A 72089-nucleotide genomic window follows, 5' to 3' on the forward strand; every position below is an offset into this window, starting at 1 on the left:
ATTCTTATAGTACACATAATTTCATTAGTGTCTTATAGTTCATCTATCATATCAATAAATGGGTCTGCAAGCTACTTTCACTTTTAATTGCTCTGTACCCTATAACTTATTACACTCATGTTGTGAATCAGTTAATTTGCGTTGTCCTAGCTATTGGTTGGTTCATTGTCATCCCACAATGATGTACATTATGTTTGACAGAAGTTGTTTAAAGGGCTTGGTTAAATTTAAAGGTAATTCCTTCCGGGTCACGGTAGAACCTCCCTGTTGGATTCTTCATCTGTTGTATTCAGGCCCTAAAGAATCTAAGGATAAAAAAAATATCATCAAAATTCAGCTTAAAGTTCTGTTGTATTGTAATAACTGGTTGAGAAGTATTATGCCCTCAATTCCAAGACTAGAATTGCATAGCCCTCAAGTCCTGTGCTCATATTACTAGGGTAGTTACATTTGAGGAAACCTTCATAACATTGGGTTTGCAGTTCAGCAATTTTTTCTTGTTTCAGATTGTGTCGCTTATCTGCCAGTTTCAAGTAGCTGGCATTCAAAAGAATTTAGCATACTGTTTATGGCATTTAGTGCTTAGGCTGACATTTCTGGTTATCGTTTTTCATCTTTGTAAAGAATCGAGGATTATAGTTTCATTTTTGCTAATTGCAGAAGTAACTTATCTCCGTCTCACTGCAAGAATCTGATGGATGACAAGCTTTCCCACACAGAGAAGCCATTTCTCCTAATTATCCTCGTGCAGGACTACAGTACCCCACGGCACGAACATACCCAGCCACCCAGGACCTTCGATTAGTTTATTCTTCACCTGTGTTTATTCAGGCACCAGGTGAGAAAGGGATTGCAGGTAATTTATTGCAAAGAGGCAAAGAGTTATTCATTGCTTGAAGGCAGCTATCAGGAGGTGAACTTCTGAGGTATAAAGCTGAAAATAGTGATTTACATCTATGCTTTGGTTTTATCTGCATGAGGTGTATTTATAAAGTTATATCATGTTCATACTTGCAGGGTTTATTTATGAAGGTGTATTTGAGTTTGTGTTTGTAGGACATGTTCCCCGCTATAAGATTGTTGCTACTAAGTTGAACGAGGAGACAGAGAAGCGTGCCTACCCTCCTGCATATGATATCTCTGGATGAATTTGGCAGGAAAATAGAATAACTTGGTAGATAAATGATATTTGGAAGTGAATAAGCTAAATGTAGATTACTATTAGTTTTATTTATTACTTAATTTGGTGTAGCTATTTGAACTTTTGTATTAGCGTTCTTATCTTGAATTCATTTTCTATTCGACTTAAATTATGATGTTTTTTGATGATGTTGTGACAGCCTGAGAGCTTCTTTTGAATTGGTCATGGTACCTTTGAATGACATTGCTTGGTTTTGTGGCATACTAGATGTCTGGATTGCTTATTTATAATAAGATCATACCGTTTTTTTAAAATAATTTGTTGCAATTGTATCCAAATATGTTGCCATTAACAACTACATCAGTAATAAAATATTGCAATTGGTTCAAAAATGTTGCAATATTTGTCAAATTTTACCTAAATTTCATTGCAATTGGAACAAATAATGTTGCCTTAAGGTGGTTAATTTGCTGACAAAAACAGATATTGCAATAATTTAACTGTGTTGCTGTAAAATAAATTTTGTTGCTAAATATTGTCTATTGCAATGAGGTTGTGTTGTTGCTATACATTGCTTAAAACGTTACTATAGGACCTTTATTGCATCACCACCAGATGCAACGCCAAAAAATTTCATATTTGTTGCCATATTTTCTACTGCAACATAAAAAGCGATTTAGGCAATAAATTTCTGCTGTTGCTATATGCATTCTATGGTGTAGTGATGGATGATCTCCCCTCCTATTGAGGCACTATTTTAGGACATTAAGGCACTAGGTTTGCTTTGGTAAGAGTTGGATGCTTGGTTATTAAGTGGGAGTTAAGGTGGAAAGGGATTAGTTAGTGTTTGCATTTTTCCAGATTTGATGCACTAGTTTATGGGGAAGTTTTCAATGAGCATTTATTGTGCACTTTGAGGCCCAAGACACCAGAAGCTAGCCCTAGGAATATATAAAAGTTTTTAGGTGTTGGTTGGAGATTTGTAAGTCGTTTGGTTGGGTGCATGAGTGGAATCACAAAATCTATCCAGCAGGGGACAGTTTTGTTGCAACTTAGAAATATGAAGTTGTGACCATGTCATAGGCAGGCCCTCATTAGGCCCTCTTGGGCCTTAGTTAGAGGGAGTGTCAGAGGAGTTTTTCCAGCTATAGTTCATAAGATTTGAGTTAGAATAATGTGTCACAAGTTATTTCAAGTCAGGGCATTTTCTGCCTAGAAAAACAGGGAACCATGGACTTTATGCTTAGACCCAAGGAGGCCCAAGATAGTCCCTTGAGCCACATCGAGTTTGGGAGATGCCTTATGGTCAGAAGAGTCTAGTGTAGAAGTTTTGGAGGTAAACTTGTAGTATTAGAGTGTCTAATGCACTCAAGAAACCATAGATATCATTCTGAAATTTTCCTTAGTGAGCACTTTCACTTATCACATAGTTTTAGAACACTTATGAGTGAGACCTAGGTTGACCACTATGGTTGCAAGATAGTATAAATCCAGTAGAGTAAAAGTCCCAAGTGAGGGTCAATAGGTTTTGGATAGTTTAGTAAAGGCACATCGAGTTAGGAGGCCAAATTTGGAGACTTTGTCTAGTTTTTTAGCGATCAAGTAACTTAGTTGGGGATCGAGATCATCCAAGCCTAGTGTTGAATTATGGTGTGTGTGATATTATTTGATATTAAAATATGATATGTGAGTATATCTGGCTATGTGTACTATTGTAGTTATAAGGTGATTATGAATTTCGTGCATATAGGCCTAAGTGCCATTTGTGTTTAATTTGGGGTTGTAAATAGGTTGAGTTGGTGAGAATATATTATAATGAGGTTATTATTATTTATGTAGGATCTCGAGACGAGGGTAAACTTGCCATAAAGGTCGAGTAAAGCTTCCAGTTGCTCCTACGTGCCAGACCAGTCCAGCCTTTCTCAAGGCAAGTGATTCAACATATTTTTCGTTTACACTGCAAATGTGTGATAATTAGTTCCTATATATATGATGCGAGTATCCTGAGTTATCTTGCTATATTTGAACCAAGTGATTCTTAAATCTATCTTCGTATTATATAGAAATGCCATGAACCCTCAAGTACATATTGCAAGTAGATCGAAAGTCGTATTATGCTTGTACATCAAAGTAATTGGAATGCCATGATAAAAATAAAGATTTGTTATAATACTTGATTGATCCTCTTGATTAACATGCTATTGATTATTAAATCTTGACATCTCACCCTGATGCTTGAACCCCAATAGAAACTTTACCTTAATACCTAAAAGCGAGATATTCTTTAAAGTTGTTCATGATTGTTTGATAACCCTATCCTTACCCTAAAGTTTGACATCCTGATATACCTTAAGCTAATAATCACTTTCTTTATACCTTAACACCTCTAGTATACTTGTAACCCTTGATGCTTATCTTCTTGATGTTATAATACCTATACCTTGTCTACAACCATTGCTTCATGCCTAGTTTGGCATTACTCTTTTATATTATCCAATAGCCTTGCTAATCCTCCTTGTCAAAGTTCTTATATATGGAAACCTTTCAATTACCCTAATATAATAAAGTCTGTGGATCATGGCCCTGAGATTTGGTGACATATTCCTAGTGTTTCAAAGTTGATCTATAATCCCTTGATAAAAATGTTTACTATTTAAGAGATTTTATCATAAATCGGCATCAGATTTTGAAATGATTAAAATATGGATTTTCAGTCCCAAAGGGGGATAAATGCTTTCTTTGAATAGTGGATCTGGACTGAGACGCGAGTCCTTTCCACACTTATATTGTAGGCTTAAAAGTTGCCTAGGGATCCCATTAATATTTCTGAACCCAGCGAGGTTCGGGATTACTTCGCGGCTGATCATCGGCTGTAATCCGTAGCGTCATAAAATGATTTTGATTAAGATATAATTTTGAAAATATTTTGATTCAAGCAAATGATGCCATCATCCAAAATTTCATCTCTGGTTATTATTAGTTATATCTTCGCATTATCATTCTTTAATATCTCGATCTATGCTTTGTACCGTATTGTTTAGCACTTGCTGAGCATTTGGCTCACTCCTTGCTTTAACCCTGATATTACAGCTAGCAGCTATGGTTAGATTCAAAACCAAAAGAACTATCTTTGTGTCTAAATCTCCACCAAGGAAAAGAAGAAAGTTGATTCTGAGAGATGAATCTGATGAGGATGAAAAAGTCCAGGTTCTTGCATCAGAACCTGTTACATTAGAAGCTGAAGAGTCAACTCTTCAGAAGGAGAAAGCAGCTGAAGCTTCTGGCATTCAGAAAAGAAAGAGGTCTTCACATTCTGATACAAATCATGTCACCCCTCCATCTAGAAAATCAAAATCAAGGAAGACTAGAGCAGGTGTGCATATTGCACAAACTCAATCTGAGGATACTGAAGATGCTGAGGAAGGGGATCAGGAATCTCTGATCTCATCAGAACCTACTGTGATTAAAGCCCTACCAGCAGCTGAAGAAGTTCTGATTTAGGAATCTGAAATTCCTAAAGTCCACAGATCAAAACCTGTACAAGAATCTGTGATTTCTCCACCTCCCTCTCCATTCAAAGAAACTGCATCAGTTGAAGATTCAGAGTTAAGTCCTGAAATTGACATTCACAGATTGAACATTCCAACTGTTTTGTATCTGGAAGCACTACCAGCAAAAGAGTCAACTCCACCTGTTTCTCCAATACTAAATGCTAAAATTCCTACTACACCAATTCTGGATTTGGAACCCGAAGATCAGAATTTAGAAACAGATGAAGTTGCTCCTGAATGTCCTTCAATTACACACACTTTGGTGTTATCAGAAGATGCTGAGATTTTATCAAATTCTGGAGACAGTGCTCTAGCAAGTGCTCCAGTCAATGCTCAAATTCTTGGCAAGGAGGCACTGTTTAAATTTGATGAAGAAGATGCTCTTATTCCTTGGGAGGACACTCACAGAGGAGTTAAATGGACAAAGAAGTGGAATGAACCTGACTTCATTCCCATCCCAACTGTTCTGACAGATCATGTTGCAAAAGCTGATGAGTTGCTGATAAATTCTGACTTCAAAACACAACTTAAAGTCACTACTCTCACTACTAAAACTCTTTAAGGTCTACACTCCAAGACTCATGCAAAGGTTGATAAACTTCAGGAAACAGCTGATAAGCTAGACATGGTGCTCAAACTAGACAAGAAGAGTTTTATCAGACCAATTCAAGAAAAAGTGGATGCTATTGAGCTTGTTCAAGACAAGCAGCAGGCCCAACTGAATGAGGTCTTACAAAATCAAGCTGCTCAACAGAATCAGTTAAATGAGATCCAATCTGCAGTGGAACTCTTTCTTTCTCTACTCCTGACAGATGATGCCAATAAGGGGGAGAAGGTAGTTAAGTCTAAATGCTCAATTAGCAAGGCACTGAAGAAAAAGGATGATTCTGAAGATGACCAGGGAAACCCTAGCAAGGGCAAAGGTCAAAGTCAAGGAAAGCAAGTTAGCAAAATTCCTATTCAGAAAGTACATGATAGTAAGATTTCTGATAAATCTACTATTCAGAGGAGTGATAAGGAAGGAAAGAAGACTTCATCTATAGATCAAACTTTGCTGCTCACAAGTTCTGAAATTGAAGATCAAGTTCTGACAGCAAGTTCTGATAATCAAATTCTGATGATAAAGTCTGATGTTCTCCTTCAAGGTGGAAGTCAAGACTCGAAAAAAATTATGCAAACCTTAAAGTTCAGGGGAAAGAAGGCAACCTTCTTTTACAAGGATCCTAAGATTCAAGCCTTAGATGAGGAACTTGCAAATAGACTGTTCCTTAAGTATAATCTAGGAGTGGATTTAGAGGAACTTAGAGAAGAAGAAGCAAGATTTAATGCTGAAAAGTCAAAACTATAGCCTAAAGCTTCTAATGCAAATAAGCCTCCCAAACCTAAGGAGAAAGGTATAGTAATCAGAGAAAGATCCGCCTTAGAGATTCCTAGATCAAGGACTAGATCTCAAACTACTACTGATCCCAAAGACAAGGGAAAGGAAAAGTTGGGGAGACAGTCAAGAAATAGAAGATGAAGATTCCTCAAATACTGATGGATTATGTGTGCAAGATGGTTCAAGTCTTTGATGATACTGATGCTGAAGATGAAACAGTTGAAACTCTGAAGAGAAAGATGACGATTGAAGAATATAAGACAACCTCTGACATAACTCAAGTTTCATAGTGAAGATATTTCAGAACAGCAAGCCACAGATGAAACTGCAAATCCTTACCAATTCATCAAGACATCAATCTCTGACACTTCTCAAGTTGACATAGACACCTTAACACTTGATCAGAAAAAGAAGCTGCTATGGAACAAAGCTACTCCAGTGGAACCTAAGACCAATCTAATACTGAATCAGCTTGTATCTTTTGGGTTTAGACCTAAACAAGCTAAAGATAAGTCTGGGTTAGGTTCTGACAAAGAAAAGAGACAAACAGGAGTAGAATTTACTCTCAGATCCTTTCATTTTAATAAACAAACCATATGAAGAAATCAAACAAAATCACCTTGACAAAGTGCTGTCTGCTCAAATTATCATGGATACTCATGATAAATCAGAAGTTAAAGAAAATTTGATCCTGTTTCTCAATGATGGCAGAAATTACAGACTAGCAGATTCTGATGTGCTAAAAAAGTCTGTCAAAGAGCTTCAACATATTCACTACCTTCTGGAAGTAAAATCTGATGTTACAAGAAGATGGTCAGATTACATTTTGAAGGCTATAAGAGATCTTCTCAGAATTTCTGGTGCAAAAGCTTCTGAATACATTTCAAAAATCACTGAAGATGATGGAAGGGAACTTTCTATGAAGAAGAAGTTTTCCAAGATTGAAGTAATTCTGAAGGGAAAGTGTTTATGCTACAATGAAGACTCTTCACATCCCAGAGTTATCAGACTTGGAGATGGGCTTGAAAGAACATCAATTCCTGCACTCAGAGCAGCCATTTATCAGGTTGGTAATAATAAAGATGAAGAACTGATGCAAGTCAAAGCACAGTTAGTTGAAGTTCTGAGAAATGCTAAGGACAAGCTGGTAACAGACTTTACAAAGAATCACTATGGATTTAGATTGATCCAGTGATATTGGTAAAGCTACATGTACTGTAAGTTGTATTTAGCTATTTAAAATAATATTTTATTGTATTTGTACTTAAATGTTTTTGACATCATCAAATCTATTAACTTGTATATTTTTCATAATTTACAAGTTGGGAGAGATTGTTAGATATATTTGTGGTGTCATGTCTAATCTGATTTGTTTAGTTTCAGAACTTAGTATCAGAACTTAACTGGAAATCAGAACTTACTGAAGATAAGAAGTTGTCAGAACTTAAGGCGTCAGAACTTATATCAGGACTTAAGTGCGGGTACACTTCAGATAAGGAAAGCAGCTGATTTATAGGAGAGGGTCTAGATTAAACAAGTAAAGATATGCATGAAGAATTGGACAGCTGTGATGCCCTCAATCTCGGGGTTAGAAAATGAGGACTCACACACCTCTACTCTAATAATTAATTATGCATAAACCCCGATTAACTACTAACAGGATCAACAGGATAAAGTATGAGACAAGATTACAACTACCAATCATAAAATATAACTTACAAACCCAAAATATTATTAAATAAACAATATCGATTCCGGCTGGGAACCGACAGACAACCCATTGTATCTTTGTACACCTCTTTCTAGGCGCGAGCTCACTCATAAACACCACTACCTGCTCTGGCAACCAGAAGCCCTCAACACGGTAGGGACCACCAGCTACGCTCTTACGAGCAGTGCGCCTAAGCCTGGCCATCTTCTTGCTTAACTGCCATGGTTAGATTAAAACAAATGAGTATAAAACTCAGCAAGTAATTATATAGCAGTTCTACAATATCAAATCACAATACGCTTTATCAAACTAGGGCATTAGTCTAGGTGGCAGATTTCCATTTTTTTTGTTTGGATAAGGAAAGGAATCTGAAGAATAGTAGGGGCTTTCAAGAAATAAGGCTCGAAACAAGATGAAAGCCGACATTCATCACAAATCATTATAGGATCAAAATAGATCTTTCGATAGAGGAAAGCAACAGTATTTCAAGATAGAATCAATCATATGATCAACAATTTCAAGAATCAGGGTTCTCGAGCTTTAAGCTCCACAATAACAATATCAACTCTTTTCAAGGCAATATAAACCATTTTCATTTCCAAAATCAATTTACTGAATAAAAATTTCAGTTCCCTTTAAATTAATCAATTAGAACCCTTGATTGGATCACTTATCTTTCCATTTGATTATATACGGGTGATCAGCCCATATCGACCTCCATTCCGGTCTTTAAGGTACCAATCGGCATAATTTTAGCCTTAAATTGGACTAGTCCCACTAGCCTCTTACCATGACTGGACTAGTCCCACTAGCCTCTTACGTCTCAATCCAATCCATCAGGAATTCATTTTGAAAACCTTGAGTTGGAAAAAAAAACAAATAGGTTTTCTAAAATCCATTTTATCATTACCAAGCATTTGAAATCATTCGGACTCTTTTAAGTCGAAACTCATTCTTAAATCAGATTTTAAAGAAACAAAGTTCAGGGAGTGAACCAAAGATACGAAAGGAACAATTCTCAAGAATTCTGTATCAAGGACAACAAGGCACTAAATTAGAAGGATCAACATTAACTTAGGGATCAATAGGCTGATCAAGAGAAACAGGGTATCATTAAACAGAGTTAACCAAGATAATCAATAGGTTCAATATGATTCATGGCATTATAGGTAACTTGAACAGAAAGGTCTGGTTATCAATGAGTGAAATCAATAGGCTTATCAATAACAGGTTATCAAGAACAGGGATTCTCCAAATCAATAACAGGGTTTTATAAAACAAGGGTCTTATAAAACAAGGGTTTCATGCTTAAACAGTTCAATACTCTACATGGCATGAACAACATTTCCTTTATAATCATTTACATAAGTAATCAGAGTTACTTGCCTGAAATTGCTTTCCTGAGGGTTCAACTACTGCCACCTAGTAAATCCTTTCCTTTCCTAGCCTGAATGCCCTCACGCTCCGAATCTACAATAAAACCAAAATCTTAATCAGATTCTCAACTCTCGTTCCCGGAACGATCACTCTATACGATAACTCGATTATATCTTTGGCTCGAGCATACGAATATAGCTTATACATATAAGCACATAGCACATAGCACATAGCATATCCCTTTTTCTCGTAGCTTTTATATCCTTATATACTTAACCATCAAAGCGCACTCGCTTGACCTTGGCTAATTCTCAAATCACACTATCACGACTCTTTTACGAGTACAAGACCTATTTACATCCAATCATTTACGTATATACTATCACTTATATCAATCAACTTAATTTCACCTTTTTTATTCCTAAGAATCCATTCGAGTTTTTCCATAAATCAACATACAAGAATGGATTTTAACATACAAGGCAATACATCACATTCTTTACCTATTTTAGTTTTTAACAAGATCATTCCATTCACTTAAACACCAAATCATGTAACACCTAACTCATTCAACCAACATGCATTTGCTCAATCAATAATTAACCCCCTTTTATCTTGTTTTCATTCGGCAAAAACATAGTTTTCAACTAAAAGACTAATCATTAATATGCATTAATTAATCTTCTTTAAAACTATCATGCAATCACTTTTAGGCCACATAGATTTAGTGTTCAACCAGATTAATTCACAAAAAAAACCGAATTCCTATTCTTTATGTAACAAAACCCGAAGCAAAAATCCACATGCAACCTCAATTTTTTTGATTTTCTAAGCAACAATCATATGCACACAATCAATGGAATCATTTAATCAAACACCCACTTGAGTTTCATCAATAAAGCAAAGCCCTTTTCTAAATTTTTCAAGAAATCTTAACATGCATGCATCATTTCAAGTTTATTAATCATAAACTTTTTATTAACTATCCACCATTGATTTCATTACCGAAACCAACTTGATCACTTTAAAAAAAACAAAACCCATTCAGTTATATAGATAATGACCTCATGCAACCACTAAAATTAAGGTGTACTTAGTTTAGAGTTCAGTTTTCACATCACAACTCCCCACCGGTTCACCGGTGGCGGTGGCTTCACGGTGGTGCCCTCATTCGAGGGTGTCCAACCACGAAACCCCCGATTTCGTCAATTACGCAAGATAAACTAATATGCACATCTTTCTATCATTCATCTGCAAGGAATCGAGCTTAACAAGATGACATCAATCAACAACAAGAAGAACCATAGGGTTCTCGGGTGTACACGCACACCGAACACACACAACACACACACACCGGCATGCAAGCCTAATCACACACATGCACACACTTCTACCCATACATAAGTGTTCAGAAAGAAGAATTAGGGAGGGTTGATAAGTTTGATCAATGAAAAAGGAAGTATACCGAGAGAGATTGAAGAGAGAGCCGAGAGAGAGTTGTTCGAGTGAGAGAGAGAGAGAGTGAAAGAAAAAGAGGAGAGAAAAGAGTGAGTGCACGGCAAGAAGAAGAAAATGGGGGAAGGAAGGAGTATTTTATACTCCACTAAGATTAAGGGCAAAATAGTAATCTAATAACTCCCTTTTTATTTGCACTTTCTTTCCCTTTTTACTCAAATGCAATGAAATTCAAAATAAAAATATTTCTCTCTCGGAAAGTCGAGGATTATTGAAAATGACAATTTTAACACGTAGGTCTCAAAATTAGCTTTTTATCCATTAATCATAATAAGAAATTGAGCGAACGGTTGATTTTATATGAATTTCGCAAACTTGCTTTAATAAATACATTTCCCACATAAAATCAATTTAAAATGCAAAGATCAACAATCAAATTCACTTGTTATTTTTAAAAAGTCTCTAGGGTCTTTACGAAGATAACAAAACAAATCCCATGTTTTTATCCTTCTCAGATGATTTTATAAAAATGCGCGAGGGTTAATTAAACCTTTACTTAAGTCACATAATTCCCTTAAAATTCACAAAATTGACATAGAACACATAGTCATGCACACAGTCAAGCAATCACACACATATAGTCACATAACGACTCAGGTCTGATCATAGAATCTATCCCTCTTTAACTTTATCTCATTTTACGCGTACCGGGTCACGTTCAGCCTGACGGCCCGACGCTCAGCGTTTCGATTACGCTTCTCATTATCTTTACCAATCAACACGTCTCTTAAGAAGAAATACTTTATTCATTTACTTCACATATAATTCACATTTTATATTATTTAATTCCATATTATGACGGGTTCCGTTCTACCTGACGGCCGGAAACCACAGCTCGACTTCTAAGCTGACTTTTTAAATTGGAACGTTTTTATCCATGATCCTTAACTCTAGTATACAGATAAGACAAATAATCACCACTTAATCACATAATTATAATCTCATCACATAACACATACTTTATTTTCTTAATTACGATGCAAAATTCTCAGTCGTTACAATCTGCCCTCCTTAAAAGGATTATGTCCCCAGAATCTAAGCAAACAAATGGGGATACTTTTCTTTCATTTCGCTTTCTAATTCCTAAGTCGATTCTTCGACTAACGGATTTCTCCACAACACTCTAACTAGAGGTACAACTTTATTTCTAAGCGTCCTTTCCTTTCGATCCAAAATTTGCACTGGTTGTTCTACAAAGGACAAATCTGGTTGGATTTCCCCTGGTTCCAACTCGATAACATGGTTCACATCAGCTTTATACTTTTTCAGGAGAGATACATGAAACACATTGTGCAGATGTTGCATTTGTGGCGGCAGCGCCAATTCATACGCCACTTTCCCAACTTGCCGCAATCCTTCAAATGGTCCAATGTACCTTGGACTCAGCTTTCCTTTCTTTCCGAAACGAGTTAAACCTTTCCAAGGAGATATCTTCAACAAGACTTTGTGTCCAGTTTCGAATTGCACATCTTTCCGCTCTTGATTCGCATACTTTGCCTGTCGGTCTTGAGCTACAATTAATCTCTTTCGTATCATTTTAATCTTTTCCTTCGTTTGCTGAACTAGCTCTGGGCCAACTTGTGATACCCTCAATCTCGGGGTTAGAAAATAAGGACTCACACACCTCTAATCTAATAATTAATTATGCATAAACCCCGATTAACTACTAATAGGATCAACAAGATAAAGTATGAGATAATATTACAACTACCAATCATAAAATATAACTTACAAACCCAAAATATTATTAAATAAATAATATCGATTCCGGCTGGGAACCGACAGACAACCCATTGTATCTTTATACACCTCTTTCTAGGCGCGAGCTCACTCATAAACACCACTACCTGCTCTGGCAACCGGAAGCCCTCAACACGGTAGGGACCACCAGGTACGCTCTTACAAGCAGTGCGCCTAAGCCTGGCCATCTTCTTGCTTAACTGCCATGGTTAGATTAAAACAAATGAGTATAAAACTCAGCAAGTAACTATATAGCAGTTCTACAATATCAAATCACAATATGCTTTATCAAACTAGGGCATTAGTCTAGGTGGCAGATTTCCATTTTTATTTTTTTTGTTTGGATAAGGAAAGGTATCTAAAGAATAGTAGGGGCTTTCAAGAAACAAGGCTCGAAACGGGACGAAAGCCGACATTCATCACAAATCATTATAGGATCAAAATAGATCTTTTGATAGAGGAAAGCAACAGTATTTCAAGATAGAATCAATAATATGATCAACAATTTCAAGAATCAGGGGTCTCGAGCTTTAAGCTCCACAATAACAATATCAACTCTTTTCAAGGCAATATAAACCATTTTCATTTCCAAAATCAATTTACTGAATAAAAATTTCAGTTCCCTTTTAAATAATCAATTAGAACCCTTGATTGGATCACTTATCTTTCCATTTCATTATATACGGGCGATCAGCCCGTATCGACCTCCATTCCGGTCTTTAAGGTACCAATCGGCATAATTTCAGCCTTAAATTGGACTAGTCCCACTAGCCTCTTACCATGACTGGACTAGTCCCAATAGCCTCTTACGTCTCAATCCAATCCATCAGGAATTCATTTGGAAAACCTTGAGTTGGAAAAAAAAACAAATAGGTTTTCTAAAATCCATTTTATCATTACCAAGCATTTGAAATCATTCGGACTCTTTCAAGTCGAAACTCATTCTTAAATCAGATTTTAAAGAAACAAAGTTCAGGGAGTGAACCAAAGATACGCAAGGAACAATTCTCAAGAATTCTGTATCAAGGACAACAAGGCACTAAATTAGAAGGATCGGCATTAACTTAGGGATCAATAGGCTGATCCAGAGAAACAGGGTATCATTAAACAGAGTTAACCAAGATAATCAATCGGTTCAATATGATTCATGGCATTATAGGTAACTTGAACAGAAAGGTTTGGTTATCAATGAGTGAAATCAATAGGCTTATGAATAACAGGTTATCAAGAACAGGGATTCTCCAAATCAATAACAGGGTTTTATAAAATAAGGGTCTCATACAATAAGGGTTTCATGCTTAAATAGTTCAATACTCTACATGGTATGAACAACATTTCCTTTATAATCATTTACACAAGTAATCAGAGTTACTTGCCTAAAATTGCTTTCCTGAGGGTTGAACTACTGCCACCTAGTAAATCCTTTCCTTTCCTAGCCTGAATGCCCTCATGCTCCGAATCTACAATAAAACCAAAATCTTAATCAGATTTTCAACTCTCGTTCCCGGAACGATCACTCTATACGATAACTCGATTATATCTTTGACTCGAGCATACGAATATAGCTTATACATATAAGCACATAGCACATAGCACATAGCACATACCATATCCCTTTTTCTCGTAGCTTTTATATCCTTATATACTTAACCATCACAGCGCACTCGCTTGACCTTGGCTATTTCTCAAATCACACTATCACGACTCTTTTACGAGTACAAGACCTATTTACATCCAATCATTTACGTATATACTATCACTTATATCAATCAACTTAATTTCACCTTTTTTATTCCTAAGAATCCATTCGAATTTTTCCATAAATTAACATACAAGAATGGATTTTAACATACAAGGCAATACATCATATTCTTTACCTATTTTAGTTTTTAACAAGATCATTCCATTCACTTAAACACCAAATCATGTAACACCTAACTCATTCAACCAACATGCATTTGCTCAATCAATAATTAACCCCCTTTTATCTTGTTTTCATTCGGCAAAAACATAGTTTTCAACTCAAAGACTAATCATTAACATGCATTAATTAATCTTCTTTAAAACTATCATGCAATCACTTTTAGGCCACATAGATTTAGTGTTCAACCAGATTAATTCACAAAAAAAAACGAATTCCTATTCTTTATGTAACAAAACCCGAAGCAAAAATCCACATGCAACCTCAATTTTTTTGATTTTCTAAGCAACAATCATATGCACACAATCAATGGAATCATTTAATCAAACACCCATTTGAGTTTCATCAATAAAGCAAAGCCCTTTTCTAAATTTTCCAAGAAATCTTAACATGCATGCATCATTTCAAGTTTATTAATCACAAACTTTTTATTAACTATCCACCATTGATTTCATTGCCGAAACCAACTTGATCACTTTAAAAAAAACAAAACCCATTCGGTTATATAGATAATGACCTCATGCAACCACTAAAATTAAGGTGTACTTAGTTTAGAGTTCAGTTTTCACATCACAACTCACCACCGGTTCACCGGAGTTCATCACCGGTGGCGGTGGCTTCACGGTGGTACCCTCATTCGAGGGTGTCCAACCACGAAACCCCCGATTTCGTCAATTACGCAAGATAAACTAATATGCACATCTTTCTATCATTCATTTGCAAGGAATCAAGCTTAACAAGATGACATCAATCAACAACAAGAAGAACCATAGGGTTCTCGGGTGTACACGCACACCGAACACACACAACACACACACACCGACATGCAAGCCTAATCACACACATGCACACACTTCTACCCATACATAAGTGTTTAGAAAGAAGAATTAGGGAGGGTTGATAAGTTTGATCAATAAAAAAGGAAGTATACCGAGAGAGATTGAAGAGAGAGCCGAGAGAGAGTTGTTCGAGTGAGAGAGAGAGAGAGTGAAAAAAAAAGAGGAGAGAAAAGAGTGAGTGCACGGCAAGAAGAAGAAAATGGGGGAAGGAAGGAGTATTTTATACTCCACTAAGATTAAGGGCAAAATAGTAATCTAATAACTCCCTTTTTATTTGCACTTTCTTTCCCTTTTTACTCAAATGCAATGAAATTCAAAATAAAAATATTTCTCTCTCGGAAAGTCGAGGATTATTGAAAATGACAATTTTAACACGTAGGTCTCGAAATTAGCTTTTTATCCATTAATCATAATAAGAAATTGAGCGAACGGTTGATTTTATATAAATTTCGCAAACTTGCTTTAATAAATACATTTCCCACATAAAATCAATTTAAAAATGCAAAGATCAACAATCAAATTCACTTTTTATTTTTAAAAAGTCTCTAGGGTCTTTAAGAAGATAACATAACAAATCCCATGTTTTTATCCTTCTCAGATGATTTTATAAAAATGCGCGAGGGTTAATTAAACCTTTACTTAAGTCACATAATTCCCTTAAAATTCACAAAATTGACATAAAACACATAGTCATGCACACAGTCAAGCAATCACACACATATAGTCACATAACGACTCAGGTCTGATCATAGAATCTATCCCTGTTTAACTTTATCTCATTTTACGCGTACCGGGTCACGTTCAGCCTGACGGCCCGACGTTCAGCGTTTCGATTACGCTTCTCATTATCTTTGCCAATGAACACGTCTCTTAAGACGAAATACTTTATTCATTTACTTCACATATAATTCACATTTTATATTATTTAATTCCATATTAGGACGGGTTCCGTTCTACCTGACGGCCCGAAACCACAGCTCGACTTCTAAGCTGACTCTTTAAATTGGAACGTTTTTATCCACGATCCTTAACTCTAGTATACAGATAAGACAAATAATCACCACTTAATCACATAATTATAATCTCATCACATAACACATACTTTATTTTCTTAATTACGATGCAAAATTCTCGGTCGTTACAACAGCTATAGGACTGCAGTAGATAATCTCTGATTGATGTATTCTAGGAAACATATTCATTATCATATCAATTAGGAGATATCTTGTAACTGTGTAGTATATAAACACAGATTAGGGTTTACACTATATGTGTTATCATTCACGAGAAAATATTATTTATTGTAACCCTAGCAGCTCTTAGTGATATCATACATCACTGAGAGATTAGATTAAACCTACTGTAACAGATTTTGATATATTAACCCCCTTTTATAGTATCATTGAGGCTTAACAAACAACAAAACCTACAAATCCAAATCAATCAGTCTGAACCTACCAAACCTTTTAGCTCAAACAATCAACCATCTCTCACCTCAAATCTAAAATTTCTATACAGGCCAACTGCAAATTCACTTCTCAAAATCCCAATCACTACCAACCAAACTAGCCTAAAGAAAATCACAACCCTACCTTCATATAAACCTCCAACCAAGACATACTTTAAAACTATTGGGAGAAAAACAAAGCAACTTCAAGTTACTGAAAGATCTCTCTGGAACTGCTATGATCAATCTGACTTTTTGCCACTAAACTGGTGCCTCACAAATCAAGAATATTCTCAACAACAAGCTGAAGAAATAGTCAGAGTCTGGGTTATATCATATACACAAGTTTGAATTTATTATGATGATGGTTCTTTTGCTCTACCTGGCAGTAACCTAATGGACACACTTTCAACCACAGAAGTCAAATGAGTGATCAGTTTGATGAAGGATAAGGATAAAATTACAAGGTTCTGGAAAGTTGTTTATTGTGTATGGGTGAAATAAAGGGATGAGAAAATTGTAAGGGCAAATGATGAAAATGAAGAAAGAGATAGGAAGTATGCAGAAGAACTTGCAAGAATTGAGAAAAGATCAAATGATCTTAAAGCAAAAGGGATGAGCAGACTCTCCAAAGATGGACATTTTCTTAACATGTAAGTTGGCAGATTCTCTAGATTTAGAGCAGGTTATATAATGGTTATTCATTATATGATTGGCTCAAACTTGTTGAAGCTTTAAGAGCAACTAAAATTTTAGAAGAAATGGAAGTGTTAGTAACTTTTAAATATCTCATTAGAAAAGAGCCAGGCTATGAAGATTTAATGTAATGAATGCCTTGTTAAAACTTCTATAACCACTCAATGTTAAAAATTTTAATTCTATCAATTTTTGTGTTGTAAAGATTTATTGTTCATTGTAGCTTTGGGTTAGTCTTGTTAACAGGCATGAATTTATGATAAGAAATCTTCTCACAAATTGGGGGAGATTGTTGTGCAAGGCATGCCTGTACAATAGCAAGACTAAGTCAAATTGACAACCCTAAGTAAGTTGTATGATAATCTAAGTTTACATATTGTATTGTATCACTTAAGTCTGTAAAAGTGTAAATAGATTAGACTGGAGTATTTTTCTGTAAATAGTATCAAGCCTAAGAATAAACTCTAGAAGAAGATCATGAAGATCATGCCTCAGAGACATTGTGAAGAAACTTGGAGTTGAATAAATATGTTTTGGGAAAAACATTCTAATTCACGGAATCTACAAGTCATAGATTAAGTGTTATAGAGAAGTCATTCGAAAACTCCAGAATGACTTATCGAGAAGTCAAGAAAAGCTACTAAAGATCTCAGAGATATCGACAAGCCAAATGAAGATATGAAGATTAGAGATATCAACAAGTCAAATTATCACTAGAGATCTCAGAGATATCGATAAGTCAAAATATCACTAGAGATCTCTGAGATCTCGACAAGTCATTTATTCACTAGAGATCTTAGAGATATCGTTAAGTCAAAATATCACTAGAGATCTCTGAGATATCAACAACTCATTTTTCACTAGAGAACTCAGAGATATCGATAAGCCAAAATGAAGACATAAAGATGAAAGACCTCGACAAGACAAATTCTCTTATAGAGAACTCAGAGACTTCGATAAGTCAAACAACTATAGGGTAATTAGAGGTCTCGATAAGTCATTATACTTATCAAGATGTCGAGTTCTCTATATATCAAACTGGAGATCTCGAAGTAAAACTCAAAGTACAAAGTGCAGACCAGTTAAATATCCAAGATTATCAATCAACAAACAAATCAATCGCTGATTTGAGAAGTCTACAAAAAGCAGCTTGAAGAATACAGGATCAAAGGCCAAGATTAACTGACAAAGTAAAGCCATAGACATGCACAATTTGCAAAGATACACTAATCTGGAAATAGAAAGTTTTAGTTAACTTAAAGTAGGGTTTAGTACATGCTATTGTATGCTGTGTAAAACCAGTGTTTACTGTTCTATAAAGTAAACACCGGATGCCTTATTTCAGATGTTACAAAATAGATCTAAAAATTCCCGTAACTCTCAAGAGAGAAGCTGAGTTCTTAACATACCAAGAACCCAGAATTTTGTAGCAAAACACTAGCTTGATTTTTATATAAAATTAAGTGAGTTTTGAAAGATAGTTTATTTATGTGCATGTTTTATTATCCCTGTTAAAGCATATTATCTAAACAAAACATATTACTTTGTTCACCATTCATAACAGTTCAAAAAGCCATTAAAAATATCTAAAACACATTCACCCCCACCATCTGTGTTGTTATCATTACCTAACAGATTAGAAGTAAGAAATAGAAAGATAGAACATTGAGAGGTGGAGTACGACTTTATAGTAGGTATTAGTTGATTCATGTTGTAATTTGAGATTCTTATCTTGCGATGTGATTTTCAGATAGCAGCAATGACAGATTCTATCATTTCAGTACCTTCTGATCATTATGAGCCTTCAGTTGGAGGACCGTCATTTGATCCACGCCCTGCTCTTCCACCGCCATTGTGACGGCTGTACCATTGTGAGTTATTCCACCCCTGGTATGAGGCCACCTATCCGAGGACCCCCACCTTCTGATTCTGACTCTACTAGGCATTCAGTTGCATGATTATCTTTTCAGTTTTCTCCATACCTTGTTCCATACCATCAGTTTGAGGCTTTCCTTATGGAGCAGGAGTATCTACGAGCACAGATCCAGGAGTTACTACATATTATGCGCACTAGAGATATCGGGAGTGGTGAGAGGCTGCTTAGAGAGAGGATCCAGGTATTTTGGAGAGCGGTTGCTGTGAGGATAGCTAGAGCTACTCATGAGGATATTACCCCAGACTTTCTGGTGGAGTAGGCTTAGTGGGTTTTAGATGAGCTTGAGGAGATTGAAGGTCCAGATTTGCCATGAGCTAGACGACAGAGATGTTGTGACCACTATTATATGTACATTAGTGTGTAGTGTGTATCAGCAGACTTTTAGCTTGTATATATATACTAGACTTGCTGATTAATGTGTAGGCTTTGTTGTATCCTTTTTGCTTTTGCTGAAGCATTTTTCACGCTTGTACTATCAAACTTTGATATATATATATATATATTCGCACCTTTTCTTTTCCAGTATTGTCATTTACATTATTGCACCTATTTTATTTTACTATAATTACTGCACCAGTTATAAACCTTTGTGATAACATGTACCCTATCCTTTTAACTATTTAAATTCTGTAAAGAAGCATGCAATTTACTTAGTTTAACAACTGAAAATGTTTTCAAAAAGAGATATTTTTATTTTACAAAAAAATTTCATAAAAGAAAGATTTGATTTAAAGGCTAAATGTTAGGCCTTCAATCAACTGTAGAAGGGGGTGAATATAGTTAATACATTCAATTCGACAAAGCTTCAACATAATTAATAGTTTTTATATTAACTGATAAAAACTTATTACAAGCGTACTATCTCGAAAGGATGAAGAAATATCCTTGAAAGATGCTAGATTATGCGAAAGATATAACAATGTCGCAATGCTTATAGCATGAACCTAATATGTGCTTTATATAGAGCACAACTACCAATGTATAAGGAATCATATTTTATTAACAAGGAAACCTATACAATTACTTTTGAGATAAAGTACTTTACCTCCTTGAGTTCATGTTTCCTTTTCCTTCTCAAAGATCAACTGATGTGACAAATACTGATTTCATCATCCATTGACATCATCATCCGTTGATATCATTATCCGTCGATTATCAACATCCATCGATGTAGTCATCATCCGTCGATGTAAACATTATCCATCGATGATTCTGATAGTTTCTGTTTGATATCATCAATTGCTCCTAACAATCTCCCCCAACTTGTTTATTATGGAAATATTGACAAGTTCCAATTGATGATGTCAAAACTATCTAAATGCAGGAATCAAGTATGCATATTCAATTTTGCTTCAGTGAATATCAAACTTTACTCTTCATCTTGAACTACTTCTTTAACTTAAGCAATGTCAGAGATTAATTCCACTTCCTCAGCTCAGAATGAATGCGAAAGTTGACCAACTTCTTGATCAATTGTTTTAGGGTAGCTGTAGCTAGAGAAGAAGATTCCGCATAATCTTTCTTCTTCTTTTCAACAGCTTTGGCTTTAGACTTTGAAAAATTTTGACTTCTCTCATATCTTCTCTTTTCCTTTAAGCTTCATGTCAGCAGTTACTGTAACTTATGATCTGAGATCTTCTACCTGACTGATTTCCCTTATAACTACACCTCTAGTTGGTCTGTTAGAAGGATCATCTTCATAAAGTACTTGAGAAATAACATCAATATCAACATTTGTTGTTTTCATGGAATTCTTAAAGTCTTCCTCCATTTGCCTTAGTGTTCAAGATCAACTCCAGGATTTTCTTTTACAAATATTATTCTACTCACCTCAGAGTCAAATAATTGAAACTTTGGATCCTTGTAGAATAGAGTTGTCTTTCTTTCTTTAACTTTCAGAGATTAAAGAAATTGACTTGCTTCAGTACCAGCTTCTATCTCCAGAATACATTGGTCTTCATCAGCAATAGTTGTGACTTGTGAAGATTTTTGCATTTTTGTAGTCACAGTCAAATCTTCAACTCTTCTTTAATTTTCTCCTTTTTCTATCCTTCTGTCCACCCTTATTACCTCTATCAGGATTTTCATCATCAGTACTTGTCAATGACAACTATTTGTATTAGATTTAATAATTTTCTCCCCCTTTTGGCAGCATCACTCAACAGTAGAGAAAGAATCAGCTCCATTAAATTCTGTACTCCTGTAAGTTGAGCAGACATTTGATCTTGTTTAACTTCCAATCTAGCTTGACTGGATTCAATTTCTATTTATCTGGCAACTATTGGTGAAATTTCTTTCTAAATTTCCTGATGAGTAGTCAGCTTTGAAGTAATCAAAGATTCTTTAATCTGATTGATTTGATTAAAAATTGCTTCATGAGCTGTGTGTAAGGATCTGATAACAAAAGTTGATGCTTTCAGATGATTCAACATATCAGGATTTGTAATCTTCTGTTTTGCTGTTTCCAGATATAACGACTCGTATATTTTCGTATTATTTAAATGTGTAATTGTTGAATAATAAATAAATAAAATATGTGTAGTGGTTGTGTCAGCAATGTGTTGTGTATTATTATTTGTGTGTGATTATGGGTGCATAGCGATTATTTGTGTAATTAAATATTGAGTTGTATTGTTCTGTTCCACTTTTAAAAGTGGATTTAATTGCAGATTTATTTTCATAAATATTTGGATAATCCCTAAAATAATTTTTTTATAATTTTGTAATTTCAATAAGTATTTTTGGGATTCTATAAAATTTGGAAATCAATATTTCATTAATTTTTAGCCCTAAATAATTTTCTGATTGTATTAAAGTGTAAATTCAAAATTAAATTACAGGATTCTTCAAAACTTACGACACTCATATTTTATGAAGTTTATAATATTCTGGGAATTTTAAAATTTTTCCTGAATTTTTTGGGATTAATTTCACCCGCGCGTTGTTTCGTTTAATCGTTAAAAGCGGGTATAAGGGGCATTTCAAAATGATTTAAAAAATTATGAAATTTATGTGTTAATTAACTTTGGGATATTTATAATATTTTAAGATTGTTTCGGAACCGTTACGGTTAGTAATTATTCGCACCTTTTGCCTTTAAACATTTTAAAATGGTACGAAAACGGGGTTATTCAGATAAGTAATATACGTGTCCTGCAACTAAATGGACACATATTTATTTTCTTTCTTCCGGTGCTACGTGTGCAAAACAGGAGAGTTAAATTAATTTTTTATATACAAAACCCTTTTTATCTCTCCTCTCCTCCATCTCTCTTGATCTCTCTTGAACTCCCCTCCTGGTCTCTTCCTCTTTAATCTGTTGTGCTTGATTCTCCGTAGCTCTTCCCTGTTCCTGCTAATTGTCGCCGTTCTTCTTCCTTTTCCGGCCGCCTGTAGCCACCGGTTTTCCGGAGAGGCGACGGTGGTGGGGGGGGGGGTTATCCGAACATGTGCTTAGTGCTCTGTGTGCAGTTATGTGTGTGTCGTGTGTGATTTTCTGTGTTGTGCATCCTTCTAGTGGCTGCTCTGTTGTTCCGCTTATATTTTCCGATTGTTCCCGTGCTTCTGTTTGTGCGGTGGTGTTGGCGCGTGTGATTACACGCACTTGATTTGTGGTTCTTTTAATTATTTACTTATTTTATTTTCTGCAGGAGTAATTTTGATTAATATTCGTGATATAAAATTCATGCGGAAAATTATTTAATTCGTGAAATACACGTTAGAAACCCGAATTAATCTGGTACCCGTGAGTTTTACCGCCGTCAACGATGAGTTTCGATGAGCTGACGGTGGACTGTAATGACTTGTTCTGAGTCCGAATATTTTAAAATAGATAATTTAATTTGTAAAATTATTTTTGAAATGAAAATTAGTTATTTTATATCAAAGTTGAGCACGTAATTTGGATGGTGAATTGTGATTATTGGATTAATTGTTGGATTGTTGTTGATTGAGACGTCGTTATTGTTTCGACGGGTAGTCCAATAAACAAAGGAGACGCTACCCGATTTTTGGGAACGTATCTTGTAAAATATCGGAAATATCAGTCGAATGTATATAGCTATATAATTATAAATAAAATAATTTGTAAAATATAACTGACAAACTGCTTCTAAAGTGACGAGTATATGTGTTTTCCGAAAATGAATATCGAACCGAGTTTTGAGTACGTGAACCCTGATTGCTATGTGTATCGTAATAATGTGTGCAATTACGATTCAGATCTTGGTATAGTTTGGGGTAGAGTTGATAGCGAGGATATGTCAAGCATACCTAGTCGTTTAACATAGAGTATTTCGACTCTGTAGGTTCTAGTCGGAAGGCCCGAGAGTTGGCGTTGGACTAAAATTTAGCTAGCGATCAGTCGACAAGCGCAGCGAGGTTCCAAGCGAAGGACCTGAGCGTTGAAATCGGAACCAGGATAGTCTTCTAATTAGGTGATAAAGCCCGAACATCCGAGTCGGCTCAAAGTTGATCAGTAAAAGTTTTAAAGCTCTACAAGGCAAGTACCCCTAACCACACTCTTATGGTTCAGTATATATGAATAGATGTTGTTTTATGCTCGTAATGGAACAGAATGTTTTAAGTTACGTATTCCCTGTATTTAGAAATGTTATTTTGAATGAAAAGAAAAAAAATGTGAAAAGAGATTAAAATGAAAAGATGTTTTGAATAGTGTACTATGATAGAATGGTTTTAAAAAGAAAATAAGAAAGAGATAGGTGATAGTGATTTTGGACAACTGGATAAAGATAAATTTTTATCCACCTATGTCGTGGAATATTTTGATCCACATATGTCATGGAAAGTTTTGATTTACCTATGTCGTGGAATGTTTTGATCCACCTATGTCGTGGAATTTGGAAAGAGGTAAAATGGGAATTCAGTTAATCTATTGAAGATGAGTAGGCGTAAGAGGCTAATTCGGTTGGGAGCTCTGTTTAACCGATTAGTCCAGCATGGGGGAAAGACCTAGCTAGTCTTTCCATTTCTGAAACACATTCTTTATTCTGGACGGCCGTTAGTCGTTGTCCGGTGAGGATAGATTGATCAGCTATCTTCACCCATTGAACGTCCAATAGATTTGATTGATACAATTTTTGAAACTGTTTAACAAATCAACTTATTTGAAATAGATGATTTGGAAGTGAGATAGCATGCTAAAATGTAACTCTGGTACTCATACACAACACACGACTAATTTTATCGTTTTACGGAGCATGCTAGTTTTGAATATCCAGTTATTGAATGTTTACCTTGCTTTTGTAAACGAGCTATGATTTCTGTTCCTATCACTGTTTTATCATAAATTGCATTACTTGTTATTCATATAGTGGTACTGCTGAGCAACTGATTGCTCACCCTTGCAGAATGTTTTATATATGTATTACAGATTCCTGGGAGATTCTTCCGTGGTAGTCAGGGCAGGGTTCCAGTTCCTTTTGTGTCAAGCTCCTCTGAGTTAGTTGTGTCAGACCAAAGATGATCTGTGGAGTTGCTATAATAGGATAATATTTTCAGGAATGTTTGTGAGAAGCTGGTTTAAAATAATTGTAACCTAAGTCATACTTAAACCTGAAAAAGATCTTGGTAAAGAGGTCGTGTTTATGTTATGTTGTATTATGTTATGTTGTTATTATTGTTGTTGATGACGTCAACTCCTGACCCCGGGTTTGAGGCCGTCACAGCTGGTATCAGAGCTACAGGTTTGAGTCCCTGATTTAGGTTAGGAGTAGAGTTAAAAGAGGGTAGGAAGGTTTATATAACAGTGTGAGTCAGCAACTCAATTAGAGGAGCGAGTTTATGAGTTCAGTCGAGGGTTTCGAAGGCGTAACCCTGACGTCTATTGAGGGTTGGCTGGAACTGCCCTAACTTTTAGTACTTCTCCTTCGTATATGTGTTATTGGTAATATCTGATAGAGATTTCTAGTGTTCCTCTCGAGAAAATGAGTCTGATCGCGAGAATTCAGTTTTTGAGCAGATCTTGATGTGTCAACTTAATAGACACCAATGTTATTCCTAAATACCGTATTTTTCTATGCCAAATGATGTTGTTGGACCGAGTGTGCGACCTCGGTGAGTGCAGATGAAATCCTAGTAGTCAGCGGCTATTTTGACAGCCAGGTCTCATGGTATATGTGGATCAGTACCGTTTTTTATATCTTCAACCCTTTACTACATTTCTTGAGATATATTTTGTTCCAGAGTAACTGTTTACTGTCTAATAAGCTCCTTGTTTTTCCCGTAAGAAAGTCAAAGCTCGAATTAAGCAACTTAAGGTTCTGTTGGTCTCATCATAAATCACATTTTCCCATTCCTATTTGTGAATTTCTATCTAAATATTGTTTCCTTCCTCGGTAATTCTATCAGTTAATTCAGGCATACAATACATATGATTTGACTATTTGTCTGTGTGATAAAGGGTCTGGTGGGACGCCACCGAATTATGTGTTATGAACTATAAGGTACTAAGACTGGCCATCTTATGTACTTGTATGGTTTTTCTCAGTCATATCTATATCTTTTTCACTTGTCCTTCCTGTAACATTAACTCTTTGATTTTGAAATTTTGTTTGATATTCTGTGCAATGAACTCGTCAGTAATCACTATAGTTAGACAATCCTGGTTATTGTAAGTAAGCAGAGGTTGACTTTCAGGAGCAATAGAAGTTTTATATTCAGTTGTTACTTCAAGAATGAAGATAGCAGAGAGAACTCAGGATTCAATATTGAAGGTTGCGGCTTGAGAAAAGCTAACTCAGTAAAGGAATGGTTGGTTGAGACTTGGACTAAGGTTCCTAGGAGAGTCCAGCTTTCTTTAAGTTTGACTTGATTTAGCAGTTTGCTCTATGTAATTGATGGCTGATATAGCTAGCCAAATCTTATTGTATATCAGATCAGTTTAGCTGTTGAACTCGAGTAATGATGGGAGGTTAGTTAGTTGTTGTTGTATTGAGGAGTCCTGTTACAGTGTTTAGTGCCCTTATATTTCAGTTTTCCTTTACAGTTGTTGATTCTGCTACTGTTAGTGTTGCTAGTGTTGTTAATCTGGATCTCTTTTATAAATGGACCCTGATATTAAAGATATGGGTATTTTGATCGGGCAGCATTTTCTTGATACAGGTATACCATTTAAACGGTGATATCTTCTATCAAATATTCTTGTTATGTTTTAAATAAACTCATCTCTATATATCAGGAAGATGCCACCCAAGAAAGCTACCCAGTCTAAAGAAAATAGTAGTAGTGTTGCTACAGTTTCAGTTATAAATTAAAATATGGAGCAATAGAAGTTTTATATTCAGTTGTTACTTCAAGAATGAAGATAGCAGAGAGAACTCAGGATTCAATATTGAAGGTTGCGGCTTGAGAAAAGCTAACTCAGTAAAGGAATGGTTGGTTGAGACTTGGACTAAGGTTCCTAGGAGAGTCCAGCTTTCTTTAAGTTTGACTTGATTTAGCAGTTTGCTCTATGTAATTGATGGCTGATATAGCTAGCCAAATCTTATTGTATATCAGATCAGTTTAGCTGTTGAACTCGAGTAATGATGGGAGGTTAGTTAGTTGTTGTTGTATTGAGGAGTCATGTAACGGTGTTTAGTGCCCTTATATTTCAGTTTTCCTGTACAGTTGTTGATTCTGCTACTGTTAGTGTTGCTAGTGTTGTTAATCTGGATCTCTTTTATAAATGGACCCTGATATTAAAGATATGGGTATTTTGATCGGGCAGCATTTTCTTGATACAGGTATGCCATTTAAACGGTGATATCTTCTATCAAATATTTTTGTTATGTTTTAAATAAACTCATCTCTATATATCAGGAAGATGCCACCCAAGAAAGCTACCCAGTCTAAAGAAAATAGTAGTAGTGTTGCTACAGTTTCAGTTATAAATTAAATTATGGATTTGTTGCTCCAGCAGCAACAACAACAACAACAGTTAATCCAACAGGTTCAGCAGCAGCAACTATTGTTACAGCAGCAATAGCAAAGAGTGAACCAAGGTGTTAATTTCAAATCTTTCCAGAGTGTTAAACCTCCTGAGTTTAGAGGTGAGCCTGATCCCGTAGCTGCTGGAGCATGGTTAAAAGTGATGGAGAAAGCTTTCAACCTTGTCCAAGTAAGAGATAATTTTAAGACTAATAATGCAAGCTATTTCTTAAAAATTGAAGCAAATTACTGGGGGGAGTCAACCAGAGCATTAGAAGGAGAAGACCCTGTTCCATGGGCTTGGATTACCGAGTTGTTTGTGGAAAAGTATTTCCCTGACTGTGTGCATAATCAAATGGAGATTGAGTTCCTAGAGTTGAAGCAAGGCGATAAAAGTGTAGCTGAGAATGAGGCTAAGTTCACAGAGTTGGCTAGGTTTGTACCGGAATATGTACGTTCTGAATCTCAAAAGGCAAGGATGTTTCAACAAGGATTGAAGCCTGAAATTCGCAGAGGAGTTTTGGCATTGCAACTCAAGCCGTATCCTTTCATAGTTCAGGCCGCCTTAGTAATTGAGATTGATCAGAAGTTAGCCGCTAGGGAAAAAGCAGATAAGAAGCGAAAGATAGATGATGTGGAAGAAACATCAGGTCAAGGCGGATCTAACAAGAAGTCTCATAAAACGGTTGGTAGGAATAAGAATAAAGAACTTAGAGGATAAAGTTTTTCTCTAATCAGGCCTAATAACATCTCAATCAGCTCTACCCAAGTCAAGTCGGTCAGGTCGCCTATATCGGAGTGTAAGCAATGTGGTAAGGTGGGCCATATTTCCAAGAAATGTAGAAGTGTTTCCCGAGATAGCATGGGAGGCAGTGCATCAAAAAGGCTGACATCCAGTATACCCAAGGCTAAGACTTATAATATGATTAAAAGGTCAACTGCTCAAGACCCTGATACGGAACCAGGTACATCCTTTCTTAATTCCATACATGTTAAAGTATTGAGTGGCAAAAAGTGTTTAAGTTAATTACATGTGGATAGAATGGAGTTAATGTTGGAATATTTAAATGAACCCTTAATTATAGAAGCGGCTGATCGAATTAAAGTTCCAGTAAATCAGTCCTGTCCTAAATACCCTATAGAAATCTTAGAAATTTTTTGTGAATGACCTAATATCTTTCGAGTTAAAAGAGATTGATATAATCTTAGGAGTGGATTGGGTGTATGTCATAGGACAGTGATTGATTTCCAGAATAAACAAATTGTAATATTTACAGAAGCTGATATTAGGATGAGTATCCGAGGGCATAAGCAAGAATGTAAGGCATAACTAGAGCATGTCGTGAATATCAAGAAGGAAGCACCTAAGTTGGAAGAGATGCAGATAGCAAGTGAAGTCATAAAGTTTTTACCGGATGACTTACTAGGATTACCTCGGAGCATGAGATAGGATCTCTCATTGGCTACTGTACAGAGTCGGGCTGGTGTCAAAAGCCCCGAATCGTATGGCCCAGTAGGAATCAAGTAATTAGTTAAGAAAACTTAAAGATTGTGGGATGAAAGAATAATGAGACAAGGTGCATTCCGTGTTGTACAATATGTGGTTTATAAAAAAAAGAAGAATGGAGGTATGCAGTTACGTACTGATTATCAGAAGTTTGAAAAGTTGACAAATAGGAATAAGTAACCCTGCATAGAACTAATTATTTATATGATTAAATTAAAAGAACATTTTGGTTCTTGAAGGATGACCTAAGATCAGGATACCTTCAGCTAAAGGTAAGCCTGAGGTCATACTAAAGACTGTGTTTAGAGTAAGGTATGGACATTACGAGTTCTGGTGATGTTATTTGGATTAGCAAATGCACCGGTCGCGTTTAAAAGCTTATTGAACAAAGTGTATAGAGAGTACTTGTAAAAGCATAATTATATTTATTGATAACATTCTCAGCTATATAAAATTAAGAGCATCCATATAGTACGCCCAAGGATTTCCCTACGAAGGTTGAAAATGGAGCAACTATATGTTAATATTTAAAGATATGAATTTTGGTTGAGATTACCAAAAGATTATGGTTATCCTATTAACGACCACTCAAGCAAGGCCAGTGTAGTAAAGAATATTTAATTAAGATCCTCGAGGAGTTAGCCAAAGAATTGGAAAGAGTGAGAGTTGAAGTTTGAACAACCGAAGGTGAAAAGAAGCACCTGTACGAAGTTCATTTTCAGTCTAAGTTGATTGAAAAGATAAGGGAATTGTTAGGCCCTGAATTTCTAGATTATGAATATGGAGTACCGATTCGGAAAAGGTTAAAATCAACTCATGGTATACAAAGAGTGAATGCAGATTCGTATCTGAAGGCTATAAGGATAAAGTTGAAGCATTAGTATTGTTGAAGGTTTTGTCTTGGAAAGAAATAGTGAGATCTGGGCATATAAGGGTAAGTTAAGCCCTAGAATATCATATCATTTAAAATATTGAGAAAACAGGTAAAGTCGCCTATGAGCTAGCACTGTTACCACAGCTGCAGCATACTCCTAGTGTGTTTTCATTCTTTATGTCAAAGAACTATATTTTCGACTGGAGTCAAGACATTATGTACGAACCAATCTAGATCTTAAATCGCAAAAAAGAGACCTCAGGAATAAGTCTATTCCTATAATGAATATATTTTGGAGGAATCCTTGAGTAGAAGAGTCTACTTGGGAGTTCGAGTCATATGCTTGAAAAATATCCTCATTTGTTTAGTTAAATCAGATTCTGAGGACATAATCTTTTTAAAGGGGGGGGGATATAATGACTCGTATATTTTCATATTATTTAAATATGTAATTATTGAATATTAAATAAATAAAATATGTGTATTGGTTGTGTCAGCAGTGTGTTATGTATTATTATTTGTGTGTGATTATGGGTGCATAGGGATTATTTGTGTAATTGAATATTGAGTTGTATTGTTTTGTTCCACTTTTAAAAGTGGATTTAATTGCAGATTTATTTTCATAAATATTTGGATAATCCCTAAAATTATATTTTTATAATTTTATAATTTCAATAAGTATTTTTGGGTACTATAAAATTTGGAAATCAATATATCATTAATTATTTAGTCCTAGATAATTTTCTGATTGTATTAAAGTGTAAATTCAATATTAAATTTCAGGATTCTTTAAAAATTACGAAAATCATATTTTATGTTAGATATATTTGATAATGTCATGTCTAATATGATTTGTGTTTAGTTTTCAAATCTTACTTAAATAGGACAAATTAGTACTTAACTGGAAATCAGCACTTAGACTGAAGTTCGAACTTAAGTTGTCAGAACTTAAGTTATCAAGAGATATTTATCAGGAGATAATATCAGGACTTAAGGGGACTTTCAGATAAGGAAGGCGGTTGATTAAAAGGAAAGAAGATCAAGACCAACGCAAGAAGAGATATGCATGAAGAAGGAATTCTATGAAGAATAGAATACTTGGAAGAAAAGATAACTGATTGATAAATTTTAGGAAGCAGAATTATATTCCATATCAATTAGAGATTATCTTGTAACTGTGTAGTATATTAACACAGACATAGGGTTTACACTAAATGTGTTATCATTATCGAGAATAATATTCATTGTAACCCTAGCAGCTGTCGTGATATTTGTTCATCACTGAGAGAGGACAGTTCCATATTGTAACAGAGTTTATTATATTGAATAAATTCTGTTTTCTATTACTTGTGTTCTTTAATTCGATTTCATTATGCTAAACACTGTATTCAACCCCCTTCTACAGTGTGTGTGACCTAACAAGTGGTATCAGAGCCTTTTGTTAACACACAAACAGTTTAAGATCCAAAATCAATCATTTCTGAAGCAGAAACTCCAACCAAGTCCACCAAAACTGAAGAACCTCCAAAGACTCAAATCCATAGTCGATATGAGACAAGTTCCCATACTGAAACCATCTGAATATCCCATATGGAAGGTGAGGATGTCTATGTTTCTGGAAGCTACAGATCCAGAATATCTTGACAGGATCAATGAAGGACCACACAAGCCAACCAAACTCGTTGTTGCAGTTGCAGGTCAACCAACAAAGTCTGTACCAAAGGAGAAGAGTGATTACACTGCTGAAGATATCTCTTCAATTGCTAAGGATGCTAAGGTACGACACTTGCTGCATAGTGCCATTGATAATGTAATGTCAAATAGGGTAATTAACTGCAAGACTGTAAAGGAGATATGGGAAGCCTTGGAGACAAGATGCCAGGGAACTGATTCAATTAAGAAGAACAGGAAGACAATACTCACTCAAGAGTATGAACACTTTGACTCAAAGTCTGATGAGTCATTAACTGGTTTATATGACAGATTTGTCAAACTCTTGAATAATTTGTCACTAGTTGATAAGGAATATGATCTTGAAGATTCAAATCTTAAATTCCTGTTAGCTCTTCCTGAAAGTTGGGATTTGAAGGCCACAACTATAAGAGACAACTATAATCTTGAAGAAACAACTCTTGATGAAATTTATGGGATGCTCAAGACCCATGAACTTGAGATGGAACAAAGAAGCAAGAGGAAAGGAGGAAAGTCAAGGACAGTTGCTCTTAAGGCTGAGGAGGAATCCAACAAAGCAGCTATCTCATAGAAAGGCAAGGGAAAAGCTCTTATCACAAAGTCTGATACTGAGTCATCAAGTTCTTATAGTGATGATGACTCAGAAACTGAAAGCTTACCTGAGATGGATGCTGATGAGGAGATGAAGAAGCTGTGTGCTCTTATGGTGAAAGGAATCACAAGGATTGCATACAGGAAATTTAGAAAGGGAAAGAAGTTTTCCAGGAAAGGTGCAAGTTCTGATAAGAAGAGTTTGGGAAAATCTGAAGGCAAAGGAGGAAAGTCTGAAAGAGGAGATTACACAAATGTCAAATGCTACAACTGTGGTGAGAAAGGCCACATATCTCCTGATTACAAGAAAGTGAAGAGTGACAAAGGCAAGGCTCTTATCACAAAGAAGAAAAGCTGGATAGACACTTCAGATTCTGAAAGTGAGGAAAACTATGCCTTGATAGCAAATGCTGATAGTAATTCTGATACTGCTGAGTTAAAGGTACCTCAAACTACTTATGCCTTTCATACTGATGATATTAATGAGTTGAGAAGATATCTTAAAACCATGTTTATTAGTTATAGAGATCAAATTTTAACATGTGAAAGATTAACTTCTGAAAATCTTGCTTATAAAAAGAGAAATGATCATTTAGAAAAAGAGTTAGTCATGTTCCATCAAACTCAGAAAGATAGAGATGATGCTTTCTATGTTATGGATGAAGTACTTAAAATGAATGAATCTCTAAAAACTGAGTTAGAAAAGGAAAGAGAGATTATCAGGACTTGGACTAACTCTGGTAGAACAACTCAGAATTTATTAGGTAGTGGAAACTGGAAATAAGGCTTATGTTATGGAGATGATAAGAATGATAAAGGAACTTTAGAAATTGAGCCTATAGATGTTAAACAAAAGTCAAAGGTAAAACCTGTTAAGTTTGTAGTTGTAAAGTCTGATACTGAGAAATCAGAAGTTAAAGAGGAATTAACTTCTGACAAACTAAAACAGGAAAAGCCAACTGAAGTTAACATAGGCTTAATGACTAAGAAGCAGCTTAAGTACAAGCTGAAAGATGTTAAGAATGTAAACAAGGTAAAATCACCTAGGAAAAATAGGAATGGAAAGGAAGGTGTGAATAAAAGCAATGATTATAAGCCTGTTCCTATTGCTCCTAGAAAAACATGTCATAACTGTGGAAATTCTAACCATCTGGCTTCTTTTTGCAGGAAGAATAAGAACATAAACTCCTTACCTTCAATGTCAGGAGTTAAGAGTTAGTCTGTTAGATATAGGCCACAAAATCCTTGTTTTCATTGTGGTAGTTTATGGCATTCCATTTATACTTGTAAGGAATATCATACTCTGTACTATGATTATTATCAAATAAAACCTTCTTTAAAGAAAGTTAGCATTGTTCCTTCTAGCATAAGTTCTTACGCAAAGTCTGATACTGTAAATGCTGATAAGAAAATTGTTAACATAAACTATGATGCTAAATCCACTGCAAATGTTAACAAACTTAATAAGGCCAAAGGATCCAAGCAAGTCTGGGTCCTTAAAACTAATCATTAGTGGTCTTTGTGATTGCAGGGCAACAGGAAAAATGTCCTAGTTCTGGACAGTGGATGCTCAGGACATATGACTGGAAATAAAGCCCTGCTATCAGACTTTGTGGTGAAAGCTGGCCCAGGTGTTTCTTATGGAGATGGCAATATGGGAAAAACTCTGGGATATGGCAATATTAATCTTGGGAATGTCATCATTGAGAAAGTAGCTCTGGTCTCAGGATTTAAACACAATCTGCTCAGTGTTAGTCAAATATGTGACAGAGGTTATCATGTGGATTTCTTTGAAGAACACTATGAAGTTGTAAGCAAATCTACAGAAGAAGTTGTTCTGAAAGGATACAGGCATGGTAACATTTATGAAGCCAAGCTTTCAACAAGTACTGATGGTTCTGCAATCTGTCTGTTGAGTAGAGCATCAATTGAAGAAATCTGGAATTGGCACAAGAAACTCTCTCATTTAAATTTCAATAATATAAATGAACTAGTGAAGAAAGATCTTGTGAGAGGACTGCCAAAATCAGTATTTGCTCCTGATGGCCTTTGTGATTCATGTCAGAAGGAAAAACAAAGAAAATCTTCATTCAAGAGCAAGACTGAATCATCAATTCTTGAGCCTTATCACCTACTAGATGTTGATCTATTTGGTCCAGTGAATGTCATATCCACTGCAAAGAAGAAATATGTTATGGTCATAGTGGATGAGTTCACCAGATACACATGGGTGTATTTTTTGCACAGAAAAAGTGAAACTGCATCTATTTTGATTGATCATGTCAAGCAACTGGATAAATTGGTCAAAGATTCCGTAAAGATCATAAGAAGTGATAATGACACTGAGTTCAAGAATTTGATAATGGAAGAGTTCTACAAAGACCATGGAATAAAGCAGGAATTTTCTGCTCCTGGAACTCCACAACAAAATGGAGTTGTTGAAAGAAAGAATAGAACTTTTATTGAAGCTGCACGAACTATGCTTGATGAAGCAAAGCTACCAACCTATTTTTGGGCTGAAGCTGTGCAGACTGCTTGTTTTACTCAGAATGCAACACTCATTAACAAGCATGAAAAGACACCATATGAGATGGTGAAGAAAAGAAGCCAAATCTGAAGTATTTTCATGTATTTGCATGCAAGTGTTTTGTTCTTAAGACTCATCCTGAACAGCTATCCAAATATGATCCAAAAGCTGATGAAGGAATTTTTGTTGGATATCCACTTTCCACAAAAGCCTTCAGAGTCTATAATTTAAGAACAAGGGTTGTCATGGAATCTATCAATGTCTCTTTTGATGATAAGAAGATTACTGGACTTGAAGATTTCAATGATCATGATCAGCTGAGATTTGAAAATGAAGTTTTAAATTCTGATTCTGTAAATCCTGATAGTCTAAATCCTGACAGTCTAAATCCTGATACTATAAACTCTGATGGATTAAACTCTGATGTTATTGAAACTGTGGTGACTACGCCAAAGTAAGATGCACCTGTGCAGGGGGAGCATACTGAAGATACAACCACATCTCAAGAAGCATCAGAACCTACAACTGGCTCTTCAAGTTCTGATTCATCAAGTTCTGATGAGCCAAGTTCTGATAATGCTGGAAACTTAAATAATGAAGGATTCAACTCAGAGAGCATAATTTCAAGGGGAGCATCAGAAAATGTTGATGAAGACATCGTGGATCATGGGGGAGTATCCGGTTCTAGAGAAAACCTTCCATCTACAACGAAGTGGACTAAATCACATACACCTGACTTAATTATTGGAGATCCTGATGCAGGTGTCAGAACTAGAACAACTACTTCAAATAAATGTCTCTATAATTCTTTTCTTTGTCAGACTGAACCAAAGAAAGTGGAAGAAACTCTTCAAGATGTTGATTGGGTGCAAGCAATGCAGGAAGAGTTAAATGAATTTGAACGAAATAAAGTCTGGACCCTAGTGACAAGACCAAAGAACAGATCTGTTGTTGGTACAAAGTGGGTGTTCAAAAACAAAACTGATAGTGATGGCATAATTACAAGGAATAAAGCAAGGCTGGTTGCAAAAGGATATTCTCAACATGAGGGAATTGCTTATGATGAAACATTTGCACCAGTTGCTAGATTGGAAGCCATAAGGATATTTTTGGCTTATGCTGCTCACAAAAAGTTTACAGTCTTTCAAATGGATATGAAAAGTGCTTTTCTCAATGGAGAATTGGAAGAAGAAGTATATGTTGAACAACCTCCAGGCTTTGTAGATTCCGAACTTCCAAATCATGTCTACAGGCTTGATAAAGCACTTTATGGCCTTAAGCAAACTCCAAGAGCATGGTATGAGACTTTAGCTCAGTTTCTTCTGGAAAGTGGATTTAACATAGGAACTATTGACAAAACACTGTTCTACCTCAACCATGGAAAAGACTTACTTTTGGTGCAAATATATGTTGATGATATCATTTTTGGTTCTACAAATGACTGACTTTGCAAGAAATTTGCCAAACTGATGCAGTCAAGATATCAAATGAGTATGATGAGGGAACTTAGCTATTTAATGGGCCTTCAAGTCAAGCAGAATGAAGATGACACTTTTATTTGTCAATCCAAGTACACTAGAAATTTGCTGAAGAAATTTGGAATGCAAGATTGTTCAAGTGCATCCACTCCCATGGCCACTGCAATAAAATTGGATAACAATACTGGTACATCAGTAGATATTACTGATTACAGAGGTATGATTGGCTCACTACTCTATCTTACTGTAAGTAGACCTGATATCATGTATGCTACCTGTCTTTGTGCAAGATTTTAAGCAGATCCAAGAGAACCTCACTTAACAGTTGTGAAAAGAATTTTCAAATACCTTTAGGGTAGAACTGATCTGGGATTGTGGTATCCTAGAGAATCAGACTTTAAGCTAATAGGTTACTCAGATGCAGATTTTACAGGATGCGAAATTGACAGGAAAAGCACAAGTGGAAGCTGCCAATTTCTTGGAGGCAGATTAGTTTCTTGGTTTAGCAAGAAACAAAAGTCAATTTCCACATCAACTGCAGAAGCAGAGTACATTGCTGCAGGAAGCTGTTGTGCACAGATTCTTTGGATGAAGAATCAATTACTGGATTATGGGTTAACATATTTTAAAATCCCTATTTACTGTGATAATCAAAGTGTTATTACTATGACAGGTAATCCAGTTCAACACTCAATGACAAAGCATATCAGCATTAGGTACCACTTCATAAGGGAACATGTGGATAAAGGTACAGTGGAATTGCATTTCGTTCCAACAGATCAACAACTAGCAGAAATCTTCACAAAACCACTGTGTGAAGCTACTTTTACAAGATTGGTAAATGAACTTGGAATAGTTTCAGGTTCTTTCTCTAAATCTACTTAGTTTATGTTCTTTTACATCAGACTTTTGATCAGTATTTACAGATATTACTATCTTTGTGTATTATGTGCTTAATATGAAATTTTCTTAAGTGCTGATTATTGTCTGATGTGAATTTCTAAACTCTGATAGTGATATGCATGTTTCTGTGACTATTCACTCTAATGAGGATAACTGTACTAGATGTTGACCTAGTAATCTCTAATATACTACAGGTCCCATGTTTGAAGTAATTATTTCTGTGGAAATCTTTTAACATAAGCAAATTATGATATTGAGCTTACTTAAGTTTACTTTGTCTATCTTATTACTAAGTCAAAAACTAGAATAATGCTTCTTATCTGTTAAGTTCTGATGTTAGTAAATCTGGTGAATGTACTAAGTGCTGATAAGCCTCACTTATCAAAAGAAAAAGAAAAGAAAAGAAAAGAAAAATCAAGTACTCCTTTGAGATCTAGAGTAAAAATGTGGAAGGGAAGACCCAAGTGCAATGCTGGTATTAAGTAATATGCATCAGAAAAGCAAAATAAATTTTTCTTGGTGACTTTTCACACTCTATGATTAATGGAGAAATACTCTAATAATAGCTTAAATTCTGATAAGCAGTTGTGACTCACTTATACTGAGAAGCCACTGTAAAAAGGAATTTCAAAAGATGCATAAAATGAGCACAAAACAGTTGAGGTTGACTCATGCATGAACTGATTCTATAGTAGACTTCAGAATAATGACAGATTTTGAGCAAAGTTCTTAGTTATGCCTAATTTCTAAGATGTATTGAAGTGAATCAGACTTTAATCTTTATCTGATATTTAGCTTATTGCACACAGATACACTCCATTTGAATGATGAAAAATACTGTGGTGATAAATTTTATTTTAGATGAACAGTTGTTAGGGCGAAAACACGCGCTAATAATACACGCAAGTATACGTGTTCGCAAGTAATATAGAATACTTTCTAGTTTGTTCCCACAGAGACTCAGACTAATTATTGTTCAATTAAACTCACTCACCAATATATGATTACTTCTCAATGTTAAGACACTAACACTTAGAATTATTGACTAAATATTAACTACAATTAACTACGTAATTAATCACTTAATTAACACTTCGAATTAACAATATTAAAACACTCATGAGATCACAACTTCATTACTACTTCCTTCAATAGTTATTGTTATTACCCTTAGCATGCAATAATGATGATATTAATCGAATAACACGAAACTGATAAAAGACAACTTTCATTGTACTAATACCATTCTACCAATCATCCACAATTAAGATAGAAGTTGAATAGTCATCAATTATGTTGAGTCCCTATATGTCTACAGAAATTGACAACATAATGATTTACGCACAAGCTATTCCTTTTGATTACACAGGGCGAATAAAACAGTTAGAGTTACCCACTAATTATGCAACATCATACATGAACCTATGCTAGCATGGCAAGTTCTAAATCTCGAGATCCATCGTCGCTTCACAAGAGATTAACACCCTATCTTATATGTTCGCGACGCACATAAGACGAATACGCACAACCAATACTAGATATCATACAATCATCACACACTAAGGTATTAAACAACTAACTAAAGAATTCCATAGCAAATCCGTTACGACCCCATGATCACGATTAGCCCATGATAGCACTTATCGTCATCATGGGTTCATATGAAAACATGATGAACAAACACAAGAGAATAATAACTAAACTAATTATATTAAACCAGAGTACGTCACAAGAGTAATAGGTTCAAAGCAAAGAAAACTAGCATCCAACGTTACAACGAAATAAAGAATCACAAGAAAATATGCTTCCTCTTCATTGCGGTGTGCTAAAACGGTCTTCTTCCTTATCTCCTTCTCTCCAGTTTTAATACCACGATCCGACCTCGTGAAAACGTCTCTAAATCTACTTATATAATAGTCCCATAAAACTGAAATTACATAGAAGTTGGAGGCCAAACAGAAGTAGAAATCTAAAATAAATTATCAAAATTCCCGACCCTGTGCGGCCGCTCAGCATAGCTGAGCGGGCGCTCCGCTTTCTGCGCGGCCGCTCAGCATAGCTGAGCGGGCGCTCAGGACCCTACTGGAAAATTCCTGAGTTTGCTCCGTTTCTTCGCTGTAATTTGCCCCTTTCTTTCCTCTCCCAATGCTTAACACATGCCAAGGCTTATTCTTGATGATTACTCCTCCGAAATGCAACTAATACCCTGAAATGCACAAACACTATAAAAACGCATCAAATACACAAAATACTTGATTTCAAGACACCCATTTAAGCTATTTTAAGACGTTCTAAGTGGTATAAAATGCCACTTATCACACCCCCAAACTTAAATCGATGTTTGTCCTCAAGTGTCACAGACTCAAAAACAAATAAAAACATGCATGAATGCGATCTATATGAAATGCAGCGATCCCCCTTACTACGACCAATCCAACAAACTTACAACATCTCAACAAATGCGATTAGGTGACTAAAGATCAATCAAATCATGTAAACGAACATACAGCCAGAAACGTGGTGTGTGCAGATGCTTAACAGATATGCTTCAGAACTAGACCAATTATGATGACTCAACTTTCATCAAGGCAGTCACATGATTGTACACAGAATAAAAAATTCTAGGCACAAAGTGACTTATAACACTACAAGAATCATGGAGCTTATTATGGAATCATGCTTTTTATTCATAACAACAATGCTTATTTGACCGTGCAATGAGTGAGGTCCACAAAAGACTTATACAATGATATCCATGTAGCGAACGTTAGGTTAGCGGATCCCAGACTCTAAAAGCCTTAGGTCACTAGGCACAAAGTCCCCTAAGAACTTAATAACTCGAATACCAAAGAGCCCACTCGTGATCAATTATGCATAAACACATACTTCTATTTTTTTTCTCTTTTTTTTCTCTTTCTTTTTCTATTTTTTTTCTCTTTTTTTTCAAAATTTCTGAGCAAGTGCGTTTTGCTCCATCTTGCTCAACCCTAGACTACTCGCATAACATGCGAGCCGGCTACTAGCCATTTGACGCCTAGCCACAACTAGCAACAAATTCCATTTTTACTCCATTTTTTTTCTTTTTCATGCCTTTATCACTAAGAACCTATTATCAAATTCTAAGCATAATAAATAGATTAACCTCAAAAACAATCAGATCATAACAACAATCTAGTCCTTACGCATTCTCTAAGACTTAATGAAAATATAAATGCTTCTAGCATGCATATCAACCTACATGACTCAACATCACTTTAATGCCATCACTACACTCGCATCAACATCACAAATCAGTTGGTAAATCATCGCAAAAGGGATCACGGCATATGCCTGAGCTACATGACATGATAAACAAATAAAGCTATAAATAAATAAAAAAAAACTATATGGCAAAAATTATGCAACTATATGAACTAACTATCATGAATATGCAGCTATATGACACACACACAAAATATTCCTTAACTACCACCCCCAAACTTAAAATCTTCACTGTCCCTAGTGAAGGTAGTAGAAAGGAACACAGGGTATACCTACTCGGAGTCATCATCATCATCACCCTCAGTGGGTGGAGTATCAGGCGGCGGGTATGCAGAGTCCTCACCAAAAACTGGCCACTGGATGTCAGCTCCAAGGCCCCAAAAAGCAGTCCCTAACGCAAGGGTGAGCTCCTGAGCAAACCTGCTCTGCGTCTCGTACATGGCATCCATCCACCGTGACAGCCTCCTATACTGGGCATCAGCCATCCCAGCACCCTCCTGAGCACTTGAAGAACCAGCCTCATCACGCCTAGGCCTAGCCATAGTAGCACCTCGTGCTGGACGCCCTCCTGGAAGACAATAACCCAGCCCATGCTCCTCGGGCTCACCACCGGTCCACTCCTGCATCCCATTCAGAGTCCCAGAATCAATTGGAGTGGCCGACAACTGCAACTACTCATGAGACGGCCAGTTCACTCCCACCGCTCGGCAAAGCTTCGTGATCGTGGATGCATAAGGAATGTTCATATGCTTGGCTCCCCTCAAAAACTTCAGAATTCCTTGGTAGATAAACTCACCAAAGTCCACATAGTACTCCTCATTCAAAATTCCCCACAACAACTGTGCTCTCTCAACTGTGACCTCATGTACATGCGAAGAAGGTAGAATATTAGCACAAATAAACGCATTCCATGCACGTGCATACCTGTTCATAGCGATCGCCGGAAAGTAACGATACTCATTAGTTCCTGTCTTGAAGGTCCAAAATGTGCCCGGCCTACAGAGAGTAGCACAAATCAAATCCAAGTCAAAATCCTCAGCAGTCTTCTCATTCCAGTTCTCCTCCTCGGGCTTCCTCTCTCGCTGCCCAATCACACGGCAAATCGCCGCTGGGTGATAATCAACCGTTAGCCCTCGGACCACAGAAAATCCATTCTTCTCAGCCTTCACGTTCGCATAGAACTCGTGAACCACGCTCATCGGTACTGCTTCAGGCGACTCATAGAAAGCTATCCACCCCTTCTCTGCAATCATCGGTAGCAACTCACCATCCCTCCCCGATGGTAAAAACCCCCTCTCCTTCAGAATCGGTTTCCCCAAAAGCCTAGTGTACTCCTCCTCCGCAGCTCTGTCATTCAACCGAGGCCTCACAGCAGTACCCCTCGATGAATCAGCAGTAGGGACCGTGCTGCTGCTATCAATAGTCCTTGCTCTCTTGGGTGCCATTGAATCTGAATAAAAGTGCTTGAAAATAGTGTTTTTGTGTTTAGGAGAGAGTTTGAGTGTAGAAAGTGTGTGGGAGATATATGGGATAGGTGTATGTATATATAGGGTATGGATTAGGTTCCAATTAGATTAGGAGTGGGTTTGAGGGATAAAATCATGGGTTAATGGGAAAAGAAATTGTGGGTAATGGGGCTGTAATTCATTTTTTTAATTTTCTGATTTTTTTTTATTTTTTATGAACTTAAAAAAATTTCTGGTAGTCGACCCCTAAGCGGTCGCTCAGCAGCGCTGAGCGGGTGCTCAGGGGGTCTCTGGAAAAAAAAATTTCGAGCCCGGTTTTTCTGATTTTTTTGTGGTTTTGGATAGGTTATTAACTTCTAAGGGTTCCTGTAACAACAAATCATGGGTTGCCTCCCACGCAGCGCTTCTTTTTCGTCATTAGCTTGACGTTGCGTACCTTCCTCAAGTTGGCAATAAAACGGCACTAACCACTTCTCGGTTTGTCGTGTCCCCATAGTAGTTCTTCAAACGCTGACCATTAACCTTGAATGCTTGGTCCGGATCATTCTCAAAAATCTCCACCGCTCCATGTGGAAACACAGTTTTGACAATAAAAGGTCCAGACCACCTTGATTTCAACTTCCCAGGAAAAAGTCGGAGACGAGAGTTGAATAAGAGAACTTGTTGCCCCGACACGAATAACTTAGGATGTAGCTTCCTATCATGCCACCTCTTCACCTTTTCCTTGTATATTTTGTTATTCTCGTACGCTTAGAGTCGAAATTCATCAAGTTCATTAAGTTGAAGCATTCTCTTCTTACCAGCTGCATCTAAATCCAGGTTCAACCTTTTCAACACCCAATAGGCCTTATGCTCAACCTCCGCAGGTAAATGGCATCCCTTACCATACACCAGTTGAAACGGGGACATACCAAGTGGAGTTTTGTATGCTATTCTGTAAGCCCAAACAGCTTCATCGAGTTTTCAAGACCAATCCTTCCTTGACGGACAAACAACCTTCTCTAGAATGCACTTGATCTCTCTGTTAGACACTTCTGCTTGACCATTTGTTTGCGGATGATAGGCAGTAGCAACTCGATGATTCACATTATAACGCTGCACCATAGAAGTGAACTTACGGTTGCAGAAATGCGACCCTTCATCACTTATGATTACCCGAGGCGTTCCAAACCTTGTGAAAATCTGCTTATGAAGAAAATTCAACACTGCCTTTGCATCATTTGTCGGTAGAGCTTTGACTTCTACCCATTTTGAGACATAATCGACTGCCAGCAAGATGTACTGATTATTGCAGGACGAGACAAAAGGCCCCATGAAATCGATTCCCCAAACATCAAAGACCTCGACTTCAAGCATCACATTTAACGGCATCTCATCCTTTCTCGTCAAATTTCCCACTCTTTGGCAACGATCACACCGTAAAACAAACTGATGAGCATCCTTAAATAAAGTATGCCAGAAAAAACCTGCTTGCAGAATACGAGCTGTCGTCTTCTCACCACCATAGTGTCCACCATAAACTATGGAGTGGCAGTCTCGTAATATCCCCTCCGTCTCATAGAACGGGATACATCTCCTGATGATCTGGTCAGCTCCCTGTCTAAACAAATATGGTTCATTCCACATATACCACTTCACCTCATGCATAAACTTCTTCTTTTGAGCTGAGGTCAAATTAGGAGGCATTATATTGCCGACAAGATAGTTTACAATATCTGCAAACCATGGCTCTTCCCCCTGAACTGCGAACAACTGCTCATCCGAAAAAGATTCGTTGATCAATGTCTTATCCTGTGAAGTAGACTCAGGATTCTCCAATCTAGAGAGATGGTCAGCTACTTGATTCTCAATACCTTTTCGATCCTTAATCTCTAACTCAAATTCCTGAAGTAAGAGCACCCAACGAATGAGTCTCGGCTTCGAATCCTTCTTGGAAACCAATTAGCGAATGGCCGCATGATCAGTGAATACTGTCACTTTTCTCCCAAGCAGATAAGATCGAAATTTCTTGAAACCAAAGACTATAGCCAAGACCTCCTTCTCAGTAGTGGTCTAGTTCATTTGGGCCCCATTTAAGGTCTTACTAGCATAGTAGACCACATGAAAAAGATTATTCTTGTGCTGCCCAAGAACTGCACCTACCGCATAATCACTCGCAACACACATCATCTCAAATGGCTCTGTCCAATCCGGTGCTGTAATAACTGGTGCAGTGATTAAACTCTTCTTGAGAGTCTCGAATGCCGTCAAACATTCATCATCAAATTTGTAAGGCACATCTTTCTCAAGCAAGTTGAACAACGGCTTAGATATCTTTGAAAAGTCCTTGATGAACCGCCGATAAAAACCCGCATGACCAAGAAAACTACGGATTCCTTTCACAGAAATAGGTGGTGGAAGATTTTCAATGACTCCCACCTTGGCTTTATCCACCTCAAGACCCTTGCTAGAGACCTTATGCCCAAGAATAATGCCTTCACGCACCATAAAATGACATTTCTCCCAATTGAACACCAAATTAGTTTCCACACACCTTTTGAGCACGGCACGAAGATTATTCAAACATTCATCATACGAATGTCCAAAGACGGAGAAGTCGTCCATGAACACCTCAACATTATTTCCAATCATGTCACATAATATAACCATCATACATCTCTGAAAAGTGGCCGGTGCGCCACATAAACCAAACGAAACTCTGCGAAAAGCAAACGTGCCAAATGGACAAGTGAAGGTAGTCTTTTCTTGATCCTCTGGTGCAATACAAATCTGATTATACCCTTAGTAGCCATCCAGAAGACAATAATACTCATGACCAGCCAACCTGTCAAGCATCTGATCAATAAATGGAAGAGGGAAGTGATCCTTCCTCGTGGCCTTGTTCAACTTTCGGTAATCCATGCATACTCTCCATCCTGTAACTGTTCGAGTGGGGATGAGCTCATTCTTCTCAATTGCTACCACAGTGATACCTCATTTCTTCGGCACACATTGTACGGGGCTCACCCAAGAACTGTCAAAAATAGGATAAATGATGCCTGCATCCAGCCATTTTAGAATTTCTTTCTTCACCACCTCCTTCATGATAGGATTCAGTCTGCGCTGTTGCTCAACAGTTGGCTTACTACCCTCCTCTAGCAGAATCTTATGCATATAATATGAAGGGCTAATCCCTTTGATGTCTGCTATGGTCCATCCAATAACTGATTTGAATTCTCTCAAAATCCTTAAGAAATTGTCTTCCTCACTACCTGAAAGGTCAGATGCAATAATAACAGGTAAAGTAGATGCATCACCTAAAAAAGCATACCTCAACTGTTCAGGTAATGGCTTGAGCTCCAAGGTAGGTGCTTCCTCAATTGATGGTTTGAGCTTTCCTTCAGCATTCTTGAGGTCAGAAGTACCCAGAGATTCAAATGGCATATCCAACTTTCGCCTCCAGGGAAAAGCATTCAGATATTGTAATTTCTCGTTGTCATCTTCATCATCACTGTCAAAATCCCCCACTAAGGCCTTTTTTAATGCATCCGATATTAGCATATGATCGAGTTCTGAAGTAACCGCAGAATTAATCACATCCACTTTTAAGCACTCCTCATCTTCTGTAGGGAATTTCATTGCTTTGAATACATTGAAGGTCACATCCTGATCCTGCACCCGCATAGTAAGTTCACCTTTCTTCACATCTATCAAGGTATGGCCAGTAGCCAAGAAAGGTCTTCCCAAGATTATGGGAGTCTTCTTATCTTCCTCGAAATCCAGAATAACAAAGTCTGCAGGAAAGAAGAGCTTATCCACCTTGACTAGCACATCCTCCACTATGCCCCTTGGGTAAGTAATAGAACGATCAACCAATTGTAGAGACATGTAGGTGGGTTTTGGATCAGGAAAATCCAACTTTTTAAAGATCGACAACGGCATCAGATTGATGCTTGCTCCCAAATCACAAAGGCACTTGTCAAATGACAACTTGCCAATGGTGCAAGGAATGGTGAAGCTACCTGGATCTTTAAGCTTTAGAGGTAACTTTTGCTGCAGCACAGCGCTGCATTCTTCCATTAGAGCAACGGTCTCAAGGTCATCCAGTTTCACCTTCCTTGAAAGAATACTCTTCATAAACTTCGCATAACTAGGCATTCGCTCCATAGCCTCATCGAAAGTTATATTGATGTGAAGTTTCTTGAACACCTCCAGAAACTTATCGAACTGCTTATCCAGCTTTTATTATTGCAATCTCTTAGGGAAAGGTGGTGGAGGATAGAGCTGTTTCTCCCCTGTATTACCCTCAGGCAGAGTGTGTTCAACAGTAGTCTTCCTTGGTTCCGCCGCATTCTCCTTTTGCTTAGCTTCTTCATCTCTAACTTCAGCTTCTCCTTCTTTTGCCTTTTCAATATTAGCAACTTTGCCAAACCTTAAGGTAATAGCCTTGACTTACTCTTTTGCTTCCTTCCTGCCTGGTACTTCCGTGTCACTGGGAAGTGTTCCAGGTTGACGATTGAGCACTGCATTGGCTTTTGACCGATTTGATTTTCCAAGGTCTTGATAGAAACCGCCTGACTCTTGCATAACAGCTTAAGTTCCTAAAAATCAGCACTAGTAGGTGCAGCTGCACTTCCCTGTTGAGGATATGATTGCCTTTGAGCATACTGTTGTGGTTGCTGGAATCTAGGTAGATTAAACTGTTTACTCACACCTTGCTGATATGGTGGTTGAATAGCATTCTGATTATTACCCCAGCTGAAATTTGGATGATTTCTGTTGTTAGGATGATAAGTAGTTGGCACAGGCTGCTGTTGTCGCTGATAATTGTTCACATACTGAACAGATTCATTGACAAGAGAACACTGATCCGTAGCATGAGAACCTGCACAAAGCTCACAGACCATAGCTATTTGATTAATTCCATATGTAGCTAGAGAATCGACCTTCATAGACAGCGCTTGGAGCTGCGCTGCAATAGCAGTGGCTGCATCGACTTCCAGAATACCTGCTACTTTCCCAGGCATCATCCAGTGAGTTGGGTTTTGATGCTCATTTGCAGCCATAGTCTCGATAAGATTATAAGCCTAAGTATAGCTTTTGGCCCAAAAGGCGCCTCCAGCTGCTGCATCGAGCATGGGCCGAGATTGGGCCCCCAAACCATTATGGAAACCAGTGATCACCATCCAATCGGGCATTCCATGATGTAGACACTTTCTCAACATTTCCTTGTAGCGTTCCCAAGCTTCGCACATAGATTCAGTAGGTTGCTGCGCAAACTGAGTAAGAGCACTCCGCATAGCCGCAGTCTTTGCCATCGGATAAAACTTCACCAGAAACTTTTGCGCAAGATCTTGCCAAGTAGTGATGGACCCAGCTGGTTCAGAATGTAACCAGTCCTTAGCTTTGTCCCTCAGTGAGAATGGGAAAAGCCTATGCTTGATAGCTTCATCAGTCACGCCATTATACTTGAAAGTACTGCAGGTCTCGACAAAATTCCTTATGTGCGTATTGGGGTCTTCAGTCGCAGCACCTCCAAAAGAAACAGAATTCTACACCATCTGAATATTGTCAGGCTTGATTTCAAAGGTGTTAGCTTGAATAGCCAGATGAGGAATGTTTGACTGAATGTCATCAATTTTAGGCCGAGAAAAGTCCATAAGAGCTGGATCGGCCTGAACAATACAATCACCCATGATTACTGGTTCTTTCTACTCACTTCCTGAATCCGAATCTTCAAAATCTATCTTCTCCGGAATATCAAGAACTTCGTCTATCTCCTCAGCTGTATCTAAAGTCCTCTTGCGAGTACGAGAACGAGTTTGCATAAACGCTCGCTAAAGTACCTGAAACACAACAAGAAACAATAAGTAACAAATACGTCTTAATCACTGAGTCCTAACGACCAATGATGGTAAGTACATAAACTAAACAAATACGTTGAGTCCCTGGCAGCGGCGCCAAAAACTTGTTAGGGTGAAAACACGCGCTAATAATACACGCAAGTATACGCGTTCGCAAGTAATATAGAATACTTTCTAGTTCGTTCCCACAGAGACTCAGACTAATTATTGTTCAATTAAACTCACTCACCAATGTATGATTACTTCTCAATGTTAAGACACTAACACTTAGAATTATTGACTAAATATTAACTACAATTAACTACGTAATTAATCACTTAATTAACACTTCAAATTAACAATATTAAAATGCTCATGAGATCACAACTTCATTACTACTTCCTTCAATAGTTATTGTTATTACCCTTAGCATGCAACAATGATGATATTAATCGAATAACACGAAACTGATAAAAGCCAACTTTCATTGTACTAATACCATTCTACCAATCATCCACAATTAAGATAGAAGTTGAATAGTCATCAATTATGTTGAGTCCCTATATGTCTACAGAAATTGACAACATAATGATTTAAGCACAAGTTATTCCTTTTGATTACACAGGGCGAATAAAACAGTTAGAGTTACCCACTAATCATGCAACATCATACATGAACCTATGCTAGCATGGCAAGTTCTAAATCTCGAGATCCACCATCGCTTCACAGGAGATTAATACCCTATCTTATATGTTCGCGACGCACATAAGATGAATACGCACAACCAATACTAAATATCATACAATCATCACACACTAAGGTATTAAACAACTAACTAAAGAATTCCATAGCAAATCCGCTACGACCCCATGATCACGATTAGCCCATGATAGCACTTATCGTCATCATGGGTTCATATGAAAATATGATAAATAAACACAAGAGAATAATAACTAAACTAATTATATTAAACCAGAGTACGTCACAAGAGTAATAGGGTCAAAGCAAAGAAAACTAGCATCCAACGTTACAACGAAATAAAGAATCACAAGAAAATATGCTTCCTCTTTGTTGCGGTGTGCTAAAACGGTCTTCTTCCTTGTCTCCTTCTCTCTTATTTTAATACCACGATCCAACCTCGTGAAAATGTCTCTAAATCTACTTATATAATAGTCCCATAAAACTCAGATTACATAGAAGTTGGAAGCCAAACAGAAGTAAAAGTCTAAAATAAATTATCAAAATTCCCGACCCTGCGCGGCTGCTCAGCATAGCTGAGCGGGCGCTCAGCTTTCTGCGCGGCCGCTCAGCATAGCTGAGCGGGCGCTCAGGACCCTACTGGAAAATTCCTGAGTTTGCTTCATTTCTTCGCTGTAATCTGCCCCTTTCTTTCCTCTCGCAATGCTTAACACATGCCAAGGCTTATTCTTGATGATTACTCCTCTGAAATGCAACTAATACCCTCAAATGCACAAACACTAGAAAAACGCATCAAATACACAAAATACTTGATTTCAAGACACCCATTTAAGCTATTCTAAGAGGTTCTAAGTGGTATAAAATGCCACTTATCAACAATTTAAGTGTCAGATGTATAAATTCCGAGGACAAGTTCTGATGGAAGTTCTGATGATTAAATGCTGATGATACCATATTAGTAATTGTGTGAAGAATTACCGGAATAAAACATTCACTTTTCGAGTTAAGGAGTCATGTTCTGTTGACTGTTAAGTTCTGCTATAAGTCTAAGTTCTGATATTAAATCATGATTCTTTACTGGACTTATTTGTGGTTAAATCTGAAACAGTCATATTTAAAATCAGAATATGTTTGGGTGAGATATAAACAGTCAATATAATTTGGCTTAGTGGTACTCGTATATGCACAGTATTTTTTTACTTGTTTCGTGTGCTCATTAACTCCTGTTTTAAGCTTCCAATGGCTGCCATTATTACTCATCGGTCTAGGGAGACGAGGCTTTACTTCTATTCGTTTCATATTCCCTGCACCTATTTCTCACTTATTTCTTATGGCACCTAAGGATTTAATTGTTGATGGAGCCAAGTTTGTACCTAACAACTATGCTGCAATCTTGAACAAGGCTGAAGCTCCATCTGATTTGCACTTTGTGCAAGATTTTTTAGCAAATAGTGAGATTGGGTATTCTTTGACCCAACCTCAAAATATTTCAAGCCAACAAGTTCTGACGTTTTGGCGAACTGGGATTTTTGATGATGGTGGTGCTACTGGTACTTCCAGCATAGTATTTGAAGTGAATGATGTTGAGCATGTGGTTACTCCTGGAGTAGTTTGTAAAGATCTCCACTTACCAGAAGGCTGTACATTCTCGACAGCGGAGGACCCTGTTCTACAGCAGCTCATGGCCAGTTTTGGTTATGAGAAGAGTTTGGGCAAGCTTGGATAGTTGAAAAGGGCAAATATCAGGAAGGAATGGAGCTTTTTCTTCGATTGTATCACTAAGGCATTCGCCAATAAGTGCTCCAACTTTGATGTCATTCCAATTATGAGTCAACAAATCGGGTATGCTCTTATTCATCAAACTTACTTTGATTTTGCAAGTGCTGTGCTAAGTTTCATAGGGGATAGGATGACAGAAGATAGGAATGTAGTGTACTTTGATAGATTCTGTCAGCTTATATATAATTTCTATTGTGCTGATGAGCCCCAACCTACCACTGATTTAATTCCACCCTTTAAGCTTGCAAAGAGGGCTTTTAATGATTTGTTAAATGCTGACATTAAGAAGAAAGTGATTAGACCCTTACAGATACCTCAGTCTGTAAAACAAATTCTTGTTAATGCTGATCCTCAAACCTACACATCTGTTTACCCTGATGTTCAACCCACAAGCACATCCCAGCCACCACAACACCCATCAGAACATACCACTTCTCAACCTCAACCTACTACCCTCCATCAGAACATATTTCAAACCATCACAGACATCTCAACCTTCACCATCAGCACATCCTGTGAGGCCTTCATCTTGCAAACCTAAGAGGAAAAAGAGTGTACCTCAGACACAGCAGAAAAGAAGGAGGATTGTTTTGAGGGATGAGTCAGACAGTGGGGAACAAGTTCCAGTATCAGAACCTGTTATTGTAGAAGCTGAGAAGGTCTTTTCTCAGAAGGATACTGGAATTGGGATTTCTAGGCCCCTAAAAAGGCTTAGAAAGCTAAATTTTGATGATGCAGCTCCTACAGTCTCCTCAAAAGCTAAAAGAATTAAAACATTAGCTAAAAGGCCTGCAGATTCTGGTAAAGGACTGGAAGCAGCATCTAAGGAAGGGGATCATGAATCTCTGATCTCACAAGACCCTGTTGAAGCTAACAATTCTCCACGTGCTAATCCAGATCTTCATGCAACTCATCACTCTCCACTTCATGAGCCAGAAATAACTCATATTCCCACACCTCCAGTATCTCCAGTACATGCTGATAACCAGGGGCCAAGTGATGAAATTGACATCCATAACTTGGAAGTGCCTCAGGTTTTGTATTTAGAAGCTCCTCCTACTCAAATTACTCCACCACCATCACCATTTCTTGATGCTAATTTTAATCTAGAATTGCCTGCAACACCTTCTCTGTATCTAGATACTGAAGATCAGATTTTAGGTGAGCATCAGAATATGGATGTTGATCAGAACTTAGTTGGAGATCAGCACTTAGAGGATGATGTTGAAGTCTCCATAGCCTCTCATACTATTCTTTTATCAGAGGATGCTGATGATGTTGATTCTATAAGTTCTGATGCTGCTAATGATGAAGTTACTGGTGAAGCTGCTGCTACAAATGTAGATGCTGATGCAGCTGGTCCATCAGGACATGCACCTCAACAAACTGTTCATAAAAGCTGAGATAGTCAAGAAGTTTGTTACAGGGGAAGCACCAGTACCTTGGAGTGAAACTCCTAGAAGACAGGTATAACGACTCGTGTATTTTTGAATTATTTAATTATGTAATTATGGAAATTATTAGATAAATAAAATATATGTATTGCTTTTTGACCACTATGTGTTGATTGATTATTGATGTGTGATTTAAGTGTATCGGGTTGTTCGTGTGATTAATTATGGAGTCGTATGGGATTGTTTTCATTTTTAAAAAAGTGGATTTGGTCGAAATTTATTTGCGTAAATACTTGGAATGTCTCAAAAATTGTTTTTATGATTTTATAATTACAATAATTATTTTTAGCATTTTATAAAGTTGAGAAATCAATATTTTATTAATTATTTATCTTTAAATGATTTTCTGATTGCTTTTATTTGAAAAATCCATATTTAATTCTAAAATTCTTCAAAAATTATGGAACTCGTAGTTATTTAAGTTTGGAATATTCCGAGAATTTTAAAATTATTTTCGGGATTTGTGAGATTAACTTCACCCGTGTGTTGGTTCGTTTAATTGATAAAAGCGGGTATAAACTATGTTTCAGAAATTATCTTAAAATTTCAAAAATTATGTCTTTATAAACTTCGGAATATTTTTAATATTTTAAAACTATTCTCGTAATTTTCTGAATTTGTTTTAAGCATAGCTTGGTTCGTTAACTGTGAAATACGGATGTAAGTTGCGTTCCAAAAATACTTTAAAAATTTTGAAAAATTTATTTTTAATAACTTCAAATTATTTATGATATTTTAGAACTATTTTGATAATTTTTTTGGTTTATTTTACCCGCAACTTGGTTCGATTATTCGTGAATGTCTGGAGAAACCGAGATAACAGGACACGTGTTGTGATTTGGTAACACTGCAGATACGTGGCAGTCTTTGGGTTAAGCAGCTGGAATAATCAATTAAATTAAAACATTAGAATCACAAGAACACAGCTTTGGTTCCCTGCTCCTCACTTCGATTACTCTCAATCCAATTCCTTCTTCCACTCGATTACTTCTGTGTTTCTCCCCCCTCTACTCTCTCTTTATCTCCCGCACATAAATCTTTCCATTCAGTTTTTTTTCTTTCCGGTTTCTCTGCAGTGGCCGCCACCCCTTTTTCCGGTAACTGCCGCCTGCTTCTTGGTGGGTTCGATTTCTGCATATCTCTAGTTATATATATATGTGCGTGTAGTTATCAGATTATTGTAGGAATTGCAGTGATGCTAAGTGTTGCCTCTGTGCCCCGTCCTGTTGCCACTTCTCGAAATCCGGTGAGGTGTGGCGGCTTGGCCGGAGGCGCGTGTATTGCCCCTGTTCTTGTTGTTCTGCTCTGTTGCCATTTACATTGTTTCCAATTATTGCCTAGTTTCTTCTCTGTTGGTTACGCGTGTGCGCGTGGCTTTAAGAAATAAATAAAATAATTTTAATTGTTAAGTTGCAGTCAATTTGTGATGAATTTTGTGATACTTACGTGTTAAAACTCATTTTAAATTGGTAAAATTCGTGAAGGATGTCCGATGTATCGGAACCCGCGAATTTTATCGCCGTCGGCGAGCCGACGGTGGGCGGTGATGAATTTATTATGAGTCCTAATTTTATAAAATAAATAAAATAAGTCTTATAATTAGTTTCGTATGTGAATGGTTGTGGAACTGTGAAAATTGGATTGTGATTTGTTGTTATTGACGTCGATGATGTTTCGACGGGTAGTCCGATAAACAAAGGGGACGCTGTCCGATTTCCGGGAAACTGAATTATGTAAATACAGGAACGTATCTAATGATTATCGGGACGTTGAGTGACTATATGTATATGTGTATGTTTTATATACGAAACTTGGTTGTACGATGTAATGAAATATTTTTCCAAATCGATAACCCTGATTTCGTAAAATAAAAAGTATGTATATATATTTTCTGAAAACGAACACCGAACCGATCTTCGAGATTGTGAACCCTATTTGTTGCGTGTGTTATTATAATATTCATAATTACGAGTCGGATTTGAATATCGTTGGGTAAGAATTTGTATCGAGGATATGTCAAGCATACCTAGACGTCTAACGTAGGGTATTTCGACCCTGTAGGTTATAGTCGGGAACCTGAAAATGGACGATGGACTAAAGATAACCTAGTGGTCAGTCGATGAGCTATGTAGAGTTTCAACAGAAAAACTTGAGTACTAAAGTCGAATCCAATGGGATCTAGTGGTTGGACGTTAAAGCCTGAGCGACAGAGTCGGCTCAGAATTGATTAGTAACAGTTGTAAAGCCCTGTAAGGCAAGTACTTCTAAACTTTTCTTCAAGATATATCGCAAATATTTTTGAACTGTTTCATAACATGTTACTATTATTCAAGATAACTCCTGTTTTATATTGCAAGTGCTTTAAACTATTTACCATTGAACCCTGATCTTTCTTGATCTTGAGCCGTAAGCCTTATTCTTTGTAAATCATCCTTTGTTGATCCTCAGACACCAAACCACACAAATATGATACTACTCCTCAAATGTATAACCACCAAACACCAAACACTGGAACAAAATTGTTTGAAAACACAGAAACTTTTATACTCCAACCATTCTTTATAACATCAAAGAATTATACCTTGAAAAATCATTACTAGTCTAATACTTGATCGTTTTACAAACTGAAAATCATTTCTTATACATACCCTGATATACCCTTGTGATACTCTTGAATCACATCACGCTTTTATACCAATGCTTTATCACTGTTGATTATAATCATGTTTATTGAATTACATTGTTTATTACACTGAATTGTTTTAGAATTGGATAATTTTTTTATGTATGGACCAGATTCGTGGTCAGACCATATCAATGGTCAAGTTAGGCCAATGTGTGCCTGGGATCCAGTAATTAGAGCAGTGTTATGTGCTATGCTCGGGGTTAGTGCGTGACTGATCAGCAACCTAACCTTGGCTTTAAAACTTAAAATGAATATCCAATTCTAATGATTGTTTAACAATAAACTTGATTCCTATGAATCATCTCGTTGATCATTGATTAACCTTAATTATTGTCATTGTGACTTGCTGAGCTAGTTAGCTCAGTCTTGCAAATCTTTTTATGTATTATACACTTAAGAAGGATACGGTTGATAGCGAGGTTTCCCAGTTCAATGTACGAGCTAGGATTCCAGATTGAGTTGGATCGAGCTAGCGGGATCTTATTGCGGTAGTGAGATAGTAAGATTGTAAAAATAATTTTAATATCAATTGTAAGTTAAATTAGTTGGGATTTGGTACGATGTAATAAAAGTTAAGGTTGTGGCTTATTTTCATACTTTAACCTGTTGCGATACGTGGTTATGTAAATCAGGGTCATTGCAAATAGTATCTTATATACAGGTTTATATGTTGTGGTTGTGTTGTGGACCCCAAACTTCTGACCCGGGTTTGGAGGGCGCCACAGGTTTGTATCAAAGCTACAAGTTATAAGTCACTGAAACAAGCCTAGACTGTCGGGATTGGGTAGAGGGTAGGATTATGAATAGGGAATATAAAGATAGGATGTTGTGAGGTTGAGTGCGACTATATAGTACGTCTCCGGTGTGGTTCGTGTTGCGATTCGGGATTCTTAGCTTACGTAATTTCCAGACAATGGCAATGGCAGATCCTGATTTCCCTATACCATCCGATCATTTGGAGCTTTCCGTTCAAGGACCGTCATCTTCTCTCGGATTTGATTTGTACCTTGTTCCTCCATCAGTATTAATGGTACTATCTTCTGTTATGACAGTTGCACCTCTTTAAGCTATTCTACGATATTTTACCACCTTTTGATATGAGACTACCTATTTACGAACCTCCATCTGTTTCATTTTGTTTTACTGGACATTCGGCTGTGGGTGTATCTCTTTAGTTTACCCTACATCCTGTTCTATACCCTCGGTTTAAAACTTGTCCTATAAAGCAACAGCACCTACAAGGATGGATTCGGGAGTTACAGTAAATGGTGAGTACTTGATACATAAATAAAGGTGAGAAGAAGTCTAGAAAGAAGATTCATGTGTTCCAGAGAATAGTTGTTATCAGGTTAAAAGAATCCATTAGTGATTAGGCCACCCATGACTAGCTTGTGGAATGGATTAGATAAGTATTGAAAAGAGAGTTAGAGGAGATTATGGTTCTGGAAGATTTGATGTGAAGCTACGAATAAGATGACATGCAACGACAATTGAAGTTTTCGTCGATTAAGGAAGGCAAATGGACACGATAAAGGAGAAAAGGTAGATTGAAGTGACGGATTTTTATGTGAATGTTTCTTTAATTTGGTACCTTGTTATAGGTAAGAAGAACAACAACCAACTCATATAGTAAGGATAACCAAGTGTGCGATTTTCAAAAATTTTCTTAAACAAACTCTCGAAAGAGATTTTCTTATCAAATTTTCAAAGGCTGTTTTAATAAAATAAGTTTTAAACCTTGGTTGTCAAGTTACTACTTGAGTTTCTTGTTTGTTAAAAGACCTGGATTATTTGGAAGGATGTTTGTTTCAGACTTAGTATTGTTAATTCAGAGAATAAAGTAACCTGCGATTATGAAGAAGTTAATTATTCCTAACGGTTTGACAAGGTTAATAAAAGAATTTACGTACAGAGTGATTATTCATCCAGTTGCAGAGACCATTAAAGTTTAAAGAATTCATTAATTTAACAGAAGCCTGGGCATGACCGAAGAAGATTGGGAAGATTTCCAGACCTTTCCAAAAGAAGAATATTATTAACAAAAGGATCGTTATGTTGAATGATTCGGGGTTATTTTTAAATTGAAAAGAGAAAACTCAAGGTTATCTGGTAGGAACGCTATTATGATTGAATTGTTAAAGTATTATACGTGTAGGTGCGATTTTAAAGACGCAAGACGCGACAAGTAAGAATTTACTATAATGCTTAATTTGCGAAGGCATTTCAATGTACTTTCTAAAATTATTATATGGAACAATGGGAATATGATTGAACAAGCTTGAAAGATGAATACAAGTGAAATGTGGATGGTGACCGATGGTGTCATTTTTGTCTTCAATATTGCAGCGTATATTCCTTTTTAATTCCTAAAAATGTATGAACTTCTTTTCTTAATAAACTCCTTATGATGATATCAAAAAGGAGGATATTGCATTCCTTTCAAATTTAATTATTTCCCTTAACTTTTGCTTTCTGATTGGGACAAACAGTATTATGATGAGACGCTTTGTTGGGATGACGAAGATTCGGGTGGGACGCCACCTAATCATGTACTGTATGTCATATGGTATGAAAGACTGGCCATCTTAAGTATCAATGTGGTTGTCTCATTCATATTCAAATCCTCACTTCTTCTTTCTTTTCAACTCTAATTTTTGTTGAATTATGAATCCTTCTAGTATTTCGTTATACCGTCGTTCTTTGCAAAAGTTTTCAAATAAATCAACGTATTATGAACCAAGCGGACAAAGTTCCAGCTACCTCTTATGCACGATAAGGAGAACAGGGCAAGGATTGCAATCACTAGCCCCAGTGAAGGATCCACTAAGAGCCAATGGAATCTACTCCAATAAGAAATACGTCTCCAAGAACGAGAGTTTATGATTTTTCTGTGAAATACGTTATTCAAAATACGTATGCGGTGACGTGAATAATTATCATGGATACTTTATGCCAATTAGAAGATGTGAGAGAAACTTAATTGTTTATTCCCCAAGGTATTGTTGATAAGTTGATTTACCTTGTTGAATTGATAAAATTATGATTAAAGGACTAGCAAATTCAAGAACGGGTATTTGTTAAGTAAGTAAGTACCAATGGTGAAAGTGAGATTTATGGCAATAAGTTGTAAAGAATTGATATCATTTGAGATAAGAGGATTTGACATTATTCTAAGGAATGGAATAACTATTTAAGCACGATGCCCAGATAAACCGTCATGATGAAGAGATAGTCCTGGAGACATCAAATGAGAATATGATGAGGTATAAAGGGAGAAAGAGGATAAAGAATTTGTTAATGATGATTACGGTGATCAAGACGAGAGCATTATGGTAACTATGAGATAAATAAAATCCAGGAGCAAATAAAATTTAAAGATTTTATAGTAATTAAGGAGTTTCAAGATATGTTTCCAGATGAGTTATCAATATTTCCTCCAAATAGAGAAATGAAGCTCGTGATTGATTTAACACCTGAGACGAAGCCAGTGACCAATGCCTTACACAAAATGACACCAGTTAAAATAAGGAAGTTAGCAAAGCAGATGCAAGAGATGTCAGAAGAAGAAGCGATTAGACCCAGTGTACCCCATAAGGTGCACCGGTATTAATTATTAATAAGAAAAATGGAAGTATGAGATTATGTGTTAACTAGCGAAAGCTCAACAAGTTTACTATCAAGAGCAAGTATCTGTTACCTCGAACCAACGATTTGTTTGATCAAACGAAAGAAGCAAAGTATTTTCTAAAATTGATCTAAGATTTGGGAGTTATCAATTGGGGAATTGAACCTATAGACATATCGTGGATAATTTTCAGAATTAAGTACTGCTGCTATAAAGTTCTAGTGATGTCATTTGAATTAACCAATATACCAATAATATTTAAACTTGATGGATAGAATCTTTCAGGAATATTTGAATGAGTTGTAATTGTGTTACTTAAAGTTAACGGAGGACCATGCGAAGTATTTAATGACAACTGGGGAGTCGGAGAAGAAAGAAGTTGTATGTAAAGTTTACAAGGTGAAAGTTTTAATGGTAGAAAGCATAAGTAATCAGTGAGGAGGAGACCAAAGGAGATCCAGTAGAAATCAAAGTTACTATGAATAAAGAAAGGCCAAAAAGTACCAATAAAAGTAAGGAGTTTTACCATGGACCGGTTATTATTGAAAATTAGTGCAAGATTTCTTGGAAGTTGCAATACCTTCAACAAAGCTAACCAGGAAAAGCAAGAAGTTTAGATGAAATGGAGAAGGGTAAAGAAAGTTTGGCGGAGTTAAAGGAGAGAATGGTTACAGCACCTGCTTTATCATTTCGAAAGTACTAAGGAGGTTTGGTAGTTTATAGTTATGCTTCTCATAAGGGAGTAGGATGTGTGTTGATGCAGCACAATAAAGTTATTGTATATGCACCCAGATAACCGAAACCTTATGAGCAGAAGTATCTTAATCATAACTGGGACTAACAGTAATAATATTTGTTTCGAAAGATTGGGATACATGATATGTATGGAGAAAGGTGTAAGATCTATACGAACTATAAGAGTTTAAAGTATGTATCCACGAGGAAAAGCAAATGTAGTAGCAAGCAATAAGCAAAAAGGAGAAAATAAACATAAGGACTGCACCGAAAAGAATTACCTATATAATTTCAGAAATTGGAGTTGGAAATCAGATATATAATCCCAAGGAAACATGGATGGGTAGTATGACCTTTTAGTCAGAGTTGTTAAGAAAAGATAAGCAGATGTCAAGGGAGGATAATGGATCACGATGTTAGCAGTTAGAGGAAATTTATGCGCCCAGGAGAACGATCACAATACCCCCAGGTTTTCTTCCAGCACTTGGATGCTATAAATAGAAGGATTAAGAAATGAGATCCCACAGGGAATTCACAATATAAAGCATTTAATTCACTAAAGAAATGCCAAGATATACGGAAATTTAAAGAAAAATAGTGATAACCAGGTATAAGAAGGAAATTTCAAGATGGATTAGGAAGTGTGGACATGTCAAAAGGTTAAGGCGAAATATTAGAGGCCTAGTAGATAAGGTAGACCCAGGAAGTGATTCTACAAGAAGCGAATCGTGAAGTGTACCAGTGATGTCAAGGGAGAAAAAGGAATGAAAGTATAAGAGTATGTACTGATTATCGGGAGTTAAAACAACGAATAAGAAGAAGTGAGACCCTATAAAGAATTAATTACTTACGAGACCTAATTCAAGAAGTACGTTATATCTCGGGGATTAACTTAAGATCCGACCTGAGAACATATCAGAGATTACAATTAAAGTGAATTATAAGCATTACCAGCTCTGGTAATATTATGTGAAATAACAAGTGTATCAGTTGACTATAAGGAATTAAGGAACGTGGTGTATAAGGAGTACTTTTATAAACAAACTGTATTTATTGATAATATCCTCATCTATTTAAAGAATAAGAAAGTCTATGTGGAATGCCCAAGGATTTTCCTCCAAAGATTAGAAGGAAAGCAACTATCCTTTGAGTCTTCATGTATGAAATTTTGACCGAGGTTAACAAAAGATTCTGAATTAATCCATTAATAACTACCTAAGCAAAGCCTTATGGTAACAGATACCTTATGCCGACAGAAAGGATTGGATGTAATTAAGACCACAGAGGAGTTAATAACGAATTGGGAAGCGAGGAATATGAAGTTCGAATACCTAAAAGTGATAATAAGTGAATATATGGGATTACTTTTCAACCTTAACGGATAGAAACGAATATAAGATGTTTAAATATTTGGAAGCTAAAGCTGAAAATGAGCACCACCTATCATCCTTAAACGGAGAGTCAAACTACCGAGGTGATTCAGGAAATATAAAATATGTTAAGAGATTGAGTTTTAAGGAAACACCGGAATGATCATTTATCACTAATGTCAGCTTTGGAACGCCACTTTAACAAGCTTCATGTGAACGCAAGTGTAGTTCCCCATTATTATTAAGATAAAGTGGGAGGACGAAAATGGTCAAATTCTAAGTTAATTCAACACACCAAGAGCATAGTAATATTGATTGAAGCAGCCCGGAGTATACAAAGAAAGAAGGCGAAATTGTATCGAGAAAGAGTATGAGTATAGAAATAGGACCAGTAGTGTTAGTATAAGTTTCATCCTGAAGGAGACTAGATAAGTTTGAGTAAAAGGGACAGGTTAAGTCCTAAAAATTAATGAACCATTCGAGATATTGATAAATATAGATAAAGTTGTTCATGAGTTGATGTGACCATCACAACAGTGTGTACATACAATGTGCTTTTCCTGTCAATGTTAAAGCAATAAGCATTCGATCTGAATTAAGTGATTGATTAGGAGCCAACAGGCTCTTGTCCAAGTTTGTTCTGTATATAGCGATCGATCCAAATTCTTGATCGTTAAAGGCGAGTTCTTCAAAATGAAAGTATATCCATAGTAAGTACGTTTGAAACCCTCGAGTAGAAGAGTCTACTTGGAAACTAGGGCCAGATATGCTTGCCAAATATCCTCACTTATTTAGTTAGACCAGATTCTGAGGACAGAATCTTTTTAAGGGGGGAAGGATATAACGACTCGTGTATTTTTGAATTATTTAATTATGTAATTATGGAAATTATTAAATAAATAAAATATGTGTATTGGTTTTTACCACTATGTGTTGATTGATTATTGATGTGTGATTTAAGTGTATCGGGTTATTCGTGTGATTAATTATGGAGTCGTATGGGATTGTTTTCATTTTTAAAAAAGTGGATTTGGTGCAAATTTATTTGCGTAAATACTTGGAATGTCTCAAAAAAAATTTATGATTTTATAATTACTATAATTATTTTTAGCATTTCATAAAGTTGAGAAATCAATATTTTATTAATTATTTATCTTTAAATGATTTTCTGATTGCTTTTATTTGAAAAATCCATTTTTAATTCTAAAATTCTTTAAAAATTATGAAACTCATATTTATTTAAGTTTGGAATATTTCGAGAATTTTAAAATTATGTTTGGGGATTTTTGAGATTAATTTCACCCGCGCATTGGTTTGTTTAATTGATAAAAGCGGGTATAAACCGTATTTCAGAAATTATCTTAAAATTTAAAAAATTATGTCTTTATAAATTTGGGATATTTGTAATATTTTAAAACTATTCTCGTAATTTTCTGAATTTGTTTTAAGTACAGATTGGTTCGTTAACTGTGAAATACGGATGTAAGTTGCGTTCCAAAAATACTTTAAAAATTTTGAAAAATTTATTTTTAATAACTTCAAATTATTTATGATATTTTAGAACTATTTTGATAATTTTTCCGGTTTATTTTATCCGCAACTTGGTTCGATTATTCGCGAATTTCCGGAGAAACCGAGATAACAGGACACGTGTTGTGATTTGGTAACACTGCAGATACGTGGCAGTCTTTGGGTTAAGCAGCTGGAATACTCAATTAAATTAAAACATTAGAATCACAGGAACACAGCTTTGGTTCCCTGTTCCTCACTTCGATTACTCTCAATCCATTTCCTTCTTCCACTCGATTACTTCTGTGTTTCTCTCCCCCTCTACTCTCTCTTTATCTCCCGCGCATATTTGTTTCCATTTAGTTTTTTTTTCTTTCCGGTTTCTCTGCAGTGGCCGTCGCCCCTTTTTCCGATAACTGCCGCCTGCTTCTTTGTGGGTTCGATTTCTGCATATCTATAGTTATATATATATATATGTGCGTGTAGTTATCAGATTATTGTGGGAATTGCAATGATGCTAAGTGTTGCCTCTGTGCCCCGTCCTGTTGCCGCTTCTCGGAATCCGGTGAGGTGTGGCGGCTTGGCCGGAGGCGCGTGTATTGCCCCTGTTCTTGTTGTTCTGCTCTGTTGCCATTTACATTGTTTCCAATTATTGCCTAGTTTCTTCTCTGTTGGCTATGCGTGTGCGCGTGGCTTTAAGAAATAAATAAAATAATTTTAATTTTTGAGTTGCAGTCAATTTGTGATGAATTCTTTGATAATTACATGTTAAAACTCATTTTAAATCGGTGAAATTCGCGAAGGATGTCCGATGTATCGGTACCCGTGAATTTTATCGCCGTCAACGATGAGCCTCGGCGAGCCGACGGTGGGCGGTGATGAATTTATTCTGAGTCCTAATTTAATAAAATAAATAAAATAAGTCATGTAATTAGTTTCGTATGTGAATGGTTGTGGAACTGTGAAAATTGGATTGTGATTTGTTGTTATTGACGTCGATGATGTTTCGATGGGTAGTCCGATAAACAAAGGGGACGCTGTCCGATTTCCGGGAAACTGAATTATGTAAATACAGGAATGTATCCAATGATTATCGGGACGTTGAGTGACTATATGTATATGTGTATGTTTTATATATGAAACTTGGTTGTACGATGTAATGAAATATTTTGCCAAATCGATTACCCTGATTTCGTAAAATAAAGAGTATGTATATATTTTCCGAAAACGAACACTGAACCGATCTTCGAGATTGTGAACCATAATATTCATATTTACGAGTCAGATTTGAATATCGTTGGGTAAGAATTTGTATCGAGGATATGTCAAGCATACCTAGACGTCTAACGTAGGGTATTTCGACCCTGTAGGTTATAGTCGGGAACCTGAAAGTGGACGATGGACTAAAGATAACCTAGTGGTCAGTCGATGAGCTTAATAGAGTTTCAACAGAAAAACTTGAGTACTAAAGTTGAATCCAATGGGATCTAATGGTTGGACGTTAAAGCCTGAGTGACAGAGTCGGCTCAGAATTGATCAGTAACAGTTGTAAAGCCCTGTAAGGCAAGTACTTCTGAACTTTTCTTCAAGATATATAGCAAATATTTTTGAACTGTTTCATAACATGTCACTATTATTCAAAATAACTCATGTTTTATATTGCAAGTGCTTTAAACTATTTACCCTTGAACCCTGATCTTTCTTGATCTTGAGCAGTAAGCCTTATTCTTTGTAAATCATCCTTTGTTGATCCTCAGACACCAAACCACACAAATATGATATTACTCCTCAAATGTATAACTACCAAACACCAAACACTGGAACAAAATTGTTTGAAAACACAGAAACTTTTATACTCCAACCATTCTTTATAACATCAAAGAACTATACCTTGAAAAATCATTACTGGTCTAACACCTGATCCTTTTACAAACTGAAAATCATTTCTTATACATGCCCTGATATACCCTTGTGATACTCATGAATCGCATCACGCTTTTATACCAATGCTTTATCGATGTTGATTATAATCTTGTTTATTGAATTACATTGTTTATTACACTGAATTGTTTTAGAATTGGATAGTTTTTTATGTATGGACCAGATTCTTGGTCAGACCATATCAATGGTCAAGTTAGGCCAATGTGTGCCTTGGATCCAGTAATTAGAGCAGTGATGTGTGTTTTGCTCGGTTTTAGTGCGTGACTGATCAGCAGCCTACCCTTGGTTTTAAAACTTAAAATGAATATCCAATTCTAATAATTGTTTAGCAATAAACTTGATTCCTATGAATCATCTCGTTGATCATTGATTAACCTCAATTATTGTCATTGTGACTTGCTGAGCTAGTTAGCTCACTCTTACAAATCTTTTTATGTATTCTAAAGTTAAGAAGGATATGGTTGATAGCGAGGTTTCCCAGTTCAATGTACGAGCTAGGATTCCAGATTGAGTTGGATTTAGCTAGCAGGATCTTATTGCAGTAGTGAGATAGTAAGATTTTAAGAATAATTTTAATATCAATTATAAGTTAAATTAGTTGGGATTTGGTACGATGTAATAAAAGTTAAGGTTGTGGCTTATTTTCATACTTTAGCCTGTTGCGATCCGTGGTTATGTAAAGCAGGGTCATTGCAAATAGTATCTTATATACAGGTTTATATGTTGTGTTTGTGTTGTGGACCCCAAACTCCTGACCCGGGTTTAGAGGGCGCCATAACAGGAGTGGACTAAGGAGTGGAACACGGTTAGTTTTGTTCCTTCTGAAAAGATTCTTGCTGAGCATCTTGCAAAAGCTGATGAAATGCTGATAAATGATGATTTCAAGGCACAACTGAGAGTTACTGCATTGAGTACAAGGCACATTTAAGGTCAACACTCAATAACTCATGACAAGGTGAATAAAATTCAAGAAAACTTGATCCATCAAGATATGAATCTGAAACTTGAAAAGAAAAGGTTTTTCCAACCTACCTTTGACAAAATTGCCATCATTGAGAAAACCCAAGAGAAGCAACAGTCTCAGATTGATGAAATTTTGAAGAATCAAGCTTCTCACCAATCTCAACTAAATGAGATCCAATCCTCAGTCGAATTGCTTGTCTCTCTTCTTTTACCTGCTGATGTTAAAGAGTGGGAGAAAGTAATTAAGTCCAAATGCATACCTATTAAGACACTGACGGGAAAGGATGATGGAAAAGATGACCAGGGAAACTCTGGAATGGGTGGAGGTCATGGTCAAGGTAAAGGTTTTTCATCAAGTAAAGCTGGAACTACAAGTCAAAGAACAAGTTCTGATACTGGAAGAAGAATAAGTTCTTATAATGGTAAAGGGATAAGTTCTAAAAAACTTCTGGAACTTGATGAGGAAATTTCAAGACAGTTATTTCTGAAAGAAAATCCAGGATTGGACTTTGAGAGTCTAAAGGAAGAAGAAGCTAGACTTAAGTTAGAAAAAGTCAACTCCAAATCTGAAGCTTCTGTTGTTGAAAAGAACATTCCTAAGGTTAAAGGCATTGTGATAAAAGAAAGGATAAATCCTGAGGCAACTAAAGCCAAATCACAAATGGAGATAGATCCAAGGTCCAAGGGAAAAGAAAAAGTTGGAGAACCTGTAAAGGTTTATGTGCCTGCTATGGATGAAGAAATATCTGTTGAAGATGCTAATCTTACTCTGATTTCAAAGAAGATTTCTCAAACAACCTCTGACATGGCTCAAGTTATTCAGAGTCAAGATATAGTAAGTTCTGATATGACATTAAAGCAAGCAACCTCTGACATAGCTCAAGTTGGCTTGATATCAGAAGATAAGTTAAAGGAAACCTCTGACATTTCTCATGTTAAATCCTCAAAGTTACTCCTACCAGGATTCACCAAAGCTAAATAGACTCAACCTTTGAAGGCTGCAGCAAGTGGTTTTGAAGCAAGAGTTGTTACAGGAAAGGAAGCAAGAGATAAATCTGGATTGGGTAGTGCTGATAAAAGAAGAGTACAGAACACAACCAATGATCCAACTTCTTTAAGTGAACCAGGTGTTGGAGCAACTCCTGAAAGATTGAATCGACTTGAATCTGTACAGATGGTTTACCATACCTTCTTGAAAGAACACATCTAGTTATATTTCATGACAGATGGAAGGGTATACCATATTAGGGAGAATGCTATACCACTGAAGTATTTTGAGGAACTAGAACATGTTTTATTCCTACTTCAGGTGAAGAACAGATTAACAGAAAGTGCTGCAAATTATTTGAAGACTCAAATTCAGAGACATAAGAAGCTTTATTCTGTAAAGTCTGACAGCACATACTGTCTCAAGTATAGAGATCACAAGGGTGATATTGTCGAGATGAAGCCTAACTCTGCTAAGATTATAACTACCTTTCTGGGTTACAAGACTGTGGAATTCAATCTTGAGTCTGACAAGGCATATTTGATCAGACTAGATCGGGACATAAGAAAAGCTAAAATAAATGATCATAGGGCTGCTATCTTTCAAATTGGTGAAGATATAGTTGAATTGAAGAATGCTAAAAGGAGGATGATTGATGAACTTAAATATGCTGAGAGATGTTTGTTAAAGAACTATCTCAAAACAACTCCTGACATCAAAGAGATCAGTAATTGAAGCCAAGTCAAGATCTATAACTGCTCAAATTCTGATGTGTATACAGAATAAAGCTGTTATCAGAAGCTAAAGATGGTAAAGCTACAAGGACTGTAAGTTGTAGTTATCTAGTCAAATTCTCATGCATTTGTACTTAATGTTTTTGACATCATCAAATATCTATTAAACTTGTATATTATGCTAATTTACAAGTTGGGGGAGATTGTTAGATATATTTGATAATGTCATGTCTAATATGATTTGTGTTTAGTTTTCAGATCTTACTTAAACAGGACAAATCAGTACTTAACTGGAAATCAGCACTTATACTGAAGTCAGAACTTAAGTTGTCGGAACTTAAGTTATTAGGAGATATTTATCAGGAGATAATATCAGAACTTAAGGGGACTTTCAGATAAGGAAGGTGGCTGATTGAAAGGAAAGAAGATCAAGACAAACACAAGAAGAGATATGCATGAAGAAGGAATTCTATGAAGAATAGAATACTTGAAAGAAAAGATAACTGATTGATATATTTTAGGAAGCAGAATTATATTCCATATCAATTAGAGATTATCTTGTAACTATGTAGTATATAAACACAGAAATAGGGTTTACACTAAATGTGTTATTATTATCGAGAATAATATTCATTGTAACCCTAGCAGCTCTCGTGATATTTGTTCATCACTGAGAGAGGACAGTTCCATATTGTAACAGAGTTTATTATATTGAATAAAGTTTGTTTTCTGTTACTTGTGTTCTTTAATTCAATTTGATTGTGCTAAACACTGTATTCAACCCCCTTCTACAGTGTGTGTGACCTAACATTTTATATAGTTTATAATATTATGGGAATTTTAAAAAATTTCCTGGAATTTTTGGGATTAATTTCACCCACGCGTTGTTTCGTTTAATCGTTAAAAGCGGGTATAACTATAAGGGGCATTTTAAAATGATTTAAAAATTATGAAATTTATGTTTTAATTAACTTCAGGATATTTATAATATTTTAAGATTATTTTGGAATCGTTTCGGTTAGTAATTATTCGCACCTTATGCCTTTAAACAAATTAAAACGGTACGGAAACATGGTTATTCGGATAAGTAATACACGTGTCCTACAACAAAATGGACACGTATTTATTTTCTTTCTTCTAGTGATACGTGTGCAAAACAGGAGAGTCAGATTAAGTTTTTATGAACAAAAACCTCTTTATTTCTCCTCTCCTCCATCTGTCTTGATCTCTCTCGAACTCTCCTCCTGGTCTCTCCCTCTATAATCTGTTCTGCTTGATTCTCTGTAGCTCTTCCATGTTCCAGGTAATTGCCGCCATTTTCCTTCCTTTTCCGGTCGCCTGTTGTCGTCGGTTCGTCGGAGAGGCGACGGTGGGGAGGGGTTATGTCCGAACATGTGCTTATGTGCTCTGTGTGTACAGTTATGTGTATGTCGTGTGTGATTTTCTATGTTGTGCCTCCTTCCGGTGGCTGCTCTATTGTTTTGTTTATATTTTTCGATTGTTCTCGTTCTTTTATTTGTGCGGTGGTTTTGGCGTGTGTGATTACAAACAGTTGATTTGTGGTTCTTTTAATTATTTACTTATTTTATTTTCTGTAGGAGTAATTTTTATTAATATTCGTGATATAATCTTTATGCGGAAAATTATTTAATTGGTGAAATACGTGTTGGAAACCCGAATTAATCGGGTACCCGCGAGTTTTACCGCCGCCAGTGATGAGTTTCGATGAGCTGACGGTGGATGGTGATGATTTGTTCTGAGTCCTAATATTTTAAAATAAATAATTTAATTCAAAAAATTATTTTTAAAAGGAAAATTAGTTATTTTATATCAAAGTCAAGCACGTAATTTGGATGGTGAATTGTGATTATTGGATTAATTGTTGGATTGTTGTTGATTGAGACGTCGATATTTTTTCGACGGGCAGTCCGATAAACAAAGGAGACGCTGCCCGATTTTTGGGAACGTTTCCTGTAAAATATCGGAAATATCAGTCGAATGTATATAGCTATATAATTATAAATAAAATATTTTTTAAAATATAACTGACAATATTTCTTCTAAAGCGACGAGTATACGTGTTTTCCCAAAATGAATATCGAACCGAGTTTTGAGTACGTGAACCCTGATTGCTATGTGTATCGTAATAATGTTTGCAATTACGAGTCAGATCTTGGTATAGTTTGGGGTAGAGTTGATAGCGAGGATATGTCAAGCATACCTAGTCATTTAACATAGAGTATTTCGACTCTGTAGGTTCTAGTCGGAAGGCCTCAGAGTTGGCGTTGGACTAGAATTAACCTAGCGATCAGTCGACAAGCGCATCGAGGTTCCAAGCGAAGGACCTGAGTGTTGAAACCCGAACCAGAATAGTCTTCTAATTAGGTGATAAAGCCCGAACGTCCGAGTCGGCTCAAAGTCGATCAGTAAAAGTTGTAAAGCTCTGCAAGGCAAATACCCCTGACCATACTCTTATGGTTCAGTATATATGAATAGATGTTATTTTATACTCGTAATGGAACAGAATGTTTTAAGTTACGTATCCCCTGTATTTAGAAATGTTATTTAAAATATGTTTTGGGGAAAAGTAACTTCTGAAAGCACCTATCTCTAAACGTGATTAAAATGAAAAGAAGTTTTGGATAGTGTGCTGTGATAGAATGGTTTTAAAAAGAAGATAGGTGATAGTGATTTTGGAAAACTGGACAAAGAGAAAGTTTTGATCCACCTATGTCATGGAATGTTTTGATCCACCTATGTCATGGAATGTTTTGATCCACTTAAGTCGTGGAATGTTTTGATCCACCTATGTCATGGAATTTGGAAAGAGGTAAAAAGGGAATTCAATTAATCTATTATAGATGAGTAGGCGTTAGAGGCTAATTCAGTTGGGCGCTCTATTTAACCAATTAGTCCAGCATGAGGGAAAGACCTAGCTAGTCTTCCCAGTTCCGGAACATATTTTTTATTCTGGATGACCGTTAGTCGCTGTCCGGTGAGGATAGACTAGTCATCTATCTTCACCCGTTGAACGTCCAATAGATTTGATTGATTCAATTTTTGAAACTATTTAACAACTCAACTTGTTTGAAACAGATGATTTGGAAGTGAGATAGCATGCTAAAATGTAACTCCAGTATTTATACGCAGCACATGACTGATGTTATCATTTTACGGAGCATGCTAGTTTTGAATATCCAGTTATTGAATGTTTACCTTGCTTTTGTAAACGAGCTATGATTTCTGTTCCTATCACTCTTTTATCATAAATTGCTTTACGTGTTATTCATATAGTGGTATTGCTGAGCAACTGATTGCTCACCCTTGCAGAATGTTTTATATATGTATTGCAGATGCCTAGGAGATTCTTCTGTGGTAGTCAGGGCAGGTTCTAGTTCCTTCCGTGTCAGGCTCCTCTGAGGTAGTTATGTCAGACCAAAGATGGTCTGTGGAGTTACTGTAATAGGATAGTATTTTCAGGAATGTTTGTCATAAGCTGGTTTAAAATAATTATAACCTAAGTCATACTTAAACCTGGAAAATATCTTGGTAAATGGGTCATGTTTATGTCGAGTTGTATTATATTATGTTGTTATTATTGTTATTGATGACATCAACTCCTGACCCTGGGGTTGAGGCCGTCACACCAGATGTACAACATCTTGTGTTCTGGAAAGAGGATATGTATTATCTTTTCCATGAGCATTCCAGAGATTATCAGAATAATCCTTTTCTTTCGTAGCATCTAACTCTTTCAGTTTCTGTTGTCTCAAATGCATAAGCATATCTTCAGGGAAGAAAAGATCATCCTGAGGATCTATAATAGCATTAGAAACATTAGCTTCTTCACCAACATTAGATTCTTCAACAGTGACCAGGTTTTGCACTAATTGCTGAACTTTATCACCAGCTTTAGCATGTAGAATAGAATTAGAAAGTTGTGCAGTATGTGATCCAGTTGCTTCAGAAGCTTCCACACCTTCATCAGTTAACTCCTCATCTTCAAGTATCATAGATAAATGAATTGGAGGTGCGAGATTTACTTCCAGAACCTCAGTTCCTGTAACATACTGTGGTGATTCTGAAATGAATGAACCTTTATGAATGCACTGTTGTGCTACTACATCTTTAGCAGTAATATGGATTTCCTCATGTGATGGTAAAGTAGAATAAATGGACTATTTTTCAACAAAAACCGGGATTGTACTATGTGGTGTAATAGAAAAATGTATGGACTGCAAGAAAGTATCAGTACTTAGACTTGCAGGGAGATTAATAGCCCTTGATGTATCAGAGTGTTCTTGATGTTCAACAGACTGATGTTCAGAATCTGTTTATTTAGTACTCTGAGCACTTGCAAATATATAGCAAATAAACCTTAATCTCTCTATTCTTTTAAAGTAGTCTCACTAATCCCCACACCACACATCTCATGACTTTTAATAGTCAGAGCTTCCTCACAAGGATTACTAAATCATATCTATCATCTACCTCTCCTTTTTCCAGGAAGGATCCTGCCTCTCTTAAATTCTATTTTTTCTCTCAATCTTTTCACACATCTCACAGAAAAAGGCTCCATAAAGATTGTCCTACAGAAATAAGAGGTGGCTAAAGAACGGTGATATGTGGTCATACAACTAGAGGTAGTCCTTGAATAAGTTCTAGGAGTAATCATGCCAACGGGATTTATATCATGAAAAAAATAATAAATGCTGAAAGAACTAGATCAGTATTTAGAATAAATGCTAACAAAGTAATAATAGTATGTATACCTTGTGAATACACAATTTAGCTAACAGTTGATACTGTGGTTATGACAGTTGTTGTTCTTCAATAACGAGAACCTCCATTTGAATTGGAGAGGATTTGATCAGGTTACTGTCATGTACCATGATCTCAAACCTTGTTCTTCTTGCAAAGAACTAACACGTGAATGTGTTTATTAAAAGCTATCATAGAGTCTTTAGTAAAAAATGATGAAACCTCTGTGTCCCTGTTAGTATCATAAAATCTACCTCATCAAGTAGTCTCTAACCAACTAAATGTTGTTTCTCAATGGTAAGCACAATTCAAGAATTATGTCACTTGATTTTGGGAAACATTTGAGAAAAGAATTCAAGTGTTTCAGTTTTGAGAAGAAATTTAAGATTTTAAGATATTTATTGTTAAGAATTGAGTGTGAACAACTTTCTTGATGAGAAAAAGAAGGTTTCAATGATTTTAAATAGAATGTATCACTCAAAGATTATAATTCTTGTAAACTCAAAATTAAATCTTTAAAAAATCTTACTTGAACAACAGTTACCTTCTGCGGTGTGCTTAATCTGTACTGAAATGATCACATGAACTTAAACAGAGATTAGTTTATTCACATGCATTATTAAAAACATTTGAAGTTTAGCATGCAGTACTGATTTGGATATATCATGTAAAAGCATTCAGGAACACACAAGAAAGTAAACAAGTAATCACTTAAGATAGCAAAGAAGATAGAATATTTCATTAATCATCAAGAAGCAGAGGACAAGACTTTCATAGAATTTTAAAAATAAAACCCAAAAAATCTAATTTTTCTGACTTCTACTTCTTTTCTTCCAACTTCTTCATCGTCCTCCGATGAAAGATCCGGGACATAGAGACTGCAAGAGAAATGCTATTCTTTGGCAATGCCATCCATACAAGGCAGCGTTGTTCTTCCTCGAGACGTCGTTGTGCATCTACATCAGCTCGTCTCATTTCTTCAAAGCGGACATCTAGTCTAAAGAGATGAAGAGACTAAGTGTCATCTGAGTTTAGTCGATCAAGAATCGATTGTGGGATCTTAGAGAGAGGATAATCTTGGCCATGGAATACTACCCTAAGTCGACCAATATCGAAATACAATCTTCCATATTCAGGATTTGCTACTCGACGGTAAACTCCATGTGAAAGAGAATAGGCAGTGGCCATAGATTATGAATGAAGAAATTGAATATGTTTGGAATTTTGTGAGTGAAGGGTCAGTGAGAAGTTTTGAGAGTGGAGGGTTGTATTTATAGAAAAGAAGTTCAGAAACTGAAGAGACTCTTTAATTAACCATGTAATAATTGACCATAATGTAAATACACGATTATGCTTATCTAGATAAACAAAAAGTAATCTTTCTCTCCAGATTCCTATTCCCAATGTAAATTCTCAAGTATTACACGATACTTGCATCAGTAACTAACGCATTTAAGCAATTAAAAGATAATCCACTATCTCACTCTATAATTAAAAATACTGCTTAATAATTTATTTCGAACAAGTTCAAAATAATCAATGA

The 72089-nt window shown here is 36.3% G+C and overlaps 1 protein-coding gene across 1 annotated transcript; it reads left to right on the top strand.

Moving 5' to 3' along the window:
* Positions 1–27344: 27344 nt before the first annotated feature.
* On the top strand, positions 27345–27902 carry LOC141690422 (uncharacterized). The gene has a single exon (XM_074495227.1). The coding sequence runs from the start codon at positions 27345–27347 to the stop codon at positions 27900–27902; it is 558 nt and encodes a 185-aa protein (XP_074351328.1).
* The last annotated feature ends 44187 nt before the right edge of the window (positions 27903–72089 follow it).

The sequence above is a fragment of the Apium graveolens genome, chromosome 10 (assembly GCF_009905375.1).
Source record: "Apium graveolens cultivar Ventura chromosome 10, ASM990537v1, whole genome shotgun sequence".
In the NCBI taxonomy this organism is placed as follows: domain Eukaryota; kingdom Viridiplantae; phylum Streptophyta; class Magnoliopsida; order Apiales; family Apiaceae; genus Apium; species Apium graveolens.

Excerpts from the sequence above, each read along its gene's own strand:
- LOC141690422 (XM_074495227.1), top strand. The coding sequence starts at position 27,345 with ATGGAGAAAGCTTTCAACCTTGTCCAAGTAAGAGATAATTTTAAGACT.